At 30.9% G+C, this 72089-nt stretch overlaps 5 protein-coding genes and 1 long non-coding RNA gene across 8 annotated transcripts; 5 read left to right on the top strand and 1 right to left on the bottom strand.

Moving 5' to 3' along the window:
- The first annotated feature begins 511 nt into the window (after nt 1–511).
- LOC124831259 (glycosyltransferase BC10-like) lies at nt 512–9001 on the top strand. Of its 2 annotated transcripts, none has more exons than XM_047305192.2 (11): nt 512–754; nt 1233–1707; nt 4205–4303; nt 4844–4944; nt 5033–5104; nt 5248–5338; nt 6597–6677; nt 7312–7374; nt 7458–7580; nt 8261–8299; nt 8416–9001. In XM_047305192.2, exons 2-11 carry the CDS (start codon nt 1321–1323, stop codon nt 8542–8544), a joined length of 1185 nt encoding a protein of 394 aa, XP_047161148.1. In that variant the 5' UTR covers nt 512–754; nt 1233–1320; the 3' UTR covers nt 8545–9001. The 2 variants fall into 2 exon arrangements, with proteins under 2 accessions (XP_047161148.1, XP_087957034.1); XM_088100908.1 differs by having other exon boundaries at nt 1260–1707.
- A 5909-nt stretch (nt 9002–14910) lies between these two features.
- LOC124831250 (uncharacterized) lies at nt 14911–17148 on the top strand. Its single transcript, XM_047305180.2, has 4 exons — nt 14911–15275; nt 15802–15898; nt 16488–16547; nt 16744–17148. The coding sequence occupies exons 1-4, from the start codon at nt 14992–14994 to the stop codon at nt 16828–16830; spliced, it is 528 nt and encodes a 175-aa protein (XP_047161136.1). The 5' UTR covers nt 14911–14991; the 3' UTR covers nt 16831–17148.
- Nucleotides 17149–22284: 5136 nt separating this feature from the next.
- On the top strand, nt 22285–23539 carry LOC124831230 (fasciclin-like arabinogalactan protein 14). Its single transcript, XM_047305155.2, has one exon. The coding sequence runs from the start codon at nt 22380–22382 to the stop codon at nt 23295–23297; it is 918 nt and encodes a 305-aa protein (XP_047161111.1). The 5' UTR covers nt 22285–22379; the 3' UTR covers nt 23298–23539.
- Nucleotides 23540–42852: 19313 nt separating this feature from the next.
- On the top strand, nt 42853–44184 carry LOC124831222 (flowering-promoting factor 1-like protein 2). The gene is made up of 2 exons (XM_047305143.2): nt 42853–43347; nt 44019–44184. The coding sequence occupies exons 1-2, from the start codon at nt 43004–43006 to the stop codon at nt 44182–44184; spliced, it is 510 nt and encodes a 169-aa protein (XP_047161099.2). The 5' UTR covers nt 42853–43003.
- Nucleotides 44185–59346: 15162 nt separating this feature from the next.
- On the top strand, nt 59347–60760 carry LOC148204949 (uncharacterized). Its single transcript, XR_015784975.1, has 2 exons — nt 59347–59491; nt 60360–60760. It is a non-coding gene; the product is annotated as an uncharacterized LOC148204949 (long non-coding RNA).
- A 1187-nt stretch (nt 60761–61947) lies between these two features.
- Nucleotides 61948–66259, bottom strand: RPA2 (replicon protein A2). Of its 2 annotated transcripts, XM_047293984.2 has the most exons (10): nt 65979–66253; nt 65651–65761; nt 64969–65066; nt 64783–64824; nt 64630–64707; nt 63007–63082; nt 62693–62791; nt 62537–62616; nt 62319–62387; nt 61948–62241 (listed from the first exon to the last, which is right to left on the bottom strand). In XM_047293984.2, the coding sequence occupies exons 1-10, from the start codon at nt 66081–66083 to the stop codon at nt 62166–62168; spliced, it is 834 nt and encodes a 277-aa protein (XP_047149940.1). In that variant the 5' UTR covers nt 66084–66253; the 3' UTR covers nt 61948–62165. The 2 variants fall into 2 exon arrangements, with proteins under 2 accessions (XP_047149940.1, XP_087957046.1); XM_088100920.1 differs by having other exon boundaries at nt 61948–62387; nt 65979–66259.
- Nucleotides 66260–72089: the final 5830 nt, after the last annotated feature.

Raw genomic sequence — 72089 nt, forward strand, 5'->3', positions numbered from 1 at the left:
ATATATATATTGGGTCTACTCGGTCAACTTACTAATCCTCCAACTCAGCATATCTTGAATCCTTCAACCATCATGGTAGGCTACTACTATAGAGTTGGAATAAATTAATTTTTTTAAAAAAGTTAATAAATATTTTTATTACGTATCTAATACTAATAATATTCATATATTGTTTTTTCTAATTTTATACTTTTTAATATTTATGTATTTAAATTGAATTTTATACAATATTAAAGAGGAGAAAAGTGGGAAGGGTGAATAATGGTGAATATACATACATGAAATAAATGCGTAGAGTACTAGAGAGAAGTGTGTGACATGACAAATTGAAGTGCGAGACAGCGATTGGCGGAGAAAGAACTTAACACCCTTACACTTACACCCACGTGGTGTTATGTTTTTTATGTCTACTACAGGTGCATTTCATTCATTAATTAAAATTAATTAATCCAAATGATGAATTAACCTGATAATTAATTAATGATATTATTTAACAGCACCGGAATCATCGCTCTCCACTTGGCTGGCTACACAAATCTGAATGTACCTCTAACCAATCTCCTCTCTTATTTCCTTTGAACAATCTGTATCTGTCCCTGTCTCCATCGTCGTTTCGTGTTTCTACACTCCCATCCTCCTGTTTTCGTTTTTCTTCCTTTTTTTTTTCATTTAATTTATTATCGTTCTTCTTCGTTTATCTGCTTCGCGCTTCCTTCAGATTTGTTCTCCCCTCAGATCCCTGTCTGGATCACAGGTATTCATTCTTTCCTTTGTTCCTTCGTTCTTTCACATATTTCACTCTGCTTTGCAATGTTATTTGAATCAGTCAATTTAAGATCTGAAATCTTCAATCCTCTCTCCCTGTGTCTCGCTCGCTCATTACTTATACAGATAATTTATTTTGTTTTTTATTTTCGTTTCAGTTTTTTGGTGTTTGACTCGAATTATTTATGTTAGGTTTCGTACTTCATAACGCGACGCTGTTGTTTTCTGTTTGTGGATCTTGTTGATTTATGCGTCGTTTAGGTTGAAATTTATGGTTTAATGTTGTGTTTGTGTCATGATTAGGTAGAGGATAAGATCTGGAGTGTGTTTTTTCTTTTTTCTTTTTTATACGAATTGTGAAAGGCGGGTGAAAAGAAACTAGAAATGTTGATTGATATACAGGTGTGTAATTTTGGTAATTGAATTGTTTTTTTTTTTTTTTGCTTTGTGTTTTTGGTAATTGGCAGTGAGACGGCGTTGTTGAGTTTGAACAGATGAAGTAATGTTGATGGATGGTGGATGTATGGGGAAGCTGGTGAGGTGCCTTGAACTTAGATGAAGAAGGAACGTGCATGGCCGCAATTCATAAGGAATCTTTTGATCATGGTTGGATCAAGAAGCCGGCCACAGTTGAGGAGGCCTACTTGGATTATTGTTCTTGTTTCCATAGTGTGTGTGTTTCTCGTTGCTGCCTACGTGTATCCGCCGCGGAGCCCGTCTTCCTGCTCCCTCTTCTCCTCCAGTGGTTGTGGTGGCAGTATTATCGATCTACCGCCTGCGGCTCAGTCGCGTCAATTGACTGATGCGGAGGTTGAGTCTCGGGTTGTTATTAACGAGATTCTCAACTATTATCCTGTGATAACCAAGAAACCTAAAGTAGCTTTTTTGTTTTTGACTCCGAGTTCGTTGCCGTTCGAGAGGCTCTGGCACATGTTCTTTAAGGTTTGAAATTCCTCCTCCTAAGGCCATGAACTTTGCTCTTGTGCCTTATTTTGTATGTACCGTATTGATGCTATGTCTAGTAAGTTTTTCAATTTTCCGTGTTTTGTTTGTAGTTTTATCCAACAACTTGTATGTTTGCGTTGTTTTAGTTGGCATTAGTTTGAGAATGGGAGCATAAGTGATCTGCAGAAAGAACAATATACTATAGGTCCTTTTTGCCTTTACTATATTCAATATATACGTACTGATGAGACGAACACACTCTAAAGATTAGACGAGATTTATTGGTGGGATATACTGGTTTGCTTGGTGCAAAACAGACAATTCACGACCCCTATTCTGCAGTCTGATTCATTGTGAGCAGATAATCTGCTGGCAAATTGTGGAGATGAATGGTGGATTGAATCTGGATATATTTTCTTTATCCGTGGATGAAAATACATTTGGATTAAGATGGAAAAGTATGAAGGAATGATCAATTTCTGTTAATAAATAAGTTGTAAAGTTGAAGGACCCTTTGCCTGAAAAGCTTTGGCAAAGTCAGCTACAGTGCATGACAAAGGAACAAGACTTTGTGCCTATTTATGATACTCTTATCTATGTGGACATGGAGTTAAGTTTTTCTCACTTTTTATTTAATTCGTGAATCATAATGCTTTGTGAAATTTTCTCTTCTAGCATGTTGGATATCTTTGAATTTCACTCTAGTTGTTTGTGAAATTTTCAGTTCTTGCATGTTAGATAATCGATATTTAGTTGGTTTTATAGAATAGCTTTAAAATTATAGCTTCGTAGTATGACCTATATCATTGCATAAGCTTGGTGATTTCTTATAGAACTAGACCAGAAATTAGTTATTAACAAAGAAAACAAGTTAGAGTATTCTCCTTTGACATTGGATCACTGGATTCCCTAGGTATATTTCTCCCATTGTAGACCTTGGTAATTGGGGTTGGTTTTTGACCACATCCTCACCTTTTCCTCAAGATGAAGTATTAGGTGAAAGCTCGGGAGCAACTAATTATTGTGGATCCATACAATCATGTAGCTCCAGCCAATTGATGCAATGCATCTTTGTCGATATGAGTAGGTTCTTGTTAGGAATGTAAAGTGTGTTGTAAGTCCCATATTGGTTAAAATTGGATAATATATAAGTGGAAATACATATAAACCTACTGCCTTAAGGTTTTAGATAAAAAGTGGTGTTTTGATTTCTTTTATAGGTTTGTTCAGGACGTTGGTATTAAATCTCCTTATTGTCTCTGCCACAAATGGTACTATAACAGTTGATGGTTTGTCTTGGTGATTGACTTGGATGAATAATATCAAATAAATCAAAAATCCTAAAGTTTGAGGATTTCTCATATCAAAAGTCTTCTCTTTTAGGAAAGTGTGTCCCTATTCAAAACAACCATACAAAGAAAGGGTTACCACTAAAGTAAACATTGGGTAAAAATAAGTTAGATGAATAATATTGGTTTAAGGTTTTGGGTTGAAAGAGGGTGATTGTTAAAAATTTAAGGTCAGTTGAAAGTCTCACATTAGGTAAAAATAAGTTAGATGAATAATATTGGTTTAAGGTTTTGGGTTGAAAGTGATTACTTGGTCTCTTATATGAGTTTGTTTTGTTCATGACTCATTAGTGTTGAATCTACCTGGGTCTCCCTTCAAAGAACCCTTAGTTGTCTAGGATGTCTGAAACATGAATACCCATTGTCGCTAAATGCTACAGTCATGGAGTGTAGAGGCTGATTATCCTGTAGTAGCTATTGTGTTTTTCTTGGTAAATCTTAATCTCATGGAGTATAGTGGCTGAACTATGTACTTGGGACAACATGTGAATTGGCATGGCTTTATTAATTACTTCAGCAAGTAAAGTTAGAATATTTCAAGATGAATTTGATTTAACCGGCCCACTCTTCATATTGCTTCCAATTGAACCAATCCAGTTTTTCATTATAGATCAAATCAAATGCAGATTGATTGTCACTTCATTTTTGGGAAGATTGTATATGTATGTATGTATGTATGTAACATGCTTTGTGCATTTGATTTGTATGCTATAGCTAGCAGGGTTGTTGGATGTAGCACATGCCTAAATTAGTTTTAGAACACATCCATATTAAGATATAATTAATATTTATATGATGTTACGGCACCGGCACTCGTTAATATAAACCCCCAGCAGTTCGTAGTTAAGTATTATACTCGCACCAAACCTAGTAGTATTGAATCTAGGCAGGAAATTTAGGGAGCTTCTAGCATGAGTTTTGATTTTACTTTCCATCTACTTTTTCTATTTATGCGTTTCGTTTAACAATAGAAATTTGAGCATTGTTCTATATGTGCTCCAAATAAGGTTAGAATACCAGGACATTTTAGAAAAATATCAATGTATGTTTCTCATCTTGGAATCTGGATAAGTATCAGTTCAATTCCTTTTCCTTTGAATATGTTGCTTCCATTATATTTGAATTATACTCGTTGCCAAATGCAGGGCCATGAGGGCAAATTCTCTGTTTATGTACATGCATCAAAGGACAAGCCAACACATGTCAGCCCCTATTTTGTTGGACGAGATATTCACAGTGCACCGGTATGGTGTATACCACATGATTTGAATATATAATTTACAAGCACTCGATATGATAGTTTGAAGTTTCAATTCCAACATAATTTTAGGATGATTGAAACTGCGAACACTATAAGCAATTTGATGTTTGCTTTTTAATAAAAAGTTAACAATTGATTGGAATTGGAGAGTATCATCATACAAATCTCTCAGTCTGTTTATTTTGTTACTCTCTGTTTTTCTTTTTGCTGTAACAAAACTGCTCTTTTGTCTCTCAGCTAAGCAGTGAGAACTAGCATTCATATGAGCACTTTTATTTTCTATATGTACACAAAAGAATATATTTATTCTCCTGATAAACAGTTCATGGATCCGACTCTTCAAATGGTAGTATGGTAGAATCGTTAATTGAAGGCAGAACTTTAGTAACGTTGTGAACACCAGAAAAAATAATCACGAAAACTTTCTTCTAATGTTATGATTCTCTGGTGTTTAACATGCATCCAATTTTCTTTGGTCGAGCCATTTGTTTCTTTATGCCAACTTGTTTTCACTTTCTTGCAGGTAGGCTGGGGAAAAATTTCTATGGTTGAGGCTGAAAGAAGACTTTTGGCAAATGCACTGTTAGACCCTGATAATCAACATTTTGTATTGTTGTCTGAAAGGTCTTTTGTTATCTAATTCTTTTTTTTTTCTGCAAGTCATACTTTGTGGAATTGAATCTAATCAACTGCACACTCATTTGTGCTTCAGTTGTATACCTGTACGTCGCTTTGATTTTGTGTACAACTACTTATTATTAACAAATGTCAGCTTTATTGACAGGTAAGAAAATATATAAGACTTTCTACGAATTAGTTGATGAAATTCTAACTTTTTGCTTTGAGTAAATATTCTATACTACGGAATTTGTGGATGGTAATTCGGACTAATCTGTGTCTATTTTCTCCTTCACCTTTTGGATAAAGCTATGTGGATCCTGGTCCTCATGGAAATGGCAGGTATATAGAATATATGTTGCCCGAAGTGGAAAAGAAAGATTTCCGAAAGGGTTCCCAGGTATGATTTATATTGAAAAAATTGAGCATCATTCAGTTGAAGTGTTTCCTTAATGTCATCTTCCCTTTTTCTATTTCTTTTGAAAGGAACTTGGGTGTTATGGGATGTCCATGTCTTATATTGAGTATTATGAGATACTCGGTGGAGTAGTATTTAAGTGTTTATTTCTCCTCCTTTAACAACTAGCTTTTTAGGTTGCTTATGCAACTAGTATCAAAGATGGTTGTTGGTGTCTTAGAAAGGGTTACCTATGGGGTCTCTGACTGGTGAAGTGATGTTTGGTTTCACGTTAAATTAAGTCAAATGTAGATCCATGATCCAACTCCTAGTTGGACCTACTGTGAATAGTTTCGATTTTACACATCCAAAATGTGGATTTGTGCTTCAAACGCCAAGTCAAGCCTTCACAAAGATTAATGAGGAAATCAATTGAAGTGTGGTAGTTTGACCTATCAATGTGTCGACTATCAATTGTGGTGTTTCATTTGGAACTTGAGTATTATATTTTGCCTAAGTCTCATATTGAGTAAAATGCGTGTGATACGGAGTATTTAAGTGGTTGTTTCCGTTAATGTTTGGTTGCTTATAAGTTCCCTTGGCATTGTATGGCTAATCTGGTTGGAAAGAAGCTTTTTTTCCTACTTTCGTCACATGTTTCTCCCCTTATTGGTCATTTTACGCCCTACTTTATCCATATCCACAGATTATTGCAACAATGGAAATGTCATTGATTTCATTTATGTATTTTTTTCCTCTTTATAGTGAGAGTGATGTCACTGAGGAGTTCATGTACGTACTATTTTGCCGTCCTTTCCTTTATCAGGCAATCCTTCCTTATGTGCATATATTAAACAAGAATAACAATAGCTTATTTCTTTCACTATTTCATTAATTGTATAAAATATATTACCTTGGGGTTGTTGGACAATATAACTGTCTTCCAGTCATTTTAAGTTGTCAATCTTCATACTTAGTTTGTGGAAGAAGTTGTTGACATGCATTGAAAGTTATCATAATAGTAAAAAGTTTTGGAAAATGCAGTTAAAGTTTGATATGCAGGGTCTTCATACCTGGCAGAAGTTTTTGACATCACAGTACACTTTCTTTTGTCATTCATGTGTAGTCTAAAATGCGTTTCCATTCATAATTGTAAAAAATTGCATGAAAAATGTTTTTTATATTACAAATTTAGAATTAGGAAACCATTTAAAACTTTTCTGTCATGCAACTGACTTGGATCTTGTGGTTTCTCATGCAGTGGTTCTCAATGAAGCGGCAGCATGCTATAATAGTTATGGCAGACAGTCTCTATTTTACAAAATTCAAGCACCATTGCAGGGTACTATGTTTTTAAGAACCTCTTGTGTTTATTTGTTTGCTAAGTGGGTGGGTTGTCTGATCCATTTGGTATTATTCCTATGATCCTATCATCTTTGTTAAGAATGTTAGTGTAGGTAAATGTGCTTATGATTTCTGAACAATAGCCCACTGTTATTTTCAATTTTTTTGTCCACTGTTTTTAAGAAATAATTTTTAAAAAAATTATTAAGAAAGAAATCCCCTGGATTAGCATTTTGCTGCATTAAGTTTTGCTGGAAGATTATAAAGATTTCCTGGACATAGTAATCAGTGGCCTCTTAATATTTAATATCTAGATATTAACTATACTTATTCTTCGCTCCGTGCCTTCTTTTCGTTATTTTATTTATCCTCATATATTTAAATACAGTTTTTCGTTTTCTATTAAGAAATGCCATTTGTTGAAGTAAGATGCCGGTGATAATTTTTTATTAAGATATGTTGTCAGTGGTATTCTTGCTGTAGCATGTATGAATGGTTTTTTTAAACTAAATGCTTCTCTTGATAAATTGATTGATAATCGGACATTTAATTTAATTTTATTCATGTTGAACTAAGTCACTTACATTTTTGGCTTCAATGACAAAATACTGCTCGTGTTTGAAACTTCCCAGCCAAATATGGAGGGAAACCGCAATTGCTACGCTGATGAGCATTACCTGCCAACCTTCTTTACAGTCAGTATACCAATCTGTTCTATTTTATATTATGACAATAGGAATCTCTTTTCTCCCAACTGACTCGCTTCGTGGGTACTTAGATGCTTGATCCAGGTGGAATCGCAAATTGGTCAGTAACATATGTTGATTGGTCTGAAGGAAAATGGCATCCGAGGTCATTCAGAGCTCGGGATGTTACTTATCAAGTCATGAAAAACATAGCAGTATGTGACAGATTTTACTCATTCCCTTCAGATGTGTTTGCTTTGTTAATTTGAATCTTCGAGAATATTTTTGCTTTCTACTTTTTATTTATTTATTTCTCCGTGAGTGTCATTGTTAGGTTCAGTTTTTTGGGTATGTCTGTCTAGGATTTCAATTATGCATAGTAAAGGTTCGAACGAGTTAATAAACGGGTTCCGGCTAAGATATTCAGTTTCAACCCGTAAATATTTATGGGTATGGATTTGTTACTGTGCATTCATATCGAGAAGTGACAATTGGGTGTTTACACTGTTGGGTTGTCCAAAAAGTGCAACTCTAATAACTTTGAAGAGTTATGGAGAAATAGAAAAGGAAAACGAAATGGAAGATTTACTTACGTGAATTCCTTGTTCCGGGATTCTCACTTGTGTTAAATAGGTTGTATATAATTATATGATTTACCCAACATAATTTTCTAGGGGACTTAAGTAGGAAGAGTGATGTGGCCGATAATTTTCGTTATAGGTTGTTACTTGTAATTTCATTGATCTTAATGAAGTTCCTTTTCATTTCCCTCACGACCCTTTTCATAATTTTTTGTTTGCACACCTAGTTAGTTTCAGTTTCTTTTTACTTCGCGTGGTTCTTGAACAGTATTTATCTTGAATTTTACTTAATGACATGATTTCATTCACTGCAGTACATTGATGAAAGTCCACATTTTACTAGTGATGCAAAGGTATAAATCTCCTTCATCTAATTTAGGTTCAGAACTCGTTCACGCAGTGTGACATTGCTTCTGCTTCTTTAGAAGAAATGAATTATTATTAATTTCCAATTTCATGCGTCATGCAGAGAACAGTGGTGATTACACCGTGCGTATTGAACGGCTCAAAGCGATCATGTTATCTATTTGCCCGGAAATTTTTCCCAGAAACTCAGGAAAGATTGATCCAGCTCTACTCTAATTCTACAATATTCTAAAGTATTTATATTTATCATCATTCTTTGGTGAATCAACACCATGTGATCCCAGCCTCACCGTCTTGCACATAGTGAATTGTTTTTGAGAAAATCCCTAAGACAACTGGAAATTTTTCTTAGGAAGACAAGAAGCTGATTTGGTTAAAATTTGCTTTTCTCTGGGGCTGGACGGAACTGCGGAGCTTGTCTGGTTGGATAATTTGCTGTTCCTATTGTACTTTTTTTAAGGTATTAAAAACATCATAGATTTCTCTTACGGATAAGTTTTGGTATCCTTGATAGAGACTAGAGAGGGAGGGCTAAGGTTTGGGTTTTGATTCGGACTCTGGAAGCTAACTGTCACCTATGACTGTTATTGCATCTACAAATTTTCTGCAGTCATGCATTAAATGTTACCTCATGAATGGTTTAGCAGTTATGCGCAGAATTTTGGAAGAATTCTGTTTTATTTTAGAAATTGGCAATGTCTGCTCTGTGACAATTTTTTTGCTTAAAATTTAGTTTGATCATTAGTATTTGACAAGTTTAATACATGTGCAGACTAGTTTGGCCTGAAAGCAAAAAGGGAGATGAATGCACTTAATCTATGCAAAATAAAAGAGAACAAAACACTGCCAATGTCTTAATTTATAACTTAATGGTCAGGCATGTAAAGGAGATTTACGAAGTTCACACTAGACTAGTAAGAAAATGAGTACTGTTCACACATTCAATTGGTCACTTTGCACTTTCACTCTTGATTGGACCGTGGGTGCATATATCACAACAAATTTAGTTTTACAAGCTTTATATTTTGAGTATGATTTTAAGAATACATTAATTTAATTTGATTTGAAATATCAATTTCCAATCAACCAACAATTAATTTCCTCCATTTAACAATGAATCAATGATACAAATTCAGATTTCAACATGCAACTACAATTTTGTCCATAATTTGTAATCTCAACAACCAAATCATTCTCTAATATGCAATTCATCATTTGACAATAGTTTTGATGATATAATCAGGGAAATGTGCATATGATTGATTATCTTTAATCAAAATCAAATAACCACAACTTTAAAAAATTCTTATTTGAACATGCAAATAAAAAGTTGATGTTTTTATGAAGAAGCATTCATAATCAATTATTTCTGAAACTCAAAACTGACAAAGACAACATTCAGAATCACATATTCAACACATTTTCTCAAATAAACACATTCACCAAATTATATGATCAAGCCATGAGTGTGACTTGAGTGAACCCTAATGTGAGAGTAAAAATTTAGAAAAAGTGAATGAATAGAATTTCTGTACTTACTTGATTTTGCTGAGAATGAAAAAGTGACGAAGAATGAGGGTTTGAAGATTGTGTGAATAAAAGGTTAGATGTTGTGGAGGTTTATAGAGAGCGTTGAGAGTGAGTGGGGTGAGTGGGTTTTAAATGAGTAGAAAATATAATGGTTAAATTTTAAAGTTTAAAATTTTAAAAACTGCGGAGGGTGTTTCATCATGTAAAATATACTTTTTCTCTTGTTAAAATAATCCTATCCTCTTTTAACTCTACACATTTTTAACAAAAGTTTTAAAACTTTGTTTCTTATTTATAGTTTAAAAATTATTTAATTTAATTTAAAAATCTAATATTATTTAATATATTTTCATAATTATTAAAATATAATTTGTATTATTATAATAGTTATATTAAAAAAATTAAAAATAAAATAATTAAAATAAAAGTAATAATAATAAAAATAAAAAACAAAAATAATAAAAATAATAATAATATAAAATCTCATTAAATATATTAAATTATATTAAAATATTAAATTAATAAAATAAGATTTCAAAATTTTTAGATTTCTTAATTATTATTATTTTTATTTTTATTTTTTAATATTACTATTATAATAATATAAATTATATTTTAATAGTTATTTGAATATAATATATATTAAATAATATTATATTTTTAAATAAAATAAAATAATTAATAAATTATAAATAAAAAACAAATTTTTAAAAACTTTTGTTTCGAATTGAAAATCCAATAAATAATTATCGAATACCAATATCTGCTGACCTTTTTAAAATTTTATTTTCTATTTAAAATTTAATAATAATTTAATTTAATATTTTAATATGATTTAATATATTTATATATTAAATTAGATTTTAATATTATTATTTTTGTTTTTCTATTTTTATTTTATTACTTTTTTTTTAATTATTTTAATTTTAGTTTTTGTAATATAATTATTATAATATAATACAAATTATATTTTAATAATTATTAAAATACGAAAAAGTATTAAATATTGTTATATTTTTAAATTAAATTAAATAGTTATTAAATTATAAATAAAAGACAAAGTTTTAAAAAATTTGTTAATAGGATGTACAGTTAAGTTAAAGGAGTGTAGGATTACTTGAAATAGAAAGAGATAAAGGAAAAAAAATGTTTACTAAGAAAAAGTTGAAGGTGCACAGTAAAATGTTGGAAATGCAGATGAAACACCCTTATAAGCTTTTGAGAGATTTTTGAAAACTAACTCTGGTTGAGGTTTTAACAAAAACTCTCTAAGAATTCTAACTTTTTAATGTCCTTCGTACTTTTCTTACGATGCAATTATGCAATGACAAAAAACAAACCTCTAAATATATGCAATTCTAATAAAACAAAATGGACGTTTTCCGAATTTGACAACTTAGTTTCCGGATTGGGAATGTGAAGAAAAATGCCTTCAAGATTTGGAATTCGCCTAGTCGAAATCCTCTTAAGCCCAGCTGTGCTAGTGAAGAAGTGATTATCCATGTAAGCAGACCTGCTTCTTCTGCAGCTACAACTGGGTTCTCCAACTGCTTTCTTTTGAATTTTTAGAGAGAAAAATGACTAAACTTTGATACTCCCTCCAACTTCTAAATATATGTCTTTGGTCATTCTAATTTCTCACCTTTGAAATTTGAATTCAACTACTCTTTTCTGGCTTCCTTCCTTAGTACGAAGGTTGTGGCTCCGTGGCTCCAAACACTATCATTGCCTTCATTCACACTTTCATCAAACATCTTCCATGCACTATCTTCCATTACTTCAATTTTCATTTTGCTGCACTCTCTGGTCAAGGTAGCTGTTCTCGTGTGTTGCCTGGAAGTGCTTCCATCAAGATGTGTAAAAGTATCTACTAGAACCCTTTGAAAGTAATTTCAAAGTCAGATTAATAATACATTTAAAATTATTCTTTTCCGATACTCAATTCTGTGAACTTAAACTACTTCTCCGTTGGACAACCGTGCATTCACTGTAAAAGTCAATTTTCCACTTTTCATCGTCACAGTCCATCTTACTCACAATTTAATTTCTTTTCTTTAATTTTAATTGTATGTGTTTAAAAAAATTGTTCACTTTTATTTGTTTTCTTTTTTTATTTTTTAATAATTTTATTCTTTTAATTATACTATTGAATTTAATAATATAAAAATTGACTATATTATTGGACAGAAAATTATAAACGGGTGAGCATTAAAGAGAAATTTTTAGAAAAATATAATGGATAAATAATTTAAAATTATATTATTAAAAAATTATATAATTGTTGAGAAAATCTACAACTGGTTACAAAGGAATAAAATCTATTCACATTGAAGATGTCTTTTGTATAAACAAGCAGTTTTAGTACACAATGAAAATATTTAAAACATTAATTCATGATTAAAATCAATGATATAATAGTATCTTACAAATGACTCAAATTTTTTATATATTTGTTGCTTTGTATTCAAATACAATTATTTTAATTAATACATATGTGTTTCAGTATATCACCTCTTCTTGTTTCTAAATCACTTGTTCTCACTTTTTCAAGTCTGAATTGAGAGATAGGTATCTGCTAAAGATACTTTGACGCTTAAGTCAGATTTTAATCAATGAACTTCATTCACAATTAGATATCAGAACACAATTACATATGTAAATTTATTTGATACTCAAATCAGATTTTAATCAATGAACTTAATTCAAAATTAAGTATCAGAACACAATTATATATGTAAAATTATTAAGCAATGTCTTTAGGAAGAATAATATGGAGAAATATGATTATAATGTAATAATAATTGTAAAATTAAACTATAGTTATTTATTATTAATTAAAAATAATTATTTTTCTTTGTCTTGCAAAATTAGGTATTTGTTTATTTTCAATTGAAAATTAACTTATATAAATGTCAATAAAAGGTGGTTATTGAATCATTTAATTGATTTGTAAACTAATTTAGGACTTTAAAATGACTTAATTTTGAAATTTTTAACTGATAATTATAATCTACTTGTCTTAACGTCCAATTTGTAATTTATTTTATTTTTAATTTTTAATTTTATTTATTATATTTGAATATATTTCTTATTATTTTAAATTTTATAAACACAGGTAATCATTATCTATTTTAAATATTTGTTGGATTATTTTTTTACTTTTTTATGCAATTACAAATATGATATATATATATATATATATATATATATATATGTATAAAATAATAAATATTCAATTACAAATGAAAATTATACATAATAAAAGAATTTAAAAAATTAATAAATCACTAATTTAAATTAAGAAATAAAAAAAATTATATTAAATTTGATTAAGAGTCATTTTACTTATTTAAATAAAATAATTTCATTAAAAAAATATATACAACATTTAAATATATAAATAAAATCATTAAATATTTTAATAATAATTTAGTAAAAGATGTATGTATGTCTTTTACACCAAATATGTTTCAAACAATATTTATATTTGACTAACCACTTAATATGTAATGCGAGTATTTTTTTTTTATGAATGTAATGTAATTAATGTTTAAAATTATGAAAGTGGTGTAATTTTTAAAAAAGATTTAGACTTAAAATAAGTTGTGTCAATACAACACAATTTATAATAAAAAGTCGTCTCAATTACATATAATTTCGTTTAAACTGAGTAAATAAGGAGTAAAGTTGTTACATAATAAGACTTTATAGTCTTTTTTTTCACTAAAAGATTAATACGATTTCTTTGTAACGACAATGTAATGAGTTATTGTATTTTGACACAAACTTTTATACTAACAAAATTTTTGAAAAGTAATTTTTAATTTATGTTTTTAAAAATTAATTTTTAATTTATACTTTTATGGTTGATTTGCACATAATTAACTTAAATACGGAGATTATCGATGATCCTACAGTGAAAAACACTCGTGATGATCTTAATATATAAAATCACAAATAACAAAAACAATTGACTTAGTTAGAAACCAAAGTTTAAGTTGCCTTGCTCTTATGAAAGAGGATTTTCATTTCAAGATCAAAGTTGTCAGTTTATTTTCTCATTTTAAATCAAACCAGATAATAAGTGTGATGAATGATTATAAGATTTGATATTTTCCATTCATGATTATGATATTTGTCATATGAAACTCTTAAAATTTATTTGATACAAATAAACTATAATAATTAAAGATGAAAAAAAAATCTCTGTAATAGACAATTGGTATATGTGAATATTTATTATTTACGGATTCCATTAATAGATATTTTAATACCGAGTTATAAATGAATCGGTATCCGTACTCATTCCTGCAAATATTTATTACTCATAAAAAGTAAAAAGAAAAATTTAATTTATATTTTATTAAATTTAATTTAATTAAAATTAAAATTAATTTATATTTTATAAAATTAAATTTAATAAAAATTAAATTTTAATTTATATTTAATTTATTTTATATTATATTTTATAAATTTTTTGTAATTTTATTTACGGAAAGAAATTACAAAAATTGCGTCAAAATACAGTGACTACAATGTATTTGCCATTATAAAAAACTTGTGTTAGTGTTAAACGACTTGTACATAGACTAAACAATTTTAGTTTTATAAAAATAAATAAATAATAAAATTGATTGCACTTAAACAATTTTAGTTTTATAAAAATAAATAAATAATAAAATTGATTGCACTTAAACAAAATTGTTTTACTCCTTATATGGTACATAATTTACATGACTTCAATTTCATTTAACTAGAATCACAAATACTTTGCACTACTTCTCTGTTTATAACTTGTTCTTAAAACAAAGTTTACTGTATTTATTAAATTAGATTAAGTTTTTTTATGTGAATAATAATAATAATAATAGTAATAATAATAAAAATTATGATTATAAAGATAATTTAGTTGAAAGAAGTCGTGTTTTGTAATAATAATAGATTGTAAAATTTAGGAAATAATTTGATAAAAAGAAATTATAGTAGTTTGTAAAGAAAGCTTTTGAGTAGTGAAAAGTGAATGAGGGAAGATTGTGGTAGCCAAGGCTCCTATAAAATCCCTTTCAAAGACAGGTAACGACTGCTTCACTTATCATAGGAAACTAACCCTTGCTTTTTCTTCTTTCTTGTCTTCTCTCACAACTCCACAATGCCACCAGCCAAACGCAAACCCGCCCAACAGGCACCGGCTGCGGCGGCTTCGCTGAGAGTCACTCGTGCGGCAGCCAAGCGCTCCGCTTTGGCCATCTCCGACCCTCCGCTAGAAGAGAAGAAAGCCAAGAAAGTCAAGAAGGCAAAGGCAAAGACAAGCAGTGGCCGTAGGAAGAAGAAGAACGAGAAAGAAGAAAGTGCTTCGGTCAAAGCAGATAAAGTGGAAGAAATAGAAGAAGATGAAGAAGGGGCTTTCAGCAAGACTATAGTTGTTGAGCACTGGTTAGTCCCTTTCTCCCTCTTCTCTTTTTGGTTCATGGGTAAAATAAAAATGCTTCTTTTTGTATTTTGTGGCTGTGTGTGCTTTTATTTATGTGTATTATTTGAAATAACTTAATCAAAATTTTGTTTTTTAGGAAAAGGTTTTTTATGTTTTACAAAATATCAACTTAGTTAATAGTTTTTTTGGGGTTAAAGGAAAGACATAAGAGGAAAATAAGAGTTAGTTGTTTCCCTTAGTTGAATAACTTCGTTAAATGTTTTCAGAAATTGTTGCTGTTATGATTGTATTATTTGGTCTGAAAATGTTCATATGATATGTTATTTGTTGCATTTTCTCTTCAATATCATTTTATGTATTTATTGGTGAAGACTTGTGGGTTGTCGATGGTTATTTGTTTTTGTTGATGTTACTTGATTCATTTGCTGAGGTCAAAGATCTTGCCTTTTGTTTGTGTGTGTGCGTTGGTGATGATGTTATGGATGCTTTCTATATAATGTGTTGTTTGTTGTTATTTGTTAATTTTAGTAAGCAATGTAACCAGTTCAAGATGAGGGCCAATCTGGTGAAAGAACGTCTGGAGGAAGCGGATTGTGGAGTCAATGTGATACTGAACCCTGAAAAGGTATATATACTATGATAGTTGTTGGTAATGCTTTTGTTTTATCAAGTTTTGGAAGTGTCTTAAGTCATTGATCTATTATATTTATTTATTTATTTATTTAAACTTTTAGTTCAAAATATGTGGTGTTTTATTCAATAGTCTTTCTTTCTACGCACTAATCAAGTGTAACTTTGTTTAGGCAAGGTTTTCAAAATATGTGTTTGTTTTTGTTCTGATCCTTGATGTTGGGAAAACTTGTAGACACCAGCAGCTTATGCAGCTGCAATCGTGAAAACCCCATTGACTGTGATTTTGTGAATGAAATTGTGGTCATGAACTGTTTTTGGAAACCTCAATTAAGCAAAACGGACTATTGTTCTTTGTGTATACTATATATACTGTTTAGGGTTGTTTCAATACTGAGTTAGAAAATGCACTATTGTTTTGTGTAGATACAGTTCTGGGTCATTGTTAAGACTTCTGAGTTCTGAACAAACAATAATTACTGAGTTTCATATGATATTTTATTTTAGTAATCTTTCTTCTCTAAGTTCGGTTATAGACAATTTGATCTGATTATTTCTTCTCTCGTTTTTTATTCAATGAAAAGCCAAGAAGAGGTTGCTTTGAAATACGGCAAGAAGGTGGCAAGAAGTTCATCAGTCTCTTGGTAATAATGAACTATATTTGGAATCAGTGTGCTGAATTGTTAATTATCTGAGTTGAATTGAAGTTATTCTGATATAAAACTGTTCAACTGAAGATGTATTTCTTCTGCTGGAGATGATTTTGAAAAGGAAAACAGAACTCCAATTTTGTTGTCATCTGAAACATGCAGAGTGGTTTACAACTATATTTTGTTTCAGGACATGAAGCGACCATTTAAACCAATGAGGGATCTAGACATGGACAAGGTCATTTCGGATATCATTGATGAGATATCAAACACTTAGTTAACTTTAGTTGTTTCGTATGTTCTATGTTTTGGCTTGACTTGAAGTGAAGCTAGATAAATTGTTCTAATGTTAGAATTTCTACAATGGAAACCTGTTCATAATTTGTTAACCAGTTGTATGTGGTTGCTAGTTTGACACAGTTTGAGAGAGAGACAGTCTTTTTGGATATGTTGTTGACTGTCTCAAATGAGTATCGATAGGTTTGGTTTTGTAATTTGGACTAGATTCAGGTTTCATTTGTGTTTGAGATTAAATTTACAAGATATGTTATCAAAACTCTTTGTATGTTTTTCTATTATGGTTTGAGTTGTTATAGATGCTCTTGTTTGTAACATCTAAATCCATAATAGTGTTGGAAGGTTAAGCAATAGGTATGATCTTCCTCTGTCAGTGTTCTGTCACCTCTATGTTTTTTGTGAAACACAAATTGGGATATGAATTTTCCTTCATTTTCTCATAAGTCTTTGTTTTCTCTATATTTTATTCTTTCAGTCATTCTTAGTATTTCTGTTTGTTTAATCTTATTTATAAAACATGGTGTCTTAATTTTGCATATATTGGGGGTGCCATTTTTTTTAATGCATGACACAGATTCCTCCAAATTCTTCATTTTTTTGTTATTTTTTTCAAACCCTTAGTTAAAATTTAGATTATTTTTGTGCCGATTTAAAACTTTGCTTTGATTTTGAAACTAAAATATTTAGTTAAATATGGAAATATGTGACGAAAATTTGATAGAAAGAACATAGTAAGAGAAAATGACGTTACCAAAAGAATGAAATATGGTAAATAAAACTGAATAATCTTGACTTTGAAAATGTACGTTGTTTTCTAGTTTGTTTCTAAAAAAGTAAAAATTGAAAACTGAGCTTAAAATAACAGCTATCTTTTCGTACTTTGGTGATATATATTTTTAAAGAAATTAAAAGGTATTTTTTTTTTTTAAAATTAGACTTAAATGTTTACTTCGTCCTTGTTAATAGGTAAATTTCTGTTTAGTATCCGGTTTTAAATATTAAGACATTGAGTCTCTATGTTATGAAAAGTGTATGAATAAGGTTTTGTCCGTTAAGTTGACAACAAAGACGTTAAGTTCATGCTGATGTGGTCGTACTTTTTCTTTTCTCTCTTTTGTTGTTGAGCTTTTTCTATCTCTTGTTCAGCTTTTTCTTTGAAGATTTGTTGAACTTGTTCTTTCTTTGTGAACCTTATTCATATATTTTTCATAACATAGGGACCCAATATCTTCATTTTTAAAACTGGATACTAAACAGCCTTAAAATTATTGTAAACATGATATTTAACGACGTGTATTTATACTTTTTTTAATTATAAATATAATGTCATATGTTAGAATTAAGAGATGCACTAAACCTTTATGTATATGAAATTTGGTAGACATGATCAAATAAATAAGAATATGAAAGGTGCATATAACTTTACAAACTTTGATTCTAAAGAAAATATATAATATGACTAATTTCAATAAATGAGTCTTAATCATATATATATATATATATATATATATATATATATATATATATATATATATATATATATATATAAACATTGGTGTGGTTGGAGGCAAAGGGCATGTGAAAAAAATGGTAACAAGTGTCATGTATTACTGATAACTAATTGGTGATAACTAATTGGTGATGATGGTTCAGTTTGTGTTGCCTTTTCATGAGTCGGCTCAAAACTTTTCCCTATCATTGAAGTCAGAAATAGCAGCATTTCATCCAATAGGCCATTGCAACCACAATTGCTATCATTTTTGCAATGAGTGTGTTGTTTTTTCAAAGGGTTCTTTTATTCTTCAAAAATTGGTTTAAATTTAGTTTGGTAAAAAAAAGGAAAATTCTTATTGATTACGTAAAAACGTGTGATTGTGTTATGTCTTGTCAAGTTTTGTGGTGGTAGCATATAATGACAAATTTTACATTAAATTGTATTTTGAAAAAAAAAACGAATTTAACATAGTTTGTGTTATATATATATTATGTATATTTTTTTATTAAAATTATCACATCAACCATTATAGTATTGAAGTTCGAGGAAAGAGAGTTGTCAACATGAAGCTCTTTCTCCAGTTGTATGAAATTTGAAGTTTGATTTGACATTGTAAAGTTTTAAAATTTTGATTTTAATTTATGTGAAACTAAAAGAAATTAGTTTTATTCTTCATAAAATATATATTTTTATTTTAATATGACAAATTGTTCAATATTAAGAAAAAAAAAAGAACAACAGATCTAAATTTAATGACGTTATTGACAGTGGTGAGCATGCTATAGCTATGAATTGTGAGAATTTTTTTATATATATTTTTGTTCTACTGGATCACATAGTTTAGTGTGATATGCTAAATAAAACCAATAATAATTAATCTAGTTTATGTACAGATTATGTATGGTTTAACAAATTATTTTCAGTAATTTTGCTCTAAACGTAGTGGTTGTAAAATCTTTTTTTCTAAAGCTAAATTAGAACTCCTCTTACATATATATCCTTTGTTGACAACAACAGAAAAAAAGTTTACTCTTGCGTTTTGTTTTGTCTCCAAAACCATCACTCACATTTATTCACATTCTCCTCACACCTTTCTCATCTCCTTGGACATGGGCAGTTTTTGAATAGGAGAACTTTTCCACTCCACTCAATCCTAATTTAGCTTAAGGTAAGTTTCCTTCTCTCTTTTCATTTGAGTCAGCCCACTTTCACATACAATCGTTCAACCTTCTTTTGCATGTGATTTTTCGGCTATTTTTGGTTCTTTTCATGATTGTGAGTCTGATGAAACATTTGGATCACTATTCTAAGCTCCTTTTGTGATATAGTATTTCTTTTGCCACCAAGTTCAAAAACCTCTTTAAATATAGAATAATTATTAAAAAGTTAAAAATATAAATATTGATAATTTTTTTATAGTTGATCTTGATTGATGTTATTTTTTGTCAAAGTTCTTCAATATTTTTTCATTTTTTATATTTGAAAAACTTTTTCTTGATTTACATTAAATGAAATTATTTTCAAGTTATGAAATGTTAAATCGGGTCAGACCAAAGTAAGATTGCACCAAGATTGCACCAAGTCAAGCTCACGTAAGGTTGATTCAAGTTAGTTCAAATTTGAGTCAAGCCAAGTTAACTTGAGCTTAAGTCAAGTGAAGTTAGCCAAGTTGGCCTAAACCCCAGTCAACCATAGTTAGCATTGATCCAGGTCAAGTGAGTTGGCCCTAACCAAGGTTAAGTCGAGTTGGCGCAAGTCCAAGTCAAGCTGAGTCAATTTAGACATAGGCCAAGTTTAGTTAGTTCACACCTAGCTTAAGTTAAGTTGGTCTGGGTCTAGATTTAGCCAAGTTGGTTTGAGCCCAGATTGAGATTAGTCATGGCATCCCTCATTCAGTCAAGTCATGAATCCACTATTATCTAAGTTGTATGTTCAACTGAGTTGGATCATGATCAAGTCGAGACCATGTAATGTTAGGTCAAGCCAAGTTTGTCTAAGCCTAGGTTGAGTGAAGTTAATATGGCTTACGCTTGAACAAGTCAAGTTAGTCTGAGTGAGCTGAGTCAATTCAGACTGAAGGTCAAGCTGAGTGAGCCTAGGCTAAATGTTGAGTTGGGTTGTCTAGGGTTGAAGGTCAACTCGAGACCGAAGGTCAAAACGAGTCATCCATGGTCAAAAGATAGAGTTGAATTGTCCACATACTTTTAAAATAAAGTTTTGTCTTAAAAAATAAATTAAATTGTTTTATCTAAATAAACTATTCTAAGATATTCTAATTATGAAATTAGAATATTCTAATTAGTTTATCCAAACAAACTAATTAAGAAATGAAGAAATTTGAATTGTGAGTAATTCAATTACCATGTATTTCAATTTTTTAGAATTACTAAAATTTCTTATCCGCTAGTGTAGGAAAGGTTTTTTATACTGGTTCCTGAACCAGTATATATACACACGAAATAGAAAGTTTCAACTTTCTATACCAGTTTTACCGGTATACAAAGTAACATTTTTTATACCTATTAACCCCACAACCATAATAGAAAGTATTTCACACATCTGCATCCTTCCCTTTATTTTTCTTCATTTCGTTACCATTACTCAAATCCAAGCCCAATTGAAACAATACTATGATTTTGAACATCAGTTGCAGCAGTTGAAATTCTAACAAAACCTAATAATCGTAAGAAATTTTGAGTTTCTTCCTTGAATATAGAGAATAAAAAATATATCTAGACACAACAAACATGTATTTATTTATACATATAATTTCATAGACAGAAAAAACAATAAAAGGAAAACACTTAGCAAATAACAGGCACCTATATCGTTGAAGCATCATTCTCCACGTAGAACCCGCCCAATCGATGCCTAGTTCTCCTCCACTTGCGACAGTTGCAGCAACGCAAACACCGCATTCTCCTTTGTCGTTGCAGTTCCCCGTAAGCCAACCAACGACTTAATTGTGCTGAGAGAGGCGATGGCTCCTTGTTCCTATCGTAGAACGAGAGATCCAAAATCGTGATGACGTTGTATTCCTTGAGCTAGAGTTTAGCAAAGAAATGAGTTAAATCAACAATTTAATTACGTCGCATGTAGGAAGAAACCCTAAACGAGAGAAAACATTTTGAAAACCCTCTGTTTGTGTGTTTACAAATGAAAAAGAAAACTACTTTCTATACCAATTATAATTAGAATCAGTATAAAAAGTTTTATTTTTTATTAAAAAATGTCATTGTGACCTATCGGTTATAACTATAAACAGTGTAAGAATTTTTTTTTTAATTACAAAAATATTACCATGACTAATATAGAAGGTATTATCTTATTACAATTCTGCTACCATGTTACTTATTATAACGGTGAATTATAGTCGGTATAAACAATTGTTATAAAATTATAAAAAGTGATTTTTACATAAAGGATAAAAATTGAATGTGAAAAAATAATGACCCTTTATGTCTTATTCAAACACATTATTATAGTGTTTCCGCATGCTTCTCAATGATTAAATCATTAATCTTAGATTCACCTTCTAAAGTTTCCAAAATCCTCGTTGACAATTTTAAAAATACTAAACCAATATCAAGATGTTGGGTGTATGGCTTGATTTTATATAGAACTAGTTGTAATATATATTTACACCAGAAAAAAGAATCTATTAGTGAGAAAAACAGGAGTAAACTCAAAGATAGAAAAACACTTAGCAGTGAGAGACGACATTTATTGTCATTTTTGCACCACCACCAACCATGATCACCCTAAAATTATAAATAACTTAAAGATAGAAAAACGAGGTTAACCATTAAAATGTTTCTCCAAATAGTTAAGAGAGAGGTTCACGTTAAGCCGTTCACGAAATAGGGTTTTGAAGAGGAATCGAAAGCATAAATTCCAGTTGAAGGAAGCATATAGAAACCCGTGAGTTGAACAGTTTTCTTCAAGCTTGGTTTTGGAGACAAAAGGCATAATAGAGACAAACGAAAGAAAGCATAATCAAAGTGAAGAGAAGAAGCTTAAAGAAGGCTCCAAAAATGAGTTTCAAAAGCTCTTCTCTTCTCTGCATAGCGCTTCTGCTTGCATTGTCTTCTACTATTAATGGCTTTAACATCACAGAGATGTTGGAAAAGTATCCAGAGCTGTCCTCATTCAACAAGTACATCACCGAATCCAAGCTTGCAGACCAAATCAACAGCCGCAACACCATCACCGTTCTTGCTGTTGAGAACGGCGCCATCTCTTCCATTTCCGGGAAAACCCCAGCAGTCATTAAGGCCATCATCGGCACCCACATCATCCTTGACTACTATGATGAGAAGAAGCTCATGGAAGTTCAAGCTAACAGCTCCCTGTTGACAACCCTCTACCAGTCCACAGGCCTTGCCGTCAAGCAACAAGGCTTCGTCAACGTTTCACTCATCGGCGAGGGCGAAATCGCCTTCAGCCCCGCCGGCACTTCCGACTACTCCGAGCTCGTCAAGACCGTCACCACCCAGCCCTACAACATCTCCATTCTTCAAATCACCAAGCCCCTCATCGCCCCAGGTGTTGACAATCAAACCCAATCTGCACAGTCACCACAACAAGCTAAAGCCTCTCCCCCCACAGAGACAGCCAGGGCACCGGCTCCCTCCACACAGAGTGGCAAGGCATCTGCTCCCTCGACAGACAGTGCCAAAGCACCCGCAACGAAAGACGGTGCGGAGGCACCAGCTCCTGCGGAGGATGCAAAATCTCCTTCTGCAGCCACTGCTGAGGCACCAGCTCCTTCGGAAACTGCAGCCGCGCCTTCACCTGCCGAGTCTCCTAAAGCTGATGCCCCAGCAACAGCCGATGCCCCAGCAGATGGTCCCGCTGCTGATGGTGCTGCAGATACTGCAAGCTCCTCCACCATTAAGATGAGCTTGGTTGGATCGGTGATGGCCATCGCTTCACTCTTGATCGTTTTATAAACTGGTTCATGAAATAAAGATGATATAGATATCTATATCTATCTATCTATATATAGATATACGTTTTATTACACTTATATTGAGAGGAGGAAGAGAATGAGAAGAGGGCCTTCAGGAAGACACAAACGGATATTGGAAAGGATGATGTAGAGTTCGTTGTCGCTGAAAATGTTGGTCAATGAAAATAAACTTGTATTTTAAGTGGTTGCGACGTATAAATAAATGAACAAGTTATTTATAGTTTGATGTTTGTTTTAAGAATGTTTTTTTTCTTCTTTTGATGTCTTTTTATCCGAGGGTTCAGGTCATATGTGCTCAAAAATCTGAAGAGGGATTCTTTTGTTTTGATCTTATAAAATTGGACAAATTTAAAAAGAACGTGGAAAATCACAATGGCACCATGAAAAGGAAGCAATTCTGTGTTGCTTTAAGTTCATGTGGAAATTCAATTCATTTTAGCAAAAGTGAAGCCAAACCAAACATTATATATGCAAAGATTAGTTTGGTGTGAAACTTTTCCATTCAATACTTCATCAAGTTTTTGGTGTGCATTTCTCTTCGATTTACTGTTCATGATTTTCTTATCAGAAGTACAATGTTCTATTGAATATACATTCCAAACAATAATGGATTATAGAAAGTATTAAATATTAAAAGGAAAGTATTAAATAAAGTATTAAATATACATTCCAAACAATGATTTTTTTATAAGAACAAAAACATTTATTAAAACTAATTATATTCAATATTAAAAGGAAAGTATTTTCATTTCTTCAATATCAAATATTTAGAAAAAATTATAATCGTATACATCTTAAATTGATGTAACAAAAAAACAAAACATTTATTAAAATTGCAAATATTAATGAAACTTAGTTGATAAAATTTCTAAATATTTAAAAAAAATATATAAAATAAAAAAATATTCAAATTAAAAAATATTTCAAATGTCTCTTTGTTTCACTCCTTTTAAAATTTTAATGAAATCTCTTTCTTATACCCAAATAAAAATTATAATACACCACTTCATTAAAATCACATAAAGAACATATATTAAATTAATAATAATTAAAGTTTAACATATTGAACTTTAATATATATTAAGATGGTAATAACAACTATTCATGCTAATCACATTAAATTATTATGTTATAATAAATAAAATTTATTTATACTAATGATAAAGTTATGCTTATAATAATGAGTGAGAAAATAAAAATAATTATATAAAAAATTATTAAAATATTATTTTAAATGATAAAAATAAACAACCAATAAAAATATTTTTTTTTAAAATGAGCAAATGTGTCTTAGAAACAATTTGATAGTCCATGGAACAAAATCATACCTAGGAAAACAAATGTATAAATAAAGTATGATAAGATGAAAAATATCATAAAGATATAAATTTTCCAATTTTCAACCTAGTCGAAATAAATTTTCTTTTAGCAAAACAAAAGAGTTGTTCAAATTTGAAAAAAAAAACAATAATAAAAGAATAAAAAAGATAAGTCTTTCTTATCTAAAAATTGAAAAGTTTATGTTATTGAAAGAGTTAAACATTTTCATGTGAAAAAAATACACAATAAATAAAAATATTAAAAAAGAATAGAAATTTTCAAATGAGAAATGTAAAAAATATTTAATTAACATACATTATTTGAACATAATTGCACAAAATTTGTGATAAGAGAAAAATATATTCGAGATGTGAATGAATTTCATGACAAAACAAATGTATAGAAGAAAGAAACAATAGAAAGTGTTACGGTGAGTGTCAGGATAGATATATGACATATATGTATATATCCACTAGTATAAAAGTTGCGTACAACGTCGAATATTTTGGACTTTTAACGAAAAATTCGCGAACGATGTCATATCAGGATACGTTTAATTGACGTCGAATTTAAAATATTTGATCTTAAATTAACGTCGAATTTTGTTAATATACGACGTTAACTTAACGTCAAATTTTATTAATATACGACGTTAATCAATTTTTTTTGTTTTTTTTAATTAATTGTGATCGTTTTTTACACCTCTACGAGACCTGAAAAGCACAAAAACAACAAATTTCAGTTTTTGATATTTTATAAAGTAAGAACTATGAACGTAATATCAATAACAAACAACAATAACCAACCATAAACAAGTTCAATCAAACAACAACAAACAAGTTCAATCAAATAATAACAAACAAGTTCAAAAAAAAAACAAACAAGTTCAATAAGTTTTGTGAACTTAAACTACTTTTCCATTGGACAACCGTGCAGTTACTGTAAAAGTCAATTTTCCACTTTTCATCGTCACAGTCCATCTTACTCACAATTTAATTTCTTTTCTTTAATTTTAATTGTCTGTGTTTAAAAAAATTGCTCACTTTTATTTGTTTTCTTTTTTTATTTTTTAATAATGTTATTCTTTAATTATACTATTGAATTTAATAATATAAAAATTGACTATATTATTGGACAGAAAATTATAAACGGCATACAAACAACCAGTTTTAGTACACAATGAAAATATTTAAAACATTAATTCATGATTAAAATCAATGATATAATAGTATATTACAAATGATTCAGACTTTTATATATTTGTTGCCTCTGTACTCAAATACAATTATTTTAATTAATACATATGTGTTTGAGTATATAGATGATTGGGGTCGAAAAACACATTTTTCAGTTATCACTTCTTCTTGCTTCTAAATCACTTGTTCTCACCTTTTCAAGTCTGAATCGAGAGATAGGTATCCGCTAGAGACACTTTGACTCTTAAGTCAGATTTTAATCAATAAACTTAATTCACAATTAGATGTCAGAACACAATTACATATGTAAACTTATTCGATACTCAAGTCAGATTTTAATCAATGAACTTAATTCAAAATTAAGTATCAGAACACAATTACATATGTAAAATTATTAAGCAGTGTCTTTAGGAAGAATAATAGGGAGAAATGTGATTATAATGTAATAATAATTGTAAAATTAAACTATAGTTATTTATTATTAATTAAAATTAATTATTTTTCTTTGTCTTGCAAAATTAGGTATTTGTTTATTTTCAAGATAACATTGAAATTTAACTTATATAAATGTCAATAAAAGGTGTTTATTGAATCATTTAATTGATTTGTAAACTAATTTAACTATTAAGGACTTTAAAATGATTTTAAAAGTTTTAACTGATAATTATAATCTACTTGTCCAATTTGTAATTTATTTAATTTTTAATTTTTAATTTTATTTATTATATTTGAATATATTTCTTATTATTTTAAATTTTATAAACACCGGTGATCATTATCTGTTTTAAATATTTGTTGGATTATTTTTTTACTTTTTTATGCAATTACAAATATGATATATATATATATATATATATATATATATATATAAAATAATAAATATTCAATTACAAATGAAAATTATACATAATAAAAAAATTTTAAAAATTAATAAATGACTAATTTAAATTAAGAAATAAAAAAAATTATATTAAATTTGATTAAGAGTCATTTTACTTATTTAAATAAAATAATTTCATTAAAAAAATATATACAACATTTAAATATATAAATAAAATCATTAAATATTTTAAATGATAAAAATAAACAACCAATAAAAATATTTGTTTTTAAAATGAGCAAATGTGTCTTAGAAACAATTTGATAGTCCATGGAACAAAATCATACATAGGAAAACAAATGTATAAATAAAGTATGATAAGATGAAAAATATCATAAAGATATAAATTTTTCAATTTTCAACCTAGTCGAAATAAATTTTCTTTTAGCAAAACAAAAGAGTTATTCAAATTTGAAAAAAAATAATAATAAAAGAATAAAAAAGATAAGTCTTATCTAAAAATTGAAAAGTTTATGTTATTGAAAGAGTTAAACATTTTCATGTGAAAAAAATACACAATAAATAAAAATATTAAAAAAGAATAGAAATTTTCAAATGAGAAACGTAAAAAAATATTTAATTAACATACATTATTTGAACATAATTGCGCAAAATTTGTGATAAGAGAAAAATATATTCGAGATGTGAATGAATTTCATGACAAGACAAATGATTAGAAGAAAGAAACAATAGAAAGTGTTACGGTGAGTGTCAGAATTGAGATATGACATATATGTATATATCCACTAGTATAAAAGTCGCGTACAACGTCGAATATTTTGGACTTTTAACGAAAAATTCGCGAACGACGTCATATCAAGATACGTTTAATTGACGTCGAATTTAAAAAATTTGATCTTAAGTTAACGTCGAATTTTGTTAATATACGACGACGTAAATCAAATTTTTTTGTTTTTTTTAATTAATTGTGATCGTTTTTTACACCTCTACGAGACCTGAAAAGCAGAAAAACAACAAATTTCAGTTGTTGGTATTTTATAAAGTAAGAATTATGAACAACGTAATATCAACAACAAACAACAATAACCAACAATAAACAAGTTCAATCAAACAAGTTCAACCAAATAACAACAAACAAGTTCAACAAAAAAACAAACAAGTTCAATAAGTTCTTCAAAACAAAAACGAAAACTAACCTTTACAAGGTGAGTTTGTCGGAATAAAGTGTCGTCACCTATGACAAAGAAAGCAGAATGCGCCTATAAAGAACAAAAACACGAAAATAATCGGTTAAAACAAACGAAAATCATACATAAAATGCATTTGTATCAAATGAAAAAAGATTACATGTGATGGTAATCAAACTTCGTTCGAGAAAAGTTTGACTAGAGAAGAGGGTGTCGTACGCTAAGATAAAGTGAATGAATTTTCAATCTCCGTTCAAATTTTTATTGAATTCACTAACCTTTTGACGTCTAATGCTAGGACATTCGACGTTTTGTATCCTTTTATGTCGAATTACAATTCTAAACGAGGTTTAATAATTGCATTTATTTACAAAAATGTCACTAGACTATTCAGTGATTGGACGTTAAACGCGTGACGTTATACACTGTTTTTGTACTAGTGATCTATCCTCATCCCCATACATATATTTTAGCCAATGTAAAGATTTTTCATCAAAATAAAAATGAGTTTGAACAATATTCATGAAGACGATTTTATTTGTCATCTCTACGTATACGCATAATAATAAATATAAATTATCATAATTTTGGTTAAAACAGTGAGAACGAGTGAAAGAGAGACTTGAATACATGATCCTAAACATTAACACTACAATTGTTGTAGCAAAGAGGATATTTAAAATGAATATATTTTGAGTGTAGTGTAATCTATCTTTCAGTTTTTCTTGTCACTCTATGCTCTTCTTCTTTCTCTTCTTTTTCTTTTTCTCTTTATTCTTTTTCTTCTTTGTTTTTTTCTTCTTTTTACCCATCTTCAATGGGTTTAATAACAAAAGAAATATATTTTTCAAATTTAACGAAAAGTCTTACACTCACTTTATTAATGAATCAATTATCGACAAAAAATATTCATTACTAAAATCCATTTTCTTGAAAAAAATTTATCTATTAGTAAAATCTCATTGATCAATACAAAATATCTTGTAGTGAAGATGAACAACAAAATAATAAACAAGTACAAGGTGATCAACAAAAGCATAATTTCTCTAGAATGTATATTATGGTTAGATTATTAGTATGGTTGGAGATTTCTATGTAGAGTGTTCAAAACTTAAAACAATATATGGTTTGTGACTTACCTTATTATTCATGATTTAGCTTGTACAATTTTCATGACAACTACTTTATTTAATGAGATGAATTATTGGTTTCAATTAATACACCATTTGTATTTATATTTAAAATGGAATCTTACGTAGTAAAATGATGTAAGAATATGTAATCCTAGACTATAAGGCTAAAATACAAACCCAGTATCATCGACTCCTTTACTCTATTACAAGTCTAGTTATTTCTAATTTAAAGGGAAATTGCTTCTTGCACCCCTCCAAATTTTGATCTACACCGCCTGAAATGTGTGAAATGTCATAAATGACTTTATGGGTTCTCTCTTTTCCTTCACCTTCCCCGTTCTCTCTCTCTTTCATTCCCAAAGTGGTTCCTTCCATGTTGTCTTCGTTGCGATTGTCCCACTGCATTTGGAGCACCAGAGAGACCATTTTAGTTCCAGCGGTTGAGGTAAGAATTTTGTTTACTTTCCCCATGTCACAGTAGTCCCTACAAACCACCGTCTTTATGAAGGAGATCAGTTTTAAATAAAACTCGTAAAGATAAATTTGGAATTCCAAAAAATGAGGGGTGCAATTAGAAATTGATGGAGTGCAGGAAGCCATTATCTTGGTCACCACCATCATCTTCCTTTTTCCTCTTCACGTAGTCACCATCATCCATGGCCAACATCCATTGAACCATCGCTTAGGAAGTGCAAGCAGGAAGACACAACAATGCACACGTTACACACAACAATGAACAAACATAAGGCAGCAACACCAAAGATGATGCGGATCGCAAACTAAAATGAACGTGATGAGCAAGCACATATCTCTAGTTACCACGCACTTTGCTATTGCAACCACGTCAAAATGTAACAATCGCACAAAATCAACCCAGCATCACTAGGTCCTTGCAACCACGCACTTTATATGTCTTTTTCAAAGTTGAAGATAATAATATTTTTATAGTTATATCCCTATTTCTTAATGGTTAATCAATTTACATATATACATTTTAAATATATTATAAAAACGAAACAAATATAATGTCTTATAGATATTTTAGAAATTGTATTTTTTATTTTTATAAAATCATTAAAACAAGTAAAAAAGCATAAATATTTCTTGTCATGTTGCAAATAGGATAATAATGGGACGAGATGAAGATAAGTTTTGCTATCTCATACTCATTCTAAAATAAAATTCATTCTCATCCACGTACTCAAACTCAATGAGTATAAAATTTTTGACTCATCTCTAATGGGTATACACTTGTATCTGTACCGGTTGATAATTGACATTATTGTTTTTATTTTGTTAATTTTTATTTTTTATTGGTATTTTTATCATTACTTTTTAGATAATTAAGGTTTTTATTTAATATATTGAGAAATAAAAATATTTAGTTCTTATTTGTGAAAACATTGTGTAGAGAAGTGAAAATCATTAAAGATTGAAGAATATCTTAATAAAATCCGTTATCAATATATTGAGTTACTTTGATTACAAAAATCAAATAAATGAAAATCACTGAAAATTGAAGAATATTTCAACAAGCAGTTATCAACATATTGGCTTACTTCAATTACAAAAATCAAATAAATGAAAATCACTAAAGATTGATGAATATCTCAACAAAACCAGTTGTCAACAAATTTGGTTACTTCAATTACAAAAAACAAGTACAAATTTCAGGTTTAATTCAATTTGAGCAAACTTGCTTAGATCCTATAGATAGGAAATTAACTCTAAGAGAGATACGACAAAGGCTTATTCTGGAGGCTAGAGGCATTGCTAATTATTCCTTTCTAGTGTTCAGAATCTATAGGAGTAACTAATTCCCTTATTCAAGGGGTTATACATGATGTACGTTAGGATATCAAGGCAAGAGAGAGCATAGTATATGACATGATTTCTTTGCAAAAACTTGCATGTATTCTTCAACCCTCTTTTCTCAAATAGGCAGCATAAAATATTTTTACATTAATATGGGAGATTGCAAGAGATATACAATAAAGGGAGAGATTATAGGAGATTTTTTATTTACACGGAGCAATTGTTGATAAATCCTAGCAACAATCTATTAAAGGTAGAAAATAATCTAATAAAGATTAATAAAGGCATAATAAAATACATTAACAATGTATCCTAACTCTTTTTGATTTCTACTTTCAATATATTTCTTTTCCATCACTCTTATGTTATATTTTTGTTCTTATTGCATGATTATTGTTTATATATTTCGTAATTCCTACTTATAAAAAAATAATGTTGGAAAGGTTTCGGGTAGTATAGATTTCCATGCAAGACATAAATGTAAAATAATTAATCATTCATAACATCAAAGTGTTGAACTTAATTTGAAGTTATAATAAAAATTGCTAAGACATTAAGATTTTATTATTAAAGTTTAGACTTGCGTCTAAGACATTAGTGCTTGTTATATGTTGTGTGAATGCTCGAATATGAATTAGAAGTATATTGTTTTGTACTTTGTAAGGAAGTGGATCATAAAACCAAACCCAATGAAGTTTTTACTATATATTTCATTAAATCAATTTAATTGATTTCTATAATTTTAGAATTATGCTACAATTAAAAATCAATATTTTTTATTACTTTATAATAAAACTTCAAACTCTAAAATAAACCATATCTACCTATGCTATCTTAATAGATTTTAAGACAAAATATTAATATGTATATTTAATAGTGTTGCATCACTTCAGGTGTTATCTCAATAAATTTAAAATTAAAAGTCTTTTTTATTATATTTTATACACAACTTTTTTTATATCTATTCAACCTAATACAAGACTCACACTTGAATTCTTACTATTCTTTAATTCAAGCTATGATCTTCAGCCGTTATTTAATGCAAAAAGCAATACGTTTACGTAGCTTGTACGTACACACGAATTTGATAACAATTCTGTATATCTTGCTGATGACGGTTTTCTATATAATTTGGAGGATATATAGAGAGATTCTGTTTTCAAATGGGTTTCATTTCCATGACATTCGTCACAAGTTGTGTCAACTCTTATAAACTATTTTAATTTGAAATTTAATGCGATATCATACATATATGCATAGAATCTTCAAACCTACGTGATTCTTTATATATCAACAAAAAAGGGTGTTTGTTCATATACCAGATTTCGAATCATAATTTTCTTTGTAGAGCTTCAAATAAATAACACACGCATATACTCTAAACCATTCTTAGAAAACTTCCATGGCCCCATCAAATTATAAGCTTTCATACGCAATCAGATATAAATATTAAGAAAATTATGGAATATGTGCTCATTTTTCAATGCTTCACCACTAATTAGTACTTGGTTACTTTGGTATTAGTCCCTCACCTCAGTTTTTGTTATTCATGTAAAAAGAAATAGGTTATATATTTTTAGGTATTAGATGCTTCTCTTCTCCACTTTCAGTATTTATATTTTATTATTAGCTCCTAAAAGGAATATGGTATCAACAAAATAGCCATATTATGATAAAAAAATCTAATAATAACCTAATTTACAATATTCCTTATCTACACATTCTCCCTAAAGGTTGTGTACATTGCATGTATCACTTTCCAAATTCCATTCTATTATCGAAATAATCATGATTACTATATACTTCTGACTTTCTAATCTTATCACTGCTTTATGTCACTAACTAATTAAAATTAAGTGGATGTATTAATTTGCTTAAATTAACACATTGTGGCTTACTTATGGGGCACATATCCCTCAAAGAAAGGACGAACCGCTATTGCCCTAAGGGAAGGAAAAGGTTCGGCTTAATCATTATATAATCTTAGAGAGAAAAAAAGTAAATTAAGTAAACTTTTTGAAACCTAATAGAATGAGAATCCAGAGGCTCACTTTAACTAAAAGTTTTCATGTGTTAATCTCATCACGCATACCTCCACCATTAACTTGTAGCAATGGAAGGTTTACTCATTATACACGTTATATGAAAGAGCATTTTAAATTTCATATCTAAACTTTAAATACATAATGCAGGTTTAAATTACTACATTGAATTTTATAAAAGGTATTATTTTAATTTAATAATATATATACTTTTATTGCTCTCAAGATAAATTACATGATACACTTCTTAATTATAATTATAGAGTTATCACTTAAACTTTTAATAAGTAAGTTCATCTTTTTATCAAGAAAAATAAAATTAATGTAGGACACTTGGAGTGCTTAAACCCTTATACAAAAAGTAAGTACATGGTACCCATCTTACAATATTTACACTAAGAGAGTTTCATGTCTAACTCAATTTAATAAAATTGATTTGAAGAGTGAAGTTTTATGCTCCACTTATATATTATTATTTGACTTAATCTCTAATTGATGTGAAATCTTATTACTGTCACCGAAAGAATAAATGAACATATTAAGTGTTGAATTAATTATTTGAGTGGTCCAACAAGAACTTAATAGTGGATGGTAGCAATCTTAATGAATTTGATTAACTTTGAATGTCGTGGATATCATCTTATTAAGTAAGTTTATATCTACTTAATCTTATAAAATCATCTTGTAAGATGAGTTTTGAACTCTACTTATATCTACTTAGTCTTATCTCTAGTTGATTTAAAATCTTCAATGTATCACCTCCGATCAAGAACATCAAACATGGGAATCGAGAAAACATGATATTGAATATCACGATAGGCCTAAATTTTGACTAGAATGGGCTTTATGGCTTTAATATCATATTAAGATAGTAAAATTTATGTCAAACTTAATCTCACTAAACCAGTCAATAAGATGAAGTTTGTCCTGACCTATATATTATGATTTAATATTATCTTTTAGTCTATATGTGATCTAATATGTTTGACTACCAACATAAATAACTTATTATATCCTATTTTAATTTAATGTTTATTAGACTATTGAGATATAATAAGTTTATTCAATAAGTTCCTTTTATAAATATTCACTTATGTAACTTTTACATGAGGGTTAAAAATAAAGAAAATATGATAAGATATTTTATTCTTATTTAACCTATCAATATTTAAAATTTCAAAATAAAAACTTATCTACACACCTCGCGAATCATCTTTATTCTTTTCACCATTGTTTCTCTTCTATCATATAATTCTTGTTTTTATCATTCAGTAATACTTTTTTTCCATTTGATAATGTTTTTCTTTCTTAGATAAATTAATATCCTACTATTATTAGTTTTTTTTGTTTTATTCTGTAATTTTTTATTATGATTTTAGAGTAATTGTCGAATTGAATTTATTTGATTTAGGGTAAAATAAATACATGATTGTGAAGTGTTTGATTTAGGGAAAAAAATAGATGTAAAATTGTGGGTTTTGTTTAATTAAATTATTGCACAAATAGAGATTCGTGTCGATGCACACAACATTCGTCAAAATAAAAACAGACACAGTAAATTGAAAGTAACGTATTAGCTAAAACAAACTAATTGATGTTTTGATTCGTTTTGGGATTAATAAGAATATGTTGGATGATTCCAGAAACATGGTGAAAGAATTGAAAGAAATGAAACAGAAATTATCAAAGATCGTTTAGATGCAGGGAGAGATATTCGCAACTCATTGATTGCAATAGTTTAGGCTACAATGAATTTATGGTTTTAAATATGAGAAATCTTAATTAAAGAGAGTGTAAGAAAAATTGTCGTGTTTCAACTAAATTAGGATAAATAATCGGTCACAGCAACACATTTATTTTTAGTATAAAAAACATATTACAATTTTGATACAAAATTTTAATTTCATTAGTTTTTTTATTTTTGTTTAAACTTCATTAATGATTAAAGTAATTGAACATATATTTGATTTTTAATAATTGTATCGTGTGTTTGCTAAAGAGAAAATTGATGTTAATATGCAATCAATCTTGAAAATGAGCTTTTTTATTCTGTAACTTTAAAATTTTAAAATTCTTAATAGTTTTTTCATAATTAATTGGTTAATTGTATATTTGTTAGGTTCATAAAAGAGAATGTTCACAAGAAACATACAACATTAATCATACCTGAATTCAATAGATAAAGAATTGATATCACTTTTTACCAAAAATATTATTGTTCTATCTTCTCATTTTTATCTAACGTAGAACTTAGTCTTACAGTTAAAATTCTAACCATATTAACACTAATTATTAATTTTTCCTGTAATAAACATATGTAATAAAACCATTAATAGAGTTTACGCTTGTAGGAAATTTGTATTTTTTTTTTATACTTCAAAAAAATACCAATACTTATTGTATTGAATCTACTATCTATCCATTTACCCAATATATTATAATATATATATTAATGAAGTTGAAAGAAAATGAAATATTTTTCTTGTTATATTTAAACCGAAAATATCAATGTTTATTAATTGAAGCCAGTATTTATTGAATAAATTATAATATTTAGTAGTGAATAGCAGATGAGCATATTGTGAAATTGAAGGAAGGATTAAGGTGGATCCAGCTGGTGTTGATGTTGATTGAAAGAGATGTGAATAAAAGGTAAGAAAGCCAAAATGTGTAGAGCTCTTACAAGTTAGAGCTGCGTATTTAACCAAACTAGGTAGCTAGGCTTTCCAATATGATCTATGAAGGATACATAGTTTTCAAGCTTTTAATTTAGGGTTTGTGGGTTTCAAAAGAGAAACGAGCATATGCAACATCTCAGTGGAGCTTACTTTTTCTTATTCTCATTTTATAAAGTTTATGGGTGCCTCAAGGAATTTAGTTTAATTATGAATTTAAGATTCTTAATTAAAATTCCTAACTTTCTTTCTCTCAAAAACAATTTCAAAACCTTCCTCACTTCCTCTGTCCTCCAAAATTCAGACAACTGTGCAAGCTCACATATATATGAAATCATGGATCCTAGTTGGACATAACAATGAATATGCTCCCATCTAACAAATCATGTTCCTCATTAACCACATCAAACTTATTTATTCTTGTATAGTATTATAGATACACTAATGTTAAATAATAATTGTGATCTATTTTTTACAATATTTGTTTAACAGAAAATGTCAAGTTATATATATAATCAGTCACAAGATCATCATTTAAACTGGACTTCATTCAACCGAATTCTCTTATTCTCTAGGCTCTTCCTCTAATGGGTGTCATAGGCTTTTTTATTTCACCTTTTAATTAATTTAATTATTTTATAAAGTAATTTTTAAATTTGATATAATTTGGAAAACAATTTTTAAGTGACTGCCTTTTGACTTGGTCTTCTATCCAAAAACCTCGGCTGTTGGATCCTCACTATTGCTCATAAACCTTAATTATCCGAAAGTGATGGTTTATTTTTCAAATTCATTAAAATTTTATCATAAAACCCTATCATATCATTAACCCTAATCCCTATAAGTCTTTCTCTTTTCTTCTCTAATTAACACATTCAAGGATCACTAATTACAAAAGTTTTACTGGTTTATTCTATAAATTGATCGTTACTCGAATAAAGTCCTCACGAATCACACCTTTCAAGTTTTGAATCATATAAAAAAAAAAAAACGTGTCAATCATTTATGAGCTATTTCTTACTTAAATCCTATCATATCATGTGCTACATGTTTGTTTGGCCGAACCTTTTTATAAAAAGTTTGTAAGAAAAAATATAAGAAAGAAACTGATTTTTCTATAAATTAAAATTAATTTATATACAAATTATAAATAAGCATTTTATGGACATTAAATATATGGAAAAACTAATCTCGTTTTCTTCTTCTATATAAAGCATTACAAATAAGTTTGTTGTTCATACATTAAATTTATCGAGCACGCATATTAGAAAGCTATTACAATTAAGTTTGTTATTCACACTTAAATTCCTCACGATATAAATTCAAAAGTTTTAAGAATTATCACACGTTTGAAGTTTTGGATTCGGTGGTTGTAAGATTAAGATCGATACATGAACTGGTGAAAACATTGTAGCCTCTATATGTTTTATTTTTTCGTGCTGCTCCTTTTAACGATCACATAGCTAGGGTTTTAGGCAAAGGACCACCAAAGCCTTCTTCACCAAAACTTGTCATAAGATACAATGGATGATGCTGTGCACGTGTTCCCGTGAGCACACTTGTGTCTTTGTCTGCTGCATTGGTATAGGTATGGTACTTAGGTTTGGCACCACACCTAGAATTTCCCTCTTGAGGGTCTCTATATGGTCCTTGTCATAGGACTTATTGCATGCATAAAGAGGGGCACACACCTATGGACAATGACCTATTGAATGCCCAAAGTTCATCAGCCTCCAAAGGTCAGGACCACCATTGGCTCACTCAAACCCTAGCCATGATGTTGATGGAGCATGTACGTGCATGCAAATCATGTGGATAAACCCAACACTACCACCTGACCTTGTCACTCTCAACTTTATTATATAATATTCAAACCCTTCATGACATAAGCTATGAGCTTGAAAATTCCACGGAGAATATATATGTGTATTGGTATTTACTTATATAGAAAGAGTGTGCATGGAACCATGCTTATGTTTCTGGCTTGATAAACAAGTGTATGTTTTCTTTTTCTTTCAACAAAGCTTTTTCGTATGCATGATCGTGACTTAGACATCAAACCCTAACAATATATACATTGTTTGGCCAATTCCTGACAATATATATACTAACTATGCTTAATGAGTTTTATTGATTGAAAAAGAAGTGAATATAAATGTATTAATATATGTAGAGTTTGGCTTACTCATTTATCTTTGACTTTCTTTCTTTATGCTCAATAGATAAATTAAATTAAATATATTTTCTTTTCTTTTCAAAAAAAACATATTTTGAATTTTAACAAAATTAGTTAAATACACCATACGAATTAAGATATATTACAAGAATTTTCGTAATTACAAACGAAATTTTATCAATAAAACTAAATTTATCAATAAAATCAAATTTATCCATAGATTTCATTGACAAAATTAAGAAATTCAATTACTGGTCAAAATATTCATCAAAAATGAATTTGTCTATAAAATCTCTCGAAAACATTTATCAGTAAGTTAGAATTTGTATTATAGACAGATATTTTATCAAAAAATGATTTCAATAATTTATAATTCTTATTATCGATAGATTTGTCCATCAGTAAAATAGCATCAAACTTTTACTTTGAATTTTGATTAATTTGTGTAAAATTTATTGGTAAATATCTCTTAAAATCCGTCAGTAAAATGAGCAACGAACTTACTGCCAAGTCTAATAAATTTGTTTAATAATTAAGTTGAGATGGATAAGAGGAAGAAAAAGACGAGGAGGAAGAGGAAAAGGAGTAGGAGAAGCTAATGCTAGTGGTTGTGGCAAAGGTGTGACAGTGGTGTAATGATAAAGCAATGGTGCTCACAAGAACGATGGTCGGAGTTGGAAGAAAAAATGGAGAAAGAGAAGAAAAAGTCAAAGATGATTGACGTGTCAACGACAACAACGACGGTGAAGGAGAAGGGCGAGTAAGAAAGGGGGAGGAGGAAAACAAGTAGGAGAAGAAGAGGGGGAAGACAAGAGGAAGAAAAGAAGAAAAAGAATAAAAGATGAAAGAAAAGAAGAAAAAGAATAAAAGATGGAAGAAAAGAAGAAAAAGAATAAAAGATGAAGAAAAATAAGACCTAATTGTGATATTTATTAACGAATTTTATCGACATCAAAATATGTTGATATTACTAACAAATATTTATTGACATACTTAGGTTACCAATTATCAAGACATGCTTATTGATGAATTTTTAGTTGTTAGTAAATTTTATTGATAAGTGTTTTATTAACAAATTTTTATCATTTGATAAACTTGAATTAGTAATGAATTTTTGCTATTATCCACAAATTTTTTTAATACATAATTAATGATTTTCTTATAGTTTTACTTTTCTTTTCCTATTACTCAACTAAAAAATACTTCACTAAAATAATTAACCATTAATGAAAGAGAATTATATTTGTTATTTTATTAACCATGCCTCGTTATTTAATTAGGAAGTATCGATTGAGAGAGGCCGAGAGAGAAACGTTTTTCCTTTGTTCAAATGGAACCACCTACTTTGTTCTTGTTTAAATTATTAAGGTGTCTATAATTTATTAAGTAATTATATATATATATATATATATATATATATATATATATATATATATATATATATATATATTTTGTTAGTTTCATTTATGAAATATATTTTCGTATTGACCAAAATTTTTCTCCATTTTTTTCATCTGTACCAAATTAAGTGTAAATCATAAAATAGAAATGACCATTTTTAAATGTTTAAAAACAAAATTATTATAGAATCTATCTACTTTAATTAATCTTTCTGTGTATAGTTTCACTATAATTATTAGTTATGTGTGTGAAGGGTTAATAAGAAGTTGCTATTGCTATTGCTATTACTATTATTATTATTATTATTATTATTATTATTATTATTATTATTATTATTATTATTATTATTATTATTATTATTATTATTATTATTATTATTATATATACGTATATATATACACGCATTGGTACATATAAAAAGATACATTGTTAAGATATGAAATCGGCTTTACGCAAAGTTTAGGAGATAACAGCTTCTACTCAACAGTTCACAACCGTACGTCTACTTTTTATATAATTTACAAAGTGAAGACTTTATGATAAGAAAGAAAAAAAAAAAGAAAGAAAAGATCCATGCTCTCTTCATTTTTTTTCAAATTGATACCCAGAGAATATAGCAACTTCTGGTATATGTATATATGTAATGTGACCTAACACACATATTTATCCTCATAATCTATTCAGTCATATCATACAAGGTAGACGTCAGAATCTTATCAATAGTAAATTGTAAATACTTTTGCAATGCTCATTAAACATCTTATTAAAAAAACATTTTGCTCATAAAAAATATTTAATTTTGTGCAAAAATTATAAAAAAACATAAATATGATACTATTTTTATAAGAAGAGAAAGTACAATATACTTTCTTTCAAACAAAATAAAATCTAACAAACAACGTATATTTAAGATGGATTTTGAAAAATTATAATATCATATTAAGATATTGTCTTCAAATCAACCTTACGAATAATTAATTTGTTTATGATTGGGTAATAATTATGGTGTTGAGAATGAGGAAAAACCCTCCGACATATTTGATTATACACATAAAAGGTGGTTAAAACTTATGTCTTTTAAGGGTGTCCAGTTATTCCCAATGATGAGTAGCCAACATCACAGCTACTTTCATGTAACATCAACCCCACCATGTTCACGTGGACTCTCGTGATCTTCGTCCTCCCAAATCTTTCTATCATTCACTTTCTATTTCTTCCACACACACATGAACCAAATCAAATCAACTCAATCACTTCACCAAATGCTTCATTCTAAAACACAACTATAACTTGGAATGTCAGAATAATTATTCTAATAACTAACTAAAAAGATTAATTTTAAAATTCTACACAAAAACCATGCATCAAACTATAACAAAGACTTAGGTTGTCAATTACCAAGGTGTATTGATGAACTTTTTTTTGTTTAGTAAAATTTATCGATGGATGTTTTATTGACAAAATTTTATCATTAGTAATAAATTTTTATTATTATTGATGGATTTTGTTAGTAGATAATTAATGATTTTCTTATAGTTATTTAATTAGGAAGCATAGATTGAGAGAGGCTGAGAGTCAAAGGTTTTTCATTTCCATTTTGTGTCTTTTGTTCAAACGGTTGCTATCCTAAAAACGTTTAAACAGTTGCAAGAAAAACAAAATAAAATGTTCGTTTCATATTGTATATTGATTTGTCTTTTCTTCATTACATGTGCAATGAATTACCCTTATGAATAACTTTTTAAAAATCTTATAGCACTTTCAGAAAATAAAGACTAAATCGGATATTCATCCAACATGGCAACTGTTTTTCTTTTCACACTATACAAAATTAAAATAATAATAATAATAATAATAATAATAATAATCCCATCCAATAGTTTTCCTTTTCACACCAATAGCAAAAGCACAGACACAGTTTCTTTTCACACTACTGTAGCAATGAAAAAAACCCTATTGCAATGTTTTTGGTAGTGGTGTGTATTAATCAGCAATTTGACAACATGGGTGCTTAGGATTTTGAATTTTTGAAGGTTTGATTTGTGGAGGACCATGAACCCTACCGGGGCCATGTGATGCCATATGGGCAACTCAGCAAATTTAAGCAACAAGGAAGAATTGTGTTGCCTCTTGTAACATAATAGGGGTATAATTATGCGACAATGATAATGATATGTGGGAGACCCTTGTGGTCCTTCCAAAGGCCAATCATTTCTGAAGTGACCTAAAATCAGAGGCCATGCACCTTCTATCATGAGGTTACAACAAACCCTAATGGATAATGCAATCATCGATTATAACTGCAAACCAATCATGGACCACCCCAAGACAAAATATATACTTGTAATATCAAGCTTTCAAAGAAAACTAAAGAAAATCTATGAAGGTGCATGAAAAAAGTTTGAAAAGAAATCATCTTTATCCTCTTCAATGTACGTAATTTTCACTCTTCTATTTTCACTTCTTCTCACCATCTACACATGAATATTTATAAAAAGAAAATAGTGAGACATGAGATATTGTGTTCAGAATTTTAAAATAAGGGAAAAGTTGTTTTTAGTAATATTTTATTTGACAAACCTAAACTTTTAAATCAATAAATCAGTTTAATCTTTCTATGATATTTAAATTTAAATAGAGGAAATTTGTTCTGTCACAAAATTAGAAAAACGACTAATTTTTTTTTTAGGATGTAATGAATTTTATCAATTCCAGAACCAAATTTAATACATATATGCCAAAGACATATTTTCCCTTAAAGATATATAAATGGGAAGATGAGTATAAACAAATAAATTAACTATTTTTTGACATTATTATTATATACTCTTGAGTGGCTTTTGGCTTTTGTAGTGCTATAAAGATAAACAGGAAAAAAATTAAGAATGCGTGGAAAATTTTACAAAGTTAAAAAATGGTTTGGATGAAGAATCTGGATAGGGAATGTTAGGAAAGGAAACTCAACCTTTTGAGAGAATAATAAAGAGAAGAGGCATAGCTCACTATTAGCTGTCACTCCTAGATTCTTTGCTTCATAGATAAAAGAAAATTCTTCATTAGAGATAAAAAAATATTTTTGTGTTAACTTTAGAGAAATGGTTTTTGTTTTATAACAAATAACTGAGAATAATGTTCATTTCTTTTTTCTTTATTTGTTTCCTTTCTCTTTATTTATATACAAAAAGAAAATACTTTGTTTTTATTATTTTTTAAAATGTTTAACAATGAAAAAATGTGAAAAATTTCTCAATTCATACAAGTTTCTTCCATTATTTAAATGAGCATGAAAAATGAAAGAAAAAGATAATTAGTTCTTTCTATCCTTCACTTTCTATTTCTTCTCCACACACACATGAACCAAATCAAATCAACTCAACCACTTCACCAAATGCTTCATTCTAAAATAGAACTATAACTTGGAATGTCATAATAATTACTCTAACTAAAAAGGTTAACTTTAAAATGCTACACAAAAACCATGCATCAAACTATACCAAAGAGATTCTCCCAAAAACCCCACGACTAGTTCTCGTGCTCTAGGGTCACCCATATGCAATCATATTTTATTATTGAAACATCGAGGCCCCACATATCTAGATTCTATATGCCAAAGTTGAACATGCCCATACATTTAACTCTTCCACTTCCAAGAGTATTTTCCTCTTGTTTTATTTAGCCTCATCCTCTTTTCACACATATATATACCCTGCCACCCTTTGCATTCATTCCTCAACAACAACAATATCATCATCATCATCATCATCACCAACAACAACCGAAACCCAAAATCCCTTCTAAACCTAAAAATCTCTTTTTTCTTTCTTTCTCAAATACCCTTTTGCTCAGAAGTGAACAGCCCTTGTTCACATACCAGAAAAAGCAAAGTTAGGAAGAAAAAAAATGTCTGGGGTGTGGATGTTCAAGAATAATGGTGTGTATCGGTTGGTGGAAAACCCTCAAGCTGAAGGGTCAGACGGAAGACAAGGGAAGGGAAGTAGCTCAAAGAGAAAGGTTTTGGTGCACTTGCCAAGTGGAGAAGTGGTTTCTTCCTATGCTTTTCTTGAACAAATTTTAACTGGATTAGGTTGGGAGAGGTACTATGATGGAGATCCTGACCTCTACCAATTCCACAAACACTCCTCAATTGACCTAATTTCCCTCCCAAAAGACTTCTCCAAGTTCAACTCCATCAACATGTATGATATAGTCATCAAGAACCCCAATGTCTTCCATGTTCGTGATAAGTGAGTCTTCATTGTTTCTTCACGTCGCACACTTTTCTTCTTCTCTATTTTTGTTTATAATTTCACTTTCTATTGGTCTACTTCCTCGTCTTCATGAGTTCTTATATATATAGCTACCTAGAGTTTGTGAACTCTTGTTGGGTTTTTCCTCTTTTTTCTTTTTTGAGTTTTTTCTTTTCTTTTTGTTCATAAGATGGTCGATGGTGTGGGGTGCATGAGTAGAAGAATATATGAGTTTATTGGGGTGCTTATGTAACATATGGGTATTGATTTCTAATAACATTTATGCATTTTCATGAAGAATTATATATACTTCCCTTTCTTAAAATTTTCTCTCTGTGATCTCTACACGTACTTGGAAAGTGGGATTTTAATATTTTAACATTAATTCATACCTTCCATTTTTTTTATTACATGTGAGGCTTTGAGTGGATTCTACTGTGCTAATTCAATATTGACGATGGAGGAGGGAAAAAAAAGAAAGAGAGAAAAAAAACCTTGATTTTTGATAGTATTTATATCCACACTATTTATCTTTCTATCACTTTTTTTGGTTACAAATAAAAAATTAAGTTTTTTTAATGATCACTTTATATATCACTTTTAAAAGTAAGTTGTCAATCTGTTCAAGAGGTGTCAAAACATACTCATGTGTCAACAACATTGGCTAGAATTGCACGTGTTCCCAAAATGTGGAAAGGCCAATTCAACACAAAGGTTTCAAGGTTTGTTTGGTTAAGGAAAACAGAAAGAGGACCTGGGATTTTGATAAGCACATGTTGTCTGCTTGTTCCCAATTTCCATGGATCACCACATCTCAAAAGGTTAGGAAATTGATTGATCACGTGTCTATGTTTTCTCTCCAATTAAATACCACCTATATTTACTTTTTTTTCATATATATATTATACACATGGGTGTGGGTGGGGACTTTGGGAGTTAATTTGGATTTTCAATTTAGAATAATTAATCACTTTTATCAAATTATAAAAATAAAAGTGACATATCAACTAAATACAGGTCTCTTTTCTAGTACACATAGTACCCCTTTTATTTTATTTATTTGTCATACTATTTTGAAGTTCAAAAAGGTACATACATTTTTGTCACTTCGAATATGTATAGGATTACTACTATATATATCTATATTACAAAATGTTTTAGAGAAAAACCAAACAAAATCTCAATGAACAAGCCATAAAATCAAATGATCTTTATAAAAAAAATCATATTATAGACTTTTTAAATTAATTGACGAACACATATTTTACTCTTTTAGTTTTTGTAAAGAAGAAAGCAACCTCTTCATCTTTTGATTTTAGTTTTTTTACCTATAATATAATATATATATATATATATATATATATATATATATATATATATATATATATATATATATATATATTTCAAATATCGTCATCAACTAAATGAGAATGTTCGAAGAAGGAAACAGAAAAAAAAAATGACAACCATTGAAATGGAATTACAATTTACATGTGTACGAATGAAAGAGCGGGTTGACTGAGTCAGAGAGAATCCCACAGCCAATGAATATGCAAACAGTTATACTTTTTATAATGTTCCATCTCTTTAAGTTATTAATACACTGAATATTTAAAATATAATACAAGAAATAAAATATTAAAAGTATCTATAATACATTGGTTTTTCCCTTTGAACAGTGATTAACGAGAAAAATAGATTACTGAAGCCATTCGTTTCTGTCATTTAATTTGATTCATATGCGTTCACTCCTACAAAAATAAAGAGTTCTCTATGTTTTAAGAACTAACACTTTAATAATTAGAGATTTTAATTAGAATATAAATTTAACGTAGCATAAACGAAATTGAATTATGATTAGACCGATCCTAATCAAAAAGTATAGAAAACCATAAATATAGATTAAATATATGGTTCTTGGAACTTTTATCATACATATATTACTTAATCGTTTGAACTTGAGTTTACTTAAGCATCAGAGCATCTTAGCGTAGAAACCGGTATCGTGTAGCGGAATGTTTAAAGAGCGTGATAAAGTAAATAACCAAGAAGGCATGGGTGAATTTGTTCTTTTAAAAAAATTTGATTTTCTTTTAGAACTTTTATCAAACAGTTGATAAACTAAAAGTGCAGAGATAGAGAAAATCACACAAAGTATTTTATCTTGGTTCGAATCAAAAGAGTTTACGTCAAATCGTTAATCACTATAAACAATGATTAACCTTTTTCACTAAAATATCGTTTTCAGATTACAATCAAATTATATAAAGATTAAAGACAGAGAACAAATAAACAATGGAAGGAATTCAGCTCAATCAACTTGAAGAGAACCGCTTCAACGTTAGACATACTAAGCGCAAGCTTCTCCTATTCACAAGACTTGATTTGAGCACACTAACACTTGAGAACTTCCTCAGAATTTTTTCTGTATACTCAAATGGCTTAATTAACCTCTAAGAGGTTTAAGAAAATGTGTATACAGCTCAAAGGTTAGAAACTGAAAAAAAAAATTCAACTGCTAGTGTAAATCTATCATCAGTGATAATCGATTATTTGTGGTCGTTATGAGTTTTCACAAAAGTAATAGTCGATTATTCTGAGAGACAATCGATTATTTGCGCGACTTGGACAATATTAAATCAAACAATGATAATCGATTATTTGTGTAATAATTTATTATCACCTGAGATAATCGATTATCTGCGCAAAAATTCACTAAATACAAAAACTTCTAAGTATTTTTACATCATTACAATTAATCCTATACAATTGTTTCTACAAAATGCTTTTAACATAAATGCACCAAGAGTCTTCAATTCTTTAGCTTTTAACATCATAAAAACTTCATAGTAGCTTCAAGATACTAATGTTCCTCATTGGTAACACTTAACAGGTGCCACAAGCCAAAATCTTGGAAGGGGCATCAATGCCATATTTTTGCCCCCTCAAAGGAAGAAGTCGATCGCTCCCAATTATGATAACAACAAACACTACCTTTATCATCAAAACTTGGGTCATACTGTAGAAGAGTGCTTAGCACTAAGGGATAAAATTAAAGAGTTCATTAGATTCAGTCACCTGAGGTAGTTTGTGAAGAAGGGTCGCTTGAATAAGAGTCCACCTTGGCGATAAAGTCTGATGCCTAGTCCTAGAAGAATAGGCCAAGGGACTAGAAGAAAAAAGGAGTTATCTAGGCAAGGAAGCCGAAGTCGAAGCAAAAGCGGATATTCCCCTCTCAAGAGCCACATAAACACCATATCAAGAGGATTTATAGGAGACGGTTCCCCAGCTCAGCACGAAAGAGACACATTTGGGTGTTTAAGACGGTGAATGTTGTCGAGAGGAGGATTAAAAGCATGTCTTCCATCATAATTATAGATGAAGACATTCAGGCTCCAAACCCTGATTAAGACAAGCCGATGGTCATCTTAATCAAGCTTGTTGAGTAGGGAGTCAGTAAAGTATTGGTTAATCAAGGAAACTCAGCCAACATATTGTAGTGGAAAACCTTCCAGAAGATAGATATCTCCAAATATCTTATTATGCCTTACAACAAAAAAAATAATAGAATTTTCTAGAGAACGGGTTGACACCCACAGTTACCTAGACTTAAGGACTTGGATAGGTTTAGGAATTAGCAGCCTAGAGGTACTAGTGTGGTAGTTGCCTAGAGGTACTAGTGTGGTAGTTGCTGATGAAGGCTAACACATCCTATAATGTGTTGTTAAGCCAACAATTCTTAAATGTATTCGAGGCTATAGTGTCCACGCCACACTTAGCCACGAAGTTTCCATTCCATAAAGGGTCGAATTTCCATGGTGCATGCATATCAGAAGACAGCTCAGGAATGTTACACAACTTATCTAAATGTGGCAGTGGTTGATCTAGACCTCAGAACAAATATCACTTATAGGATGGATCCACAATCAGAGACCAAAAGTTTAAAGATAGGTTTATTGGGTGATCAAGTCACTAAGCTGAGTAGTGATTTGAATAAGGAATAAGAGCAAATGGTATAGGTTTTGTTCTTAAAAAACAAAGACATGTTTGCTTAGCATTAACTGATATTCCTATAATACATCAGAGAGTTATGTCTCATAAGTTGGACATAGGAGGCCCGACCAATAGCGTAAATGAAACGCAAGTTGGGAAAAGAGAGGCAAAAAGTGACTAGGGCAGAAGTCAAAAGGTTGCACGAAGCAGGATTTGTTCGGGAAGTCAAGTACACAACTTGGTTCTCCAATATGGTCCTCGTGGAGAAGTCTAGAGATTAATGATGAATGTGCACCGACTTCACTGACTTAAATAAAAGCATACCCCTAAGATGTATACATTTTTCCTAACATCGATTGACTAGTAAATGGTGATACATCGAGCCACCAAATGTTAAGTTTTCTGAACGCCTATCGAGGGTATAACCTAATCCGCATGTACCACCCAGATAAAGAGAAGACCATGTTCATAACTGAGCAGACTAACTATTGTTATGAAGTAATTTCGTACGGCCCGAATAATACAAATTAACACATAAGCTCTTAATGGATAAGATCTGTCAAGATTAGATAAGAAGAAGCATGGAGGTCTACATCGATGATATAGTAGTTAAATCCCAGACAATCGATGATCACACAAAGGATCTAACAAAATATTTCAATCAGATTGAAAGTACAACATACACTAAGTGCATGTTTGGTCTAGGAGTAGGGAAGTTTCTCGGATTCATGTTGATTGATCAAGGCATAGAGGTCAATCCAAACAAGTCTGCAACAATCCTCAACATGAGAAGTGGGGTAATCTAAAGGAGGTCCAAAGGTTAGTAGGTCGGCTAACCTCGCTCTATAGATTTCTACTTCAGTTGGCTGAAAAGATAAAGTTGATTTTGAGTATCATGAAGAAGAAAACAACGATGAAATAGAACAAACAGTTCACTATTGAATTTAATGAAGTCAAAGTAGTCCTTAGCATCCCACCCACAATGTCCCAACCGATGTCTAGCAAAGAGGCGAAGTTGTATCTATCGGTGTCAAACGAGACCATTAACGCAACACTTAAGCAAGAAAACTCCAAGTAGAGGCCAATATACTTCATCACTTGAATGTTATAAGATGTTAAAACTCTAGCGTTACTAATCATGCGAATCGATCACCCCAAAGGAATCATACTAAAAAACCCAATCTAGTAGAAAAGAATGATCGCCTAGACTGTGGAGCTGTTAGAATTTAGTCTCAAATTTGAACTACGATGAGCTATCAAAGGCAAACATCTTACTTACTTCACATCCAAAATGTAAGGATCTTAGAGTGAATAGATCAATCAAAATTGGAGCTTGTAGGTGGACAAGTCCTTGAAAAAAGTGGGAGGAGGAGTAGGCATAGTTTTGGAAAGGTCAAACGAGTTGTGCTTGAAACCTTATTATTTTCAAGTCCAAGGTGTTAAACAACTAACTTGAGTATGAATCCTTAGTAGCCAAGTTGACCTTAGCAAAGGACTTAGGAGCACAAAGGCTAAAATGCAAGATCGACTCACAATTAGTGGTTGGCCAAGTACAAAGAAGTTATCAGGTCAAAGATTACTCGTTTCACTAGTGCATAAAAGGCCTTTAACGTCACCCTTTAAACGTCCGACCCTAGAATATCCAACGTAAAAAATGATCGGTGGCATTTTCTGTAAATAAAACAACTATATAGACGTCTGTTCTGGTGGGAACAAACGTCTAAATCCATATAAACGACTGATGTGGGGGTATAGACTTCTATATACTCATTTTTGAAATCTAAAAAGTCACTTTTTAACTTCATTTAGACATCAGATCCCACCAATCCGATTTCTACAGCCGTATAGACGTTCGATGTGGGCGAACCGACTTCGATATAGTCATTTTTTAAATCTAAAAAGTCACTTTTTAACTCTGTTTAGACGTCAGATCCCGCTAATCTGATTTCTACAGCCATATAGACGTCCAATGTGGGGGGAACCGACTTCTATCTAAAAAGTTACTTTTTAACTCCATTTAGACGTCTGATCCTGCCAATCCGACTTCTACAGCCATATAGACATTCGATGTGGGGGGAACCGATTTCTATATACTCATTTTTGAAATCTAAAAAGTCACTTTTTAATTCCATTTAGACATCAGATCCCGCTAATCCGACTTCTACAGCCATATAGACGTCCGATGTGGGCGGAACCGACTTTTATATACTCATTTTTTAAATCTAAAGTCACTTTTTAACTCCATTTAAATGTCAGATCCCCGTCAATACGACTTCTAAAGCCATATAGACGTTTGATGTGGGGGGAACCGACTTCTATATGGCCACATTAAAACACCGCGAACGCGAGGCAGCAGTTACGCGCACTTAATGTTCATCATCTTCCTCTCATTTTCTCTTTATGGGTTACGCTTTTCAGGTTCGCTTTCTCACTTTTGCACCGTTATAAATTAATTTTTTTCTGATTACATCACTCTTTGATGCATTATCTTTCATTTGAACCGATTAAAATGCGTTTTCGTTGGATTTTGGTGCAGTTTTGCTTGTGTCCTTAGGCGGCGTTCTTGGGCGGCGATTTCTTGCATTTTGCACTCCTCCAATTCTCTCCACTACGTTTTTAAAACCATCCAATACAAAAAAAAAAACGTATCTTACATTCTCTTCAACTAAAATATAAAGTTTTAAACTCGAATCACCATGAGCCAGGAGCAACCCGAGAGGCCTCAAGCGGAAAAAGATCCAATCAAATACGGTAACATTTTACACGTCTAATCTATAGTGTCAGACGTCTATATAGACGTCTGATTTATAGTCTCAAACATCTATATAGACGATTGACCTGTATGGATCGGACGTCTATATAGACGTCTAACCCAATTGGTCAGACGTCTCATTAACGTCACTCATATAGACGTCGAACAGAGATCAAATATTAAAAGCCCAAAATAACAGACGTTTAAAGCTCTTTTTGCACTAGTGCTTCTCTGGTATTATCATAAGGTGACACAAACGATGAAGGAATTCGAAGAAGCCACCATTGAGCACTTCCTTATGGGGGAAACACCTTAGTGGACCTATTATCCAAACTAGCAGAAGGAAAAGAAAAGGAGTAGCTAAAAGCCATAATAAGACAAGCATTGATAATGCCCATGATTGTCAAATGTATTAGCACCTCCATAATCGATTAGGATAATAGAACAAAAATTTGAGATCTAATGAAGCAATTGGAGGATTACCTGTTAATCAAACCAGTAGATGCTAGGTAGGTCGCTCGGTTTGTTACGATCAGCGATGACCTTTACAAGAGAGGATTTTCAGTGCCTCTTCTACAATGTTTATCCGAAGAAGAAACTCCCTATGTGATGGATGAGCTACACAATGATGCTTATGGAATGCATATCGGTTAACGAAATATGAAGGCATAAGTCCTGCGATCGCGATACTTATGGCCGATGATCAAGGCCAACTGCAAGAACTTTTTTGAAAAATGTTGCGGAGGCCAAAAGAACAATAATGACGTCAATGCACCATCTTTTGAACCTCACAACATTATCACACCTTGGCCATTTGCATAATGGAGAATGAATATTGTCAACCTCTTTCCAGTTGGCAGGGCTCAAAAGAAATTCATTTTTGTGGTTGTAGATTACTTCACCAAATGGGTGGAACACAAAGCTTTAGCCACCATAACCGCTCGATAGGTGCAATCTTTCGTTTGGAAGAATATTGTCTATCGATTTGGACTAACTGACACCGACCGAAAATTCATAAATAAGGAAGTTCTATAAGGAGTTAGCATAAAACACATTACAAGCTCCATAGTACATCTGTAGATGAACAGTTAGGCAAAAGCCATGAATAAAATTGTAGTGGCGAAGTTAAAGAGAAGACTAGAGCAAGCCAGAGGAGCATGAATGCACGAGATGTTGCAAGTACTATGGACATATCGATGTACTCCACGATGATTGACAGGGGAAACTCCCTTCAACTTATCTAATGACACTGATGTTATTATTCCAATAGAAGTAAGTGAACCCTCACTGAGGAGGCAAGTGTGAGACATGGACATCAATATCGGTCAACTAAGGGTCGAGCTCGACGGGGTGACTGAACGGAGGGAGAAGGCAACAATGACGGTTGAAGCATACAAGAGGATAGGGGCATGATGTTATAACTCCAAGGTCAAGCAAAGAAGCTTTGCAGAGCAACATCTAATATGTAGAAAGACAAACAATGCTTGTAAGAATTTAACGCATTGCTGGCTCGCTCTATACTTGAGATGACCATTCAAAGTGATTGAAAGCTTGGGCAATGGTGCATATCAGTTGAATGCTTGGACGGGAAGCTCATACCCAACACGTGGACTACCTCACACCTCAAATTTTATTTCAGCTAGTCCAAATATAATAGTCGAACGACGTACTCTTTAATGAAATCAGAAGTTTCATCACAAGTGTTGACCTCAACTTTTCTTCTAGTATGAAGTTGCTATTATCGGTTGGTTAAGGGAGAGTTCATCCAATAAACCCTTGTCGCACCAATCGACCCAACAGTTAAGGAAGTGTTCTAAAAAGAACGTGTACCATTAGAGAGCATGCGATCAATTAAGGACGGAGCTTCTAGTTTCTTCCTTCAGCGACGATCTTTATTCTCTATTGCGTTAGACTCGCGACGCGTCCTTCTTCCTCATCCCTCGATTTGCCTCAAACAGCTACTTTGTTGGTGTGAATTTTGTAGAAGCAAGGGGTGGTGGAGGGATGCACCCTGGAGAGTGAAGCGGTTTGGTTGAAGAGGGAAGTTTCAAAACCTGAGATTTGTTTTAATTTCATATTTTCAATTTCTAACATAGAATGACATGTGACATACTGTTAGCCAACTCAGCCAAAATTTAACGTTGTTACTTTTGGATAACTAAAAATTATAGTTTCTTAAAGGTAAAGGATCAAAGTGAAGCAAACTTTGAAAAGGGAATGAAACTCAAAAACACTTGATAGTTGAAGGACTAAAAACATATTTAACTCTTATTTAAAATATAGTTTTTTTTCTACAAGCATTTTAAATACACTTGATAATGTGAAACTAGTAAATGGGGAATAAAAAGTAAAATTTACTAAACAAATACATTAGTCGTTCCGAAAAATCTTTAATGGTAATTTGATAAGATATTAAATTGTCAATATTACTAGTACAATCTAAAAAATCATAAAAAAATTCCAAAAAACATTGAGTGACCAAATTTTAAATCAGGAACTAAAATAAAATACATTAACAAGTCTGGAAAAATAGTAGACTTTAGAAATTTTAGATGCCTTTTAATTATGTGACAAGATTTTAATTATTGTGAATGCAGTTGTTAAGTAAATTTGGTAGCATTAAATTTAAAAAAGAAATGATTGGATTGAAAATGAATATACGAAATTATGTTAAAGGAGGGATGGGAGTTCACGTGAGGCTGATGGTGAAAGGTGGTCACTGTCACTGTCACAGCAATGGCTGCCACGTGCCTTCATCACAATCATCCTTCATTCTATTCTATCTCACCAATAATAAATTATCCACAATATCTTCAAAACCTTTTCTTTTTATCTTATCCACAACTTCATCTCTCAAGCCATATAAAAACATACAAAATTTCTCTTCACTTAACCTGTCATAATTTTTATATTCATTTATGCTAATCCAATTTTTTTTATTTTAATAATTCAAATCCATCATGAATATTTATCATTCTTAAACATTAAAGAAAGACTAAAATGAATTACTATAAAAATAGCAACAATTCTTCACAAGATTTCATGAATCAAAAGTTAAAATTAACATTATTTAGAATCAAGTTACCATAATTAATTTTACCTACGAATGAATTAGAAATCAAGTTAAGCTCGAAGTTTGTTTTATAAAATAAAGGGTATTTAGTTAATATTTCTACTATACTTTTATTATAAAGGACAAAATATTTTGACTGTAAAAAAATGTTCAATAATAAATAGTATAATAAATGTAATAAATTTTATTAAATAAATTTTGAGATTTATTTTAAAGAATAAAGTTTATATTATGTTAATATACTATTTCACATTATGTTAATATGAAATATAAATTAATTATCTAAATTACTTCTTTAATTAGACTTTAATTAGAAATGTTTTTATTCACATAACCTTGTGTTAAGAATCAAACTATTTTTGATTCCTTTTATTGTAATTTGAACCGTAGTCCATTAGCATCTTAGGTTTTGGTTTTTCTGTTATTACTTTAACTGTTTTCTGTTTTCAAGAGCTCTATAAATAGAGCTCTTCTCTATGTCTTTGAATGTAATGGAAAACTGAGATTACAAGCAATATTATAGAAACAGATAAAGATTGGGTTTTACTTACTTGTCTCTCCATTCTCTCCATTTTTCTCTTCTGCACTCCGGTCGCCTGAAGCCGCCGTACCGCCGTGCTGCCACCTTCTTTTTCGGTCTCCAGAGAAGAAGCCTCTGGATTCTCCATTCTCTTTCTTCCTCACTCACACAGCCTCTGCCACGTTTGCAGAGTTGATATTTTCCCTCTGATAGATTTATCAGAGTTGTGGGCCATGAACTATTGGGCCGCTCCCACTGCTTGTATCATTTGGGCCACAGATTAATATGGTATCAGAGCTACTCTGCTTCCGCTACCCCCACTGATTTTCTTGAAATTTTCTGGGTTTGTTCTTTCAGTCTTTAACTTCCATGGAACTGGCAGATTTCAACAACCCTTCCAGTCCTTATTACTTACACCCGGGAGAGAACCCAGGTCTCACCCTCATCACTCAAACTTTAAGTGAGAATAACTACTCATCCTGGAGCAGAAGCATGAGAAGAGCTTTGCTGTCCAAGAACAAGATTAAATTCATTGATGGGTCAATAAAGAAACCCCAAAAGGATGACATCCTATATGATGCATGGGAAAGATGCAACATGATGATACTTTCTTGGGTAACAAAGACTCTTTCACCACAAATAGCCGAGAGTGTCATATATGTGGAAGATGCAAAAGAATTATGGGATGAGTTAAAAGAAAGATTTTCCAAGGGTGATCATTTCAAAATTTCAGACTTACTCCAAGACATACATTCCATTAGACAGGGAGAGAGAGGAGTGAGTCAATTTTTTACTGACTTAAAGATTCTTTGGGAAGAATTGGAGTTCTTGAGACCCATACCCACCTGTACTTGCAAGATTCCTTGCAGTTGTGATCTTTCAAGAACCTTCTTGAAATACAGAGAGATGGAGCACGTGATATGCTTTCTAAAGGGATTAAATGAATCCTACAATACAGTAAGGACACAGATTCTGTTAATGGACCCTCTCCCAAACATAAATAGAGTTTTTTCTCTTATCATACAGCAAGAGAGACAGGAAAAGCATGGGACTGGTGACGTTAAGGTTTTGGCCAGCACTGCTGACAAAAGCAATCAATGGAAAGGACAAGGAAGGGGCTATGGGTCCCGTGGCCAAGGAAGAGGAAGAGGTAGAAACCCAAACTATGGCAAACAGTGTTCCTATTGCAACAAAATGAACCACACTGTGGATGAATGCTATTCAAAACATGGGTATCCACCTTGGTACAAGAAAGGAGAGGGGAGTCAGGACAAAAGGAACGAATGGAGCTCTGCCCATGCTTGCCAGAATACTACTGAACCCGAAGGAGTCCAGAAAACGCAGGTTACAAGTAAGGACAACATATTTGGCTCCATCACTGCAGAACAGATGCAAAAGCTACTCCGAATGATAGACAAAGAAGAGGAGCCCACTCACAAAATCAATCAAGTTCAGAGGAATGATTTTGAAGACAAACCAGGTAATTCTTCCTGGATAATTGATACTGGTGCCACTGACCATGTGACACATGATAAAATGAACTTTATGACATATCATGAAATTAAACCTATTTCTATAAGGCTGCCCAACAATACTACTCTCATAGCTAAACATGCTGGTACTGTGAAATTCTCTGAGGACCTCATTATTTTTAATGTTTTACATATCCCTGAATTTTATTTCAATCTGATCTCAGTTCAAAGTCTTATTAAAGACTTGAATTGTCATTTAACTTTCTCATCTAAGACTTGCCAGATAAAGGAGAATCATACTTCGAAGATGATTGGATATGCTAAGTCTTGGAGAGGACTTTACTATCTGCAGGATTCTCCTAAACCAGATCAAAGAAATAACTCCAGGAATGCTTTTTCTTTTAAGAAAACTGATGTTGACCTGTGGCACTATAGGTTAGGCCATCCAGGGGACAGGGTCATGAGACAAATATGCCAGAACTTCTCCTATGTTAGTTTAGGACATAATACTATTTGTGATACCTGTCATTATGCTAAACAGAAAAAATTGTCTTTTCAAAACAGTACTTCTACCACTGCTGAATGCTTTGATATTGTGCACTGTGATATATGGGGTCCTTTCAATGCTATCTCTGTTCATGGACATAGATATTTTCTCACTATAGTTGATGACTACAGTAGACATACATGGATTTTTTTGATGAATAATAAGGGCCAGACTAGAGATTTACTGCAGAGCTTTGTTATTAAAATTAAAAATCAGTTCAACAAAGGGATTAAGACTATTAGATCAGATAATGGTCCCGAATTTAAGTGTGTGGATTTCTACAAATTACATGGTATTAATCATCAAAGAAGTTGTGTTGAAACCCCTGAACAAAACTCTGTTGTTGAAAGGAAACATCAACATATTTTAAATGTTACCCGTGGCCTACTTTTTCAGTCTAACGTTCCCAATACATATTGGTCATACGCTGTTAGTCATGCGGTTTATCTTATAAATAGGTTACCTACTCCTACTCTTAATAACAAAACTCCCCATGATATGCTCTATAATTCACCACCTACTTATCTTAATCTCAAAATTTTTGGATGTTTGTGTTTTGCTTCCACCCTTGAGCAAAATAGAAGTAAACTTGACCCAAGAGCTAGGAAAGCTATTTTCCTAGGCTACAAATCTGGGGTGAAAGGCTATCTAGTGCTTGACATAAACAGCAAGGAATTACTTATAAGCAGGAACGTTGTCTTCCATGAAGACATTTTTCCTTACAAGTATGTACAGGACAACAGTTCAAACATAGAAAGTGGAAGGGACAGAGTTGACTCGCTCAGTGATTTCTTTAAAGACCACAGCTACACTGGTAATGACACACACAACAGAACTGACCATGGAGAAGCACAACAAACCACTGCTGATGAAGACAGCAGTGACAGTCCAGAAGACAGTCAGGATATGCAAGTGTATAGAAGGTCTAACAGGCCCAGAAAGACCCCTGACTACCTAAAGGATTACATCCACCAGGTCAATCAATCCCTATCATTGAAAAATAACCTTAAAACCCCTTACCCGATATCTAATCTGTTGTGCTATGATAATCTTTCAGCAAAGCATCGAAAATACACAATGGCTGTCACTGGAGGCAGGGAACCTAGGTCTTACAGTGAGGCAAAAGGCATGCACGAGTGGGTAGAGGCCATGCAAAAAGAGATCAAGGCTCTGCAGGATAATAATACATGGGTTCTAACTGAGTTACCCCCAGAAAAGAATGCTATAGGATGTAAGTGGGTGTATAAGACTAAATATAAAGCGGATGGTAGCATTGAGAGATTCAAGGCCCGCCTAGTGGCAAAAGGCTACACACAACAGGAAGGGATTGACTACCTAGACACTTTTTCTCCTGTTGCAAAACTCACCACAGTTAGACTCCTCATTGCTCTAGCTGCCTCAAACAATTGGTTTCTTCATCAACTAGATGTGGACAATGCCTTCCTACATGGAGATCTTAATGAGGAGGTATATATGGAGCCCCCTCCAAGTTTGACTAACTATAATAAAGGGCAGGTTTGCAAACTAACGAAATCTCTATATGGCTTGAAACAAGCCAGTAGGCAGTGGTTTGAAAAACTGTCTTCCTTCCTAATATCTGTGAACTACACTCAATCTAGGTCAGATCACTCATTGTTCACAAAAACAACCCCTACAGGTTTCACAGCCCTACTTGTATATGTGGATGACATTGTTTTGACAGGTAATTCTATGATGGAAATCAGCTCCATAAAGGAACTCCTACACAAGAAATTCAGAATAAAGAACCTTGGGGAACTCAAATACTTTTTGGGATTAGAAGTAGCCAGATCAAAGAAAGGTATTCATTTGTGCCAAAGGAAGTATGCTTTGGACATACTGGAAGAGACAGGAATGTTGGGATGCAAGCCTTCCTCCACTCCTTTCTTAAGTGATACAACCACCTTATACAAGATGGACAGCTACCTGGACGACCCAGGTCCCTATCGAAGGTTAATAGGGAAGTTACTCTATCTCACAAACACTAGACCTGACTTATGTTTTCCTATTAATCTACTCAGTCAATTCATGCAGTCACCCACTGATTACCATTATCGTGCCATTCAACACATTCTCAGGTATATTAAATCTAAGCCCTCTGAAGGGTTATTTTTTGCTGCTGACTCTCCTATACAACTAAAAGCTTTCAGTGACTCTGACTGGGCTACTTGCCCCAACACCAGAAGATCCACAACAGGTTTCTGTATTTTCCTAGGATCATCCCTCATTTCATGGAAGTCTAAGAAGCAGAAGACTGTTTCCAGATCTTCAACTGAAGCTGAATACAGGGCACTTGCAGCCACTGTATGTGAAATACAGTGGCTTTGCTATCTCTTACAGGATCTCAAAATTGAAACATCAGGGATACCTGCTTTATACTGTGATAACAAATCCGCGAGACATATAGCTCACAACCAGAGCTTTCACGAACGCACCAAGCATATTGAGCTTGACTGCCATGTTGTTCGTGAGAAAATCCAAGAACGCCTCCTCACCCTTCTTCCCGTGCGATCCGATGAACAGCTTGCTGATATCTTCACCAAATTTCCTCACCGCGTCAAGTTCAAGTCCATTATTCCCAAACTTGGACTGGTGACCATACACCGTCCAGTTTGAGGGGAGGCTGTTAAGAATCAAACTATTTTTGATTCCTTTTATTGTAATTTGAACCGTAGTCCATTAGCATCTTAGGTTTTGGTTTTTCTGTTATTACTTTAACTGTTTTCTGTTTTCAAGAGCTCTATAAATAGAGCTCTTCTCTATGTCTTTGAATGTAATGGAAAACTGAGATTACAAGCAATATTATAGAAACAGATAAAGATTGGGTTTTACTTACTTGTCTCTCCATTCTCTCCATTTTTCTCTTCTGCACTCCGGTCGCCTGAAGCCGCCGTACCGCCGTGCTGCCACCTTCTTTTTCGGTCTCCAGAGAAGAAGCCTCTGGATTCTCCATTCTCTTTCTTCCTCACTCACACAGCCTCTGCCACGTTTGCAGAGTTGATATTTTCCCTCTGATAGATTTATCAGAGTTGTGGGCCATGAACTATTGGGCCGCTCCCACTGCTTGTATCATTTGGGCCACAGATTAATATTGTAGTTACGACAATCTAAAAATATCTTTCAGCATTCTTTGAAGTTCTAGTCATTTCTACTACTGTCATCTCTCCACAATTGCAAATGGGGATTATCCCTACCCTATTGAACCACCACCATGTGAGGAATGACAACTTCGATGGCTAAAGCTATTGCAACAAGAAAAACAATATTAGAATATCAACCACCAAGATTGAGAAGAAGATTGGTTAATTTCGAATCTCACTATGACTTTCATTGAAGTAAAATAAAAAAAAAACCTTAATTTCAGAATCCACCCTTATCAAAAATTGGATTTCATTAAATAAAAGACATTTCTTTTTAGATCCACCTCACTGTGTCTGAACGAAATTCACGTGTACAGTTAAATGTCATTTCATTAGTCTTTTGCACACCTCAACTACTACGAATTTATGTTAATATACTATTTCACAATTATGTTAATATGAAATTTAAATTAACTATCTAGATTACTTCTTTTCATCACACTAAATTTCATTTTCTTTTTCAATAAAACTATAAAATTTAATTGTGGATGTCTTTCCTGCATACCATACTTCTCTCTTCACCGCTTCCCTCTCTCTCTCCTCTTCTTAGCAATAAATAGAAGGTAAGCTTGAAAGTGTGAGTTGCCAGAGAAATACAGAAGCTATTTTCCTATCATATATGTTCGGTGTGTTTTATGTAGTTATATAGTTTTCTTTCTTCTTTTTATTTTTTTTTTTACTTGAAATTTTGTGTTGGAAGTACTAACTACAACTAATTCATATTATAAATAGAGTGGATTGAGTTAGATTAAAGTTATTTTTTAAGGTTAAAGCGTTGATGCATCTGTTTTAATTGTTGTGATTGAGTTGTCTTGGCTTTTGATGTATGTGGAAAGTAAGAAATTGAAGCAAGGATGATTATAGCTTGGGAATTTTATGTGACCAATGACTTCAAAAGGACTAGACCTAAGAAAGTATATATAGATGCCCCTAAAGTGTTTGTAAAAATGATTCAGTTGAACCATTTAGTTTGTTAAAGGCAAGAGGAGTCTTCGGTGATTTGGTACCTGCAATATTGTGATTTGTCAAAGGAGACTATTTATTTAATATTTTGCAAATTATTTTGGGAGGTTGTTTTTAGTGTGAAATGTAGAATTTTGAATTTACCCATCTTAGTTTAATGATCAAACCTTTTTTTTTTCTTTTTCCTTTATATGTTGTTTTGGTTTTTGGTCGTTCCTTTTTGTTATTTTTTTGAAACACATTATTTGACTGTTTCTTTTCTTGGTTCACCATTTACCCCTCCGTTCATTTCCGATGGAGCCATCTGAAAATACCACTGCTTAACCATTTGGGACAGTGAAGATTATTCTTCAACCATAACACACATATATATAAATTTATAACTGTCCAACATTTTCTTTTATGATGTCTTGTTTGAATTTAATATGCATAAATTTTTTTTCATATGTTGGAACTTCACTTGGATATTTTTACAATGCATGTAGGCTTCAGTAGAAAATGTAAACGATTTCCCATTTCTGGTACATCCAGGTGTTGACCCTGCTGGTTTCATTAATATGTCATGGACGGTTCTTTATAACCTTGTCTTCTAGTGAAGGTTGTGCACCAGGGAACAGAGTTTCTGCATCTTTACTTGTGTCTTAATTTTGTATCAAGAGTAACGAATGTTGATGAAGGTATCATCTAAGCCTCAAACAGTGTTAAAACTATTTGAGGATCACATTATCTTCTCGAGGTCGGTGGCATGTTGCTTTATTGTCTAAATTTGAGGATCGCATTATCAACATACACCTCTATGATTTTGGCTATCTGCTCTCAGAATATCTAGTCCGATACTTTCTGAAACGTAACTTCTGCATTCTTCAAATCGAAAGAAATTACTTCATAGCATAAATTTGTCTGTGATAAAAGTCGTTCTCTCTTTATCCTCACTCCTGCATTTGGATCTAACCATTTCTGAGTAAGCATCTTAGAAACTGAAGTCTATTTGTACCATGATGAAAATGACATTGGTCAACCACATGGTATATTGTACTTCTGGGATGAGATCTGTTTGTAGCAACTTTGTAATCTTTTGTTTGTAATGCACCAATACGTGGATCAGGCCTACATATCCCTGGAAATCACGTATCTGAGACGGATACGTTAATAGGTTTAAAATACATATCAGTAAAGTGTCAGTAGGCAATTAAAAATTATAAGAAAAATTGTTTCAAAAAAGTGTTGCGAAGATAAAACACTATTGCTTAATGGTGTACAATTAATAATCTTGCTTTATTAATTTGTAAGACTTTATTATGCATGTTGTATAAGAGAACACATCCTAAGATCCCACACTATCCGATTTTCCTAAACTAGCATCAGATATAAAATTCAATTAATATATATAACAGACACAATTTTGTCTTGTAGTCATTTTTTCCATTTTAGTTTTTAACTATCATTAAACATTAACGGATTTCATAATTCCAAATATTAAACAAAACTAAAATATTAAACAAAACTAAAATATCTAATTTCTATGGTTTTGAAATATTAAACATTAACGGATTTCATAATTCGATTAACATTTTTTTCTACAATTTTGTTTTTTATTTAAAATTTAATAATTATTTAATTTAATTTAAAATTTAAATATTATTTCATATATTTTCATATTTTAATAATTATTAAAATATAATTTATATTATTATAATAGTTATATTAAAAAATAAAAATAATAAGCAATTTATATTATTTATATTATTTTTATTTTTATATTATTCCAAACTATAAAATGCTTAATTTTTTACGTAATTTATGCAAAGGCAGCGAAGCCGTGTTCACGGTCATACAAGAATATTTCAAATCGAACAGCTTATAACTCCTCGGCCTTGTGGAAGTAGTGGGTGTTACTGAATTGCAGATACCTCACATGAATGATTGTTACATTGTACCTAAAAATATTAGAAATTTCATAATCGTAACACTAGACCTAAAATAATGGTTTAATTGCAATAATAATAATAGTTATTATTATTATTCTGTGTTTACGGGCAATTGGAGCATAAATGATATTAAGAACAGTACCTAAATTCCAGAAAGTATTGATTTGGAAACAAAAACGACATCCAAGAAATTTAAAAAAAACGCGAAAATACAACTTTTTTTCATACAGCCTAAAATCATTTAACAAGTGTTAACAGAGCTGATTCTTTTTGTTTTTAGCATACAATAGATCAATTGATTCAGAAACATATCTACAACTCGAAACTTGTAGTCAAAATATATCACGGTTCACGTCCTAGTAGCAGTATCCAGCTCGATCCTCACCTATATTCCTCGTTACATAAAATATCAAGCTTGTTTGTAATGGTAGTCATCAATGGTAGAGTATACTAAACCATCGTCTCCAAGAGTCTTCAGCGACAACCTAACAACATAAACAGTTGAGTTACATCACCAGCAAATGCTTTGCGTAAAGAGAAAGATACGTATAACAGAACTGACATGATCCTGTCCATTGGAAGCTTGAGCTCCCGGGATAGTTCATTGACATGTATTCCCCGTTCATCTGACCTGCAATTTAAATCCAGTTTTGAAATCATTCGGAATCACAAGTCAGGTGAATTTTGTGCGATGAAAATCCAAATGTTACATTTGTTGAAAATATCAAATATTAAATTAATGGAAATCAAGTAAAATAAAATTTTAAATTTATAACTCACATATCTGAATGCTGCTGCAGGTAGTCAATAATCAATTTATCGCAATCCTTAAGTCCATCCACGCTATACTGTGCATATGCCTGAGATTAGAAAAATAGTATCATCAATCCAATTAAACTTTAGCAAACAGCAAATGTGTGATATAGAATATCATACTGGAGTTGACGTGGGCGGCTGAGATCCATTTGGGGCATTTTTGACAGGAGTGTTCAAAGATGAGACAGATGAAGGATTTGTAGAAGTGATTCCTTCCAACTACGATCCAAACGAAAATATACATGTCAGGTATGTCCACTTGACAAGGCACAAAGCTGGGAATGTTAACAGTCAAAGCTTCTAATGGTCCAATGACTGGATTATAGACGATTCTCAAATTTGCTGAATTCGTGGGATATCCATGCTATCCACTGCCATGAACCATCATACTATGATCGAAAAGAATTCAGGTAAAGTATGAAAGTTGTGTGCACCTTCAGTTTGGAGCGCAGATGGTTATGTATGCAATCAATAAAGTGAAAAGGGATCTCCTCAAAATTTGTCACGGGCCTGTGAAAAACACCATGAATATGAAATAAGCATACGATAAAACTCAGCTACAGTATTTGCCAAATATACACACTTTCTCATCATGGAAAATTGCACATATCACAATTTGAAAAAAATCATTTTTATACAACCAGATATAACTATCACTTTGTAATTCACGTGTAAATTTCTCAATTCAACAAACTCTGAATCTCCAATCAAAAGATACACTATTCCAGGGGAAAGTTTGAAAATCAAATGATACCTCCAGGAAGTTGGGCACCCATCACCGACAATTAAAACTAAGATTGAAGTCTAAATAATGCAAACATCAATATTGAAAATCAAAACCACAAATTCCGTGAGGCTAAAAAACCTGACATCGCTCACATTTATAATTAAATAATAGGGAAAAAACCTCCAAAAAATTATAAGTACTAGATAAGTTTAACAATGACGAGAAGATACAGAAACATAACCAATAGACGCTCAGTAATCACCAACTTGCAGGCACGAGCATTTGTTTTCTGGTTTGCTTTGACAAAAGAAAAATATAACTGAATATACGACAGTACATGCTTAAATGTTGAATACAGCAGAAGAAACTACCATCTAATAAGAACCTCCGATACATCCCAAGTGGTTTATGTGAAACCTCTTAAAACAGCCATACACACCCCAGAGAAAAAAGCGGTCCATTAAACACCCAAATGCATATCAGCAACAGCTCCCAAGCTAAGCAAGAAAACCCACTAATAGCAAGGTATCAATACATCCAACACAACAAAGGTGCTTTGAATCGTTAACAAAACCAATAATCAGTGATGTTCTATTATATGCAATGGTTCTAAGCCCAGGAAGAACAACTTTGCAACTGTTTTACTAGAAATAAAGGGAGGATGTAAGTTGTTGAGTCAATTTTAGAGTAGGTACACCCACTATTAATCTAAATCCTTGCCTGTCTCTACTCTCTTCCCCGATTTCAATTTTAATTGTGGAAGCATTCAGCTAGTAAAAGTGTATCTAAACGTATATAGTGGCAAGTCATGACTGAAGCACCTCATGCTGGGAGCAAGTGACAGAGCCCCCAAAAAGGATTCATATACATTTGTTGAATAATCCGGCATCTTTTCCTAATATATAATAATAGTGTCTCAACATTGATGAACCTGATAAACCACAATGACAGCCACCCCATTCTTCAATATCAAACACCCTTAACATTAGATATAGTGAACCATAACTTTACTCCAACTTCCAATTAGATAGCTAAAGTAATGACTTATGAAATAAACAAGAATTGACTTTTCTCCATAACTGACTTAAACCTGTGCTTATTAAGGTGTATAACACATTCTATAAATTCACTCCAAGTCATAATTAGATCCCTAAAGTAATGACCAATGACATAGAGAAAGGATAACTCTTATCCATAAGTGATTTGAACCTGTTCTCATTGAAGATTCAAGAAAATCGTATTCATACCAAGATATCATATCAAATTAGTAAATAAACACCCACTGCACAATTGCTACAACATAACACAAAAAGGGGTGTAGAGCACATGCCTGACAGAGAAAGCTACAAGTTGCCTAACGCCTTGGAAACTTTTCAAATGCCCAAAAACTCGGACGTACATACCATTCCTATCATTGAAAAAAAAAATTAAGTTTAGAAATATAACAATCACAGACTCGTGTATTACATATTCATGAACTTACATTACTTCCTCCATTTCCTTCGTGTCAAAAGTCTCATTAACCCTGATAAAAGAACACCAAAAACTCAAACCACATTTTACAAACATTTATTGGGGAAAATTTTCCACAATAGAAAGCAAAGCAACACAACACAAATTATTTGAAAACTAATTTAATCTGAAATAACATTTATAGTGCGCAGAATACCATCTTCGGCATTTTATTCGTCCAGTTCCATCGTCCAAAACAAAATTGACATCGGTGTTTCTCTCAACTTTCTCAAACGCCATCCCCACTAGTGTTACCTGAACCAAAATAATGTAAAGCAAAGAAAGCAATAAGAAGGCATTGTCAACATAAAGTATTGTACATTATTAGGCAACCAAAAAATTTCATAGATTGTGCTCTTAAAGCAGTCATTATGAAATTAGTAAACAGACAATAGATGACAATAACGCGGTCAATGCATATATTTTCCAAACTAAAGCAAACATTAAAGTATGTAAAGTAAGAGTTTAATTTTCATGCATGGCCAATATAAAGATGACTCCACTTTCAAGTCTTTAACCAATTAGACACTAAAAATTATAAACGAACCGTTTATAAATGTTAATTATAGTCATTGTGAGTGTACAACTTTATATCACACATGCATCCAATGATTTAAGAAGTGTTACGCAGTCAATACCAAAAAATTAAACTCAAACAAAAACATGACATACTTTTCCATATTTCGAACAAGGGTACCATAAAATTAAGAAGTGTTACGCAGTCATTACTGATATATGTTTTTCCCCACTATGTAATAAACAAAAAAGCACGGCATACCAATTCTTATAAAATGAAAGAAAAATAATTCAAAACTGACTAATAAAAGCGCGAGGCATACATTGTTCAGATCTACACCGTTGATCACGAAATTCGATTTTTCGTCACCGGTTTGAGAGGCTTCACTAATCTGCTTCACCGTCACCGGCACCAAACCCTGAGTTTCGCGACTCTTTAACGACCGAAACACACAACACAGTTAGTAGAGCACAGTGTTTCGCTTTCAAAACGAAAAACAAAATTAGTTGCAACTACTGAAATTAGGTTAACACCAACGCGTTCGACTCATTTCTCACAAAATAAATTATCCTGAGTGCGTGCGTGCTTTGTTTGGTGGTTTCTATTTTGCAGAGAAATGGAAAATTACAAAAAAGAGATCGATTGCATACTTTTGGCGGTGCGGAAGATGAATCGTTGAAGTTAGACGGCTGAGAGGACATAAATCCGCCGCCGGAGAAGCCGGCGGTGGCATCGAATTGGGAGCTGGAGAACATCTTCGAAACCCTAGAAATAGAGGGAAGCGAAACAGTTGATGATATGTGTTGTGGGTTATGTTATGCTTTGAATGAATTAACCAAAATTGCGTGTTGTTTTTTATTTTGATTCCCGCCAACGACGTTTCCCTTTTTCTTTTCCCGCCGTATAGGGTTTCAACTTTCAGCTCCGAACCCTCCCCGTTTGTTTTCTAAGAAATTTAAGAAATAAAATTAATTAAAGGCTTAACTATATTCTTTAAAAAATATAAATCATTTTAATTAATAGTTTACTTAAATAACTCCTTTTCTAAAGTGACTTGTTTATTATGAAGAGGATATTTAATAAAATTCACATCAATATCTTTTAAATATTATTTAAAAAATAATTAATATAAATCAATTTTATTTTAGTTGTAATAAATTGAATTGAATATAATTATTTTTAATTTGTGAAGGGATTTGAATGGCTTGAAAATTTTCATGAATGTTCTTGATTATAGAAACATAAACAAAATATTCATCTACAAAAAATTCTCTAATTTACAAATTAATAAAAAAGTTTGAGTTCATACGAGTGTGTGAAAATGAATATTATTCCTTAAAAATATAACATGTATTTATAATGTTTATAAGTCCTTAAGACATCAGTTAAAAAATATCATAATATCGATAATAATAATGTTTATAAGTCCTTAAGACATCAGTTACAAAAAAAATCATAATATCAATAATAATAATAATAATAATAATAATAATAATAATAATAATAAAATAATAATAATAATAACTTAATGATATATCCTATACTTAGTAATAATAAAAGATAATATAAACTAATAAAATATATTATATTATGTTGATATATAATATTAAGAATATATAAAATATAATCAAACTACTAATATTTTATCACATATTTTGTTAATATACCATAATTAAGCTAATAAATATATTTTTAAACATTATTAACCATATCAGGTGAATAGTGTTAGCAATATTAACATATTTTTTGAGCCAGATAAATACCGTCTTAATTATTATTTTTAAATGTTATTTTATTTGTTGGTTTTAGTTACATTGAAATCTACATTTTTAAAGGACTGAAAATGCATATATTAGTTATTGGATTTGAAGTCTCGTTTATAAATTTTGAAAGTTTAGACAAATTTGTTGAATTTCTATAAAATAACTTATATGTGTTTGATTTTTCTTGTATTAAGGTGAAGTTTTGTATTTGAAGTTATGGACTTCATTAGATTCCTTCTATAGACTTATGTCATATACAGCTTAAATTTAATCTAAACATTTAGACATAAATCATTTGTTTAATTTTATAATTTTAAAAGTTGTTTTTTTTTTCTTTCCTTTTCTCTCAAATTTAGAATTGTTATTTCATTTTTTGTCTCTTGTTGTGATATTATTTCTTTATATATGGAAAAGTAATTACTGAAAACTAATTTATGAATTCAAGATATACAAATCAGATTAAAATTTGCATCAATCAATTGATGCTATGAGATTGTTCTTCTTTTTTCTAATTTAAATTTATTTTGTGATTGTAATCTAATTTGTTTATTTTTAGAAATCAATTGAATCTTGATTTGATAATTAGGTAAAAATTAGATTAAATGATATTTTAATTTGATTAACTTAATTGGTTAATTGTTTCAATTTATATCTAAATTTTTAGATAATTATGATAAGATGAATTGTATGGAGTTTCAATTTGTAAATTGACTTTTTTATCTTCTTATTTTATATTTTTCAATCTTTGTTTTATGTTTTTAATTCATTTTCGTTATAAAAAACCAAAATTACTTTGTATGAGAAAAAATGCTACAAAATAAATACAATCAATAATTAATGTGTCTTTTGATAATAGACTTAATATTAATGTGTCTTTTTGATAATAATAAAAAATATTGCATAAAATATTGATATTCAATCCTTAGTTTCTCACTCTTTGAAAAAATTGTTCTACTATCAAATGGAGTATGTGGAAAGCAAACAATAATTACAAATTCAATACAACAATCAATGTTGAATGTTGAAACACCCAAGAAGATATCATTTTCAAAAAGATATCAGCCTGCATCAACTTTTAAAAAAGATATATGATTTATCAATTCTTAATACAACTACCACAAGATAACATTGAAACAAATAAATGATAACAAATCAAAAAGAGTTTGTCAAGACAATAAAATCATCATAAAGATTTTATAACTCAACACAACTTTGATTATTTGAAGATAGAAAATACTTTTGAAAATATGAAACAACTTTGTTAATTTTAATATAATTCGGTCAAAATAATTGCAAAATTACTCCAAAGATTGAGACTGAATGTCTATTTATAAAGTTTTTAAAACACTTATTTAAAATAAAAAATTACCCTTTTATTGATTGTATGAAACATATAATCAATTATTTTAATTGAATTTTGAAAACTAATTATAAAGTTTTCAACATTTTAAGCAATTAAGGAGCATAATTGTATGGCAACAACAATAGTTTGGAGATTGACCATAACCTCTTGTTTAATGACCTTCGAGACAAGGTCATTTGGTTGAAATTACAAGTTGTTCCAAAATTGTACGACCAACTTTGTCAGTCGGTGGGTATCCCAATCAAAGTAGTTGTGGATGCCACACTGAGAACATCATAGCCATACTCTTAAGCTCCTAAAGATTAACCTAGTGTTAAAGGTAGAGCCTTGTTGATTTGTCTTTTGTTGGACCAACAATCGAGACTCTACAAGCAACATCATAAACATCTTCAATGATGATGGAAACTTCTTAGTTCAGATTGGTGATCATGGTAGAAGGTAAGTGTTTTTGGAAGTTTTAGAGCTTTTAGGGTTCTGAGGGAGAATGCTTGGAAGTGAGAGTAAGAGGGCACATGATTTCAGAGATAACTTTAAGGGCACAAAGACTTTTAGTTTTCTTGGCGAATATTTGTGTAATGAATAAATGTGGTTTCTTGGAATTCGAATAGTCAAGGTTTTAAGAGTAATCATGGTATATTAAATGTGGCATGTATTGTTATGCTAACATGTCAATTTTGAATTTATGTTTTTCCTAGATGATCTTTAATGGGCCACCTAGTTGGACTTTGTACATATGACCTTATCCATGATTGCAATGTCCATAGACGATTTATCTTAGACAATGTAACATTATGATGTCTTAGACAATATTCCTTATATGTTATGCATGCAATGTGGTGTATCTTCAAACGATGTGTCTCAGACCATACAATTAAGCATGATATCATTAGACGATATGTCTTATGATATTTTATGTTAGATGCTACGTGTGATCAATAAATGGAGGGATGTTTATACTTATCTTTCTAGTGCATGTTCTCTTGTGGTCTTCCTCGAATCTTGTTGGTTCTTTCTTTTTTCTTCCTCAAGTCTTAGGATATAAACCTTTCTCCCTTTGTGATAAGTCAATATCCATTGTCTTGGCATCATGATAAGAGTTTATCTTTTATCCTCCATTAAATTTGCAAGAGAGATAATTTGTTTCTTTGATACCCATCTATAGTTGGGTCCAACCTTGTTACTTTTGCTTTTCCTTTTCTTTTCAGAATTAGACTTATCATTGAAAGTTTTCTTCTCAGCCTTAACAAATTTAATAAATTTTGATAAACACGATTGATCAACAAGTTTATTTCGTTAAATCATAATCTTATTTTATCCAAAGGACATTTGTTATTGTTTATTAATACCTTTAAACATTTGTTTCCTTTATAGGTTTTGTTTAACACTTTGATTAAAGTGTCATTTTTTTGCTGAAGTTCAACGCGTTTAGTGTTTTCTTTAAGCTTTTTCATTATCTAAAATGAGATTTTTATTTTATAGCTTTAAAACATTAAATCTTCCTTCTAAGTTACTCGCAAACACATCATATCGTCTTTTGACAATTTAAATCATTTTTCAAAATGGTTTTTTCCTTTGACACATTTTTATCTTGTTTTCTCAATTTTTAATATACATTAGCTAACTTAGAAGAATTAAACATTAATTTGTCATATGCTTTAATAATAGAGTGGATATCATTAAAGTCTACTCCATCGTCAGAGCACTAGTACAAAAACAACATATAACGTCATGCGTTCAACGTCCAACCATTAAATAACCAACGTTAAAAATGAGCGGTGACATTTTTGTAAAAAAGTGCAATTATTAAACGTCGTTTATAATTGTAATTCGACGTAAAATGATATAAAACGTTGAATGCCCTTTAAATTCGACGTCAAAAGGTTAGTGAATTCAATAAAAATTTGAGCGAAAGATTGAAAATTCATTCACTTTATCTTAACGCGCGATACCCTCTTCTCTTCTCAAACTTTTCTCGAACGAAATTTGACGAGCATCACATGTAATTTTTCTTTCATTTGATACAAATGCATGTTAATTAACTACTTTAGGTATGACTTTTTTTGTTTTAACCGATTATTTTCGTGCTCTTGTCCTTCATAGGCGCATTCTACTTTCTCTTTCACTGGTGACAAAACTTTATTCTAATGAACCCACCTTTTGAAGGTTAGTTTTCGTTTTCGTTTTGAAGAACTTATGTATTGAACTTGTTTGTTGTTTTTTTTGTTGAACTTGTTTGTGTTGTTGTTTGGTTGAACTTGTTTGTTGTTATTTGATTGAACTTGTTTGTTGTTGGTTATTATTGTTTGTTGTTAATACTACACTACACGTTCATAGTTCATGCTTTATAAAATACCAAAAACTGAAATTTATTGTTTTTATGCTTTTTAAGTTTCGTAGAGTTGTAAAAAAATATCACAATTAATTAAAAAAATTGATTAATGTCAAATATTGACAAAATTCGACGTTAACGTTAACGTCCTATATTGAGAAAATCTGACGTTAATTTAATGTCAAATTTTTTAAAGTCAACATCAATTTAACGTCGACTGATATGACGTCATTCGCGATTTTGCCGTTAAAAGTCCAAAATATTCGACGTTATACGTGATTTTTGTACTAGTGGAGTCGTCTGACGTATCACACGTTGGATCAACCATTATGCATGTATTGACTTCTTTAACTTCATCTTCATATGAGCTTGGATATTCTAAGATGTTTACTGCCTTATCTGCTTTGTTCCTTTTATCTTCCTCATATGTGGCAAACAGTGCATCCCACACATCTTTAACACTTTTGCATTATTGTATCTTTTCATAGATATCTTCACATAAAGCACACGTTAGAATATTTTTGGCTTTGAAGTTCAGGAGATTCCTTGTTTTTTGATCTTTTGAACAAGAGCTTTTGGTTGTGGGCATTCTTTCTCTATTTAGAGGTATGAAATTTTCATCTTTCACAATATCCCACATGTCAACATGACATGATTCAAGGAATGTAATCATTCTTTGTTTCCAAAGATGATTTTTTCTTTCCTTAATAGAGGAGGATGATTGATGACATATCCTTCACTTTCCATTGCGATCTGGATAATTTTCTCAAGTCCTATTCAGAACTAACCCTCGAGGTTAGCTCTAATACCACCTGAAATCACAGAAAAACTCTAGAGAGAGGTGAATAATGTCTTAAAACTTTTCACAAAGCAACGTCTAATAGATTCTCAAAAGATAGATGATTTAAATAATATGTTTAAAAGTTGGTTTTTATGAAGGGTGTTTAAAGGAAAATGTTTTTAAAATGCAAAGTAATAAAACATAGATTTTATACCAATTCACTCAACCTGAGCTACGTCTAGTTCTCCCTTAAGAACTCATAAGGGGTTCCATTAATCTTTATGAAGATTACATGAGTTTTACCTCTCCAGGTTTACAACGAGTATTAGCACCACTCCTGGTTCACCTAGTCAATACGACTAGTCTAAGTTTAACCACTTTTAGTATACAAGTATTCTAACCACTTTTTGTTCAACCATAGACAAACTGTCTAGATTGTTTAACTCAACTGAGTTAAACACCATTTGTTTTAATTCTCTTCATAATGTATAACATAATCAGTGTTATAAGCATATACATATTGGT

Source organism: Vigna umbellata, chromosome 1, assembly GCF_029865625.1.
Source record: "Vigna umbellata cultivar VRB3 chromosome 1, Vumbellata_1.0, whole genome shotgun sequence".
NCBI classification, from domain to species: domain Eukaryota; kingdom Viridiplantae; phylum Streptophyta; class Magnoliopsida; order Fabales; family Fabaceae; genus Vigna; species Vigna umbellata.

What these genes read in the sequence shown, in the direction of transcription:
- LOC124831259 (XM_047305192.2), top strand. Translation starts at nt 1,321, where the DNA reads ATGAAGAAGGAACGTGCATGGCCGCAATTCATAAGGAATCTTTTGATC. An exon ending in AATGTCAGCTTTATTGACAG is followed by an intron (nt 5,105 to 5,247) that starts GTAAGAAAATAT and finishes TTTTGGATAAAG; the next exon opens with CTATGTGGATCCTGGTCCTC. An exon ending in ATTTCCGAAAGGGTTCCCAG is followed by an intron (nt 5,339 to 6,596) that starts GTATGATTTATA and finishes TTTCTCATGCAG; the next exon opens with TGGTTCTCAATGAAGCGGCA.
- LOC124831250 (XM_047305180.2), top strand. Translation starts at nt 14,992, where the DNA reads ATGCCACCAGCCAAACGCAAACCCGCCCAACAGGCACCGGCTGCGGCG. An exon ending in TGATACTGAACCCTGAAAAG is followed by an intron (nt 15,899 to 16,487) that starts GTATATATACTA and finishes TTCAATGAAAAG; the next exon opens with CCAAGAAGAGGTTGCTTTGA. An exon ending in AGAAGTTCATCAGTCTCTTG is followed by an intron (nt 16,548 to 16,743) that starts GTAATAATGAAC and finishes ATTTTGTTTCAG; the next exon opens with GACATGAAGCGACCATTTAA.
- LOC124831230 (XM_047305155.2), top strand. Translation starts at nt 22,380, where the DNA reads ATGAGTTTCAAAAGCTCTTCTCTTCTCTGCATAGCGCTTCTGCTTGCA.
- LOC124831222 (XM_047305143.2), top strand. Translation starts at nt 43,004, where the DNA reads ATGTCTGGGGTGTGGATGTTCAAGAATAATGGTGTGTATCGGTTGGTG. An exon ending in GTCTTCCATGTTCGTGATAA is followed by an intron (nt 43,348 to 44,018) that starts GTGAGTCTTCAT and finishes AACATTGGCTAG; the next exon opens with AATTGCACGTGTTCCCAAAA.
- RPA2 (XM_088100920.1), bottom strand. Translation starts at nt 66,083, where the DNA reads ATGTTCTCCAGCTCCCAATTCGATGCCACCGCCGGCTTCTCCGGCGGC. An exon ending in ATCTGCGCTCCAAACTGAAG is followed by an intron (nt 62,792 to 63,006) that starts GTGCACACAACT and finishes TTTGGATCGTAG; the next exon opens with TTGGAAGGAATCACTTCTAC. An exon ending in AGCCGCCCACGTCAACTCCA is followed by an intron (nt 62,617 to 62,692) that starts GTATGATATTCT and finishes TTCTAATCTCAG; the next exon opens with GCATATGCACAGTATAGCGT.